Source organism: Pteropus medius, unplaced genomic scaffold, assembly GCF_902729225.1.
Source record: "Pteropus medius unplaced genomic scaffold, Ma_sr-lr_union100, whole genome shotgun sequence".
Taxonomy (NCBI): domain Eukaryota; kingdom Metazoa; phylum Chordata; class Mammalia; order Chiroptera; family Pteropodidae; genus Pteropus; species Pteropus medius.
This window is the reverse complement of record NW_024349801.1, coordinates 13202154-13274242: the sequence shown is the minus strand read 5'-3', so window position 1 is coordinate 13274242 and position 72089 is coordinate 13202154.

Here is a 72089-nt window from a genome sequence, read left to right as displayed (position 1 = left end):
TTTATTAAAAGCTTCTAAGTTTTCCACTTTTTTATATGTCTCACAGATAAGTGTTATAATTCAAGTGAGAACTACTGGAAGCCACTTTTGCGATATTAACAGCATTGTACAATCTTTGTGATGTTGTTAAGACTACAAAAGGCCATTACTCCTGACAAGTTAGCAACAGGGAGAAGATAAATGTTATTTTTAAAAGAGATAACTAAATTATTATTTATAACAGGATCTGCTCTCAAAATAATTGGAGAAGGAAGCCTGGATTGTGAAAGGTCTGGAAAGTATAATTTACGTGGAAATTTTGTGAGAACTGTGAAAAGAAAACAATTGCTACTCATAGTGCAGTGGGATGGTTAGAAAATGGTCTCTGAAAGCTGACAGCTATGGTTTGCATCTGGGCCTCTCTGTTAACCAGCTTGTGATTCTGGATAATATAAGTTCTTTTAACTGACTAGATGAACTTAGAGTTCTCTGTCTCCTGCAAAAGTATACAGTTTGATGTCAATGGTACCTCATGTGACTGTGGCTGACAAGGTACTCCGGAACTAAACTATCATACACTCCACACTTCGGTTCCCACCAGTGTAGCTCAGCACAGGATTCAGGGAGCTCCTATTTTCCCCACGAATCTATGTATGATAATTGTATCTCTTATTATAATTATGAAACTTAACTAAATGATCCATAAACCATTAAAATATGAGCATTGACAGAAAAGCCTTTTTCTCCCATGTTGAATGGTTTACAAAAAAATAAATATCTGTGAGACACAAGAGAGGAAACCTGATAAATTAAGTATAAGAGATACCTGTAAAAAGGGTCTAAACTTATTTTTAGGTCTCTTGAAGTAGTTGTTCTACTTTAAGTAAACTGAAGTCAGAAATTACAATTTGTTCTGAGAATGTCTTGTGATAAGAAAGACTACATAGGTTCCCATCAATAGAATCATCCTCAAAGAAAAGACTAGGACCCTTTCTGAAGACCTTGGCAAGTGGAATAAGTATTTATTTAGATACTTATTTAAAATGAAATGTCTAGGATATATATTTATAACAGATGTTTAGCTTTCAATTAAAATAAATGACATAATCAGATCACATAGAGGACTTCAGTTTTACCTAACATATCAGATTGTTCTGAGTATTAAATGAGATGAATGAGATGATGCACATAAATCTCTTAGAACAGTATCTAACATATATTAATTGTCCAATAAGTGTGGGTTATTAGTAGCAGTAGTGCTAGTAGTGGTACTAGTGATAATGGTGATAGAATAAGATATTTAAAGATAGACATGTAAGAAAATTAAACTTGTCAGTTGTAGATGCAAATAATTGACATGGGGCAAGTAAGCAAAAGTTACAGAAAGATAGGCCAGAGACTGTCCTAATGAGAAAATGTTAAATAACTATTTCTGTCCAATGTTTGGATAAACTTTTTCACATGTAGTGTTGTGCTACAGAAAACTTACTCATGGACTAGATAACCCTATGAAAGTGATTTTGAAGAAGATGGTTTGGGAGCCTTGTGTAAGAGTCCAGAAAGGGTTCTTTTATATCTGAACATTCCATTCATCATTTCAGTAAATTCCTTTGGCTTCCTGTCTTGACAGAGGTGATCGATCAGCCTATGAGACCAAAGGCTTTCGAGCAGATGCTTTAGCCCTTCCTAGGCTCTTAAGGATACAGACACACATAGGCAGCAGTTAAAGTGACTGCACTTCACATGTGGACCATCTATCTTGCAGCATAAGGTGCCTTAATTTGATAGGGGTGTGGGGAGAGGTGAGGGGAGGAAGACTGCTTCCAGAATTTGTAAAATATAAACACTGGAGCAATGACAAAATTGACAACAGTTGTCAAACCCTTCAACCATGTCTTGATTAAAAAAGCCTAACATACCCACTCAATATCTGACCAAAAAGGTCAGATTAGTTTTGTTTTTTGGGGGGGGTGGGGGAAGGGAGGAACTTATCCCTCTCCCCGTCACAACCAGAAAATACAGAAGACAAAAAAGGACAGTCTAGAATCCACATACAAGTCTGAAAGAAACTGATTTCAAATTTCATCTGACCTTTTGTAAGTGAGGCTACCACTAGCATTTGCTGATTTGTCTGCCCAAACTTAGAGAGACCCAAAACACTTCCAATTCTACAGATAACGTCTATAGAATTTCAAAACAACTTTTAAAACTTAGGCTTGAATTTCTTTGGAATGTGACTTGCCATAACAAAGAAAAAGTTCTTTGTAGATATGTAGAGGAAGTTCAGATTTCATGCATACTACCTAACCATTTAGGGGTTTTAAAAATGGCTGCATTCTATAGGTATATCTGAAATTATGAATTCTCCAGTCATCATGGTGTCAAGCCCAATGACTCTTTTCACTCATCGTTTAGTTCTGAAATGGAGGGAAATACAGCCAGTGAAGAGGTATACTTTGCTATACATTTGGTGGAATTTGTTTGCACAAAAATCTTATACCTAGAAGTGTTTGTTACAGATGAATATGTTTAAACATATATCTGCACATCTTTTCAAATTTTAACAAGCATTTAGAGAGCACCTACTATATGCCAATTACTATACTCTGAGAGAGGAACAAATCAAATTCTCATTCTGATAGAATTTATGGTCTAGCAGAAGAGACATATTAACTACGGAATTGAAATGCTTTTTTTTTTAACTACATAATTATTAGTTTCATGAAGGTACTGACAGTATCCTCTTGTTCACATCTGTATCAAAGGACCTGGTGCCTGAAATATAATAGATGTAAAGTAAATGTTTAATAAATAGATGAAAACTATTTCTGGGAACGTATAGTAGGGAGGGGGTATAATCAATCAGCTCTGACAGTCTGCAATTTCCTAAAATATTCATTACTTCACTAACTAGAATTTTTAGCATATATCAAATTGCTAAGGAATTTGAAATGTGACACACACATGCTGCCCCTTGCCAATTGTTGTCCTTTGGATATCAAGCAAAGTCATTTGCACTCAGTTTTTCCAAATTCAGGCCATTCTGACAGTGCTTCCCCTGTAAACATGAGATCTTGGACAAGCATGTAAAATCCTTCCATATTGCTGCCTCCAGCATCCATCAGGAAATAGACTGTTTCATGTTCTTGGTGGGCATTCCATGTGCATTATGTTCTCTCCCTTAAGATATTTCTGTCACTTGTTCTGTCAACACTGCTGAACTCTCTGTCCCCTGTGTTTTCCCAGGCTATTCTGCACGAGCACCTCCTCCCCCCACCCAACCACCTCTTCCTTCAGCTCTGCAGAGAAATAAATGTAATGCATGTGTAATGTGTAGTGGAGGTCAAATAATGTGATATGAAATATTGTGTAGAGGGTAGTCATATACAGATAATGAACAGTGAAAATTTGCCGCAATACCATTAAATGCTTGGTTTTAATAGGCACCAATAATTATTGTAACCCTCATGTTACTACTGTTTACACAAGTAGCAAAACCAATATTCCTAGACTATCACACTTTGTCTTATTTTCATGCTAAGTACATTGGGGTCTATAGTGGACAGGCAATTAATTGTCTTTAGATTGAATGGGTTTTCTTTTAATAACAATTGTAGATAAAATCTCAATTATTCATTCATCAAATTTATAGGACTCCTCCTATGTTCCAGTCAACATACCTGGGACAACTTTAGCACAGGTGTGCTCTTATCAAATTTTGATAGAAAGAATCCTTTACATTGACAATTATTATAATTTATCATAAATTCTATAAATAGGTAAGTGGAGAATGCTATGGAAATATATACATAAAAAGGGTGCCTAAACTAATGTCAGGAGTTGAGGTAAAATTTTTCTAAACAAACAAAAGTCTAAGTATAAACCATATGGGATAATTTGGAATTGGCTTTTTATTCATTTATCTCAAGATAATATATTGAGAACTTTGGCAAACACACAGTATAGTATCGTAAGCATACTAAGTGTAGAAGAAGAGAATGCAGAAAAAGATAAAGGCAGTAAAGGTAGAAAAATAAGCACAAACTAATGAATATTTCAAGCTTTTTAAAGCTTGTTAATATAGAAGTCGTTCATTGAGTAGGCAATGCCAGAGGAGGAAAAGGCCGAGGGAGAGAGTTTTCTCTTGGATTTTAATTTGAGGAGCTTGATGGTCATCTACATGGTCTTAAAGTTGGTTCTGAATTTAAAACAAAAGGCAAGAAACACTAATAAAAGTGAAGATCACAGACAAAATCAAATGTCTCCAAAATTCTAATTTTTGCTTTATATTCTGAGTAACTCAATCTAATTCACAAGTAAGATGGTCCCTCAATCTATTCCAATACCTTAAATTTGAAGAATTACTGGATTTATTCATTCATACCACATTTTTCACAGTTACTATAATTAGGCACTAGGAATGCAGAGATGGAGAAAAATTAGTTCCTGCCATTGAGAAGTTCAAGAAAATAATCTGTTCAAAGGGTTTTTCTCAAACATAATTCCTCTGATGGTCACCAACTATTGTCCCAATATTCTCCTTCTCTGAAATATTAGTAGGAATTTTTGAAGAGAAATGTTCCCTGATCAAATACCTTTAGGAAATAGCTTATATTTTAACCCCCTCTTGTCAGCCATACAGCAATTAGCATCATAAAAATGACAAAACAACAACAACAACAAAAACCTGGAACAAAGCAACTTGCCTAACTTAACTGGCCATAAAATTCATTGTTATTGTTTATGTGCTTATTACATATTAATATCACATTAATAACCTTGCTTTTTATTTGCCTCTCAAGCCAATTTCCACTAATGCACACCCTCGGGATTGTATTTTTTTCATCTCTTTTCAGCCACATTCACAACTGGACTCTCAATCGCGTATTCTCCCAGAGGTTTGTATAACAAACTTTACGGCATATACATAGCACAACTTTGATTGAGAGTTTAAAATCTTTTCCCACTAATCTTTGATTTCACCAATAGTTTGCAAAATTTTATACTGCTTTCACCAAATTTCCAAAGCCATACCATCTATCTATTAATATTTTCTCTAAATCCACTTTAAATTTAATAACTTTTTGCAATCACCGAAGCAATAATACTTGTGACATAGGGGGATTGAGAAGATATTTTTTGTATCTGCTAATTCACATTAAGTCAAATACACATTTTTAAAGAAAGTTCACATCCTACCTAAAACCATCTCACATCTGGAAAGTAGTACAGGCAGAAGAAACAATTAATTAAATAATAGAACCTTTCTTTTTTTCTATAATTACTTGTAAATATGCAAAATACAAAGATTTTCTGAAATAACAGTTGGAATTCTCAGCTGAACAAAAATTAAAGTCTCATTGTTTCTAGGCAATTCACATAAAATGAGAAAGGTTATTAGTAATTAATAAGTATTTAAGTAGGATTCAATGAAAACAAATCAATCATCATGTTTTGAAGGCAATTTTATTGAGAAAACAAATGCCCTGAAATAAAGACCATAATGAGAGCCTAAAAACAAACAAACAAACACAAATAAAATATTTAAAATACTCAGGCCATAAAACTGTGGTTGACTAGTTGAAAACTATACTTCCAATGATATTTGAAACAAACAAACAAATACTTACTTTTCAACTGTAGCCTAAAATAACTGATTCGGGGATGAATGTGTGGCCCTTATTTCTAGGACTGGGGATGGAGTTGTACTATCTCTAGTTAGATTTGTAATTTGTCCCCTCATGGCACCAAGTTAGTTACACTAGAAATTATCTGTATTTAACAAGTCTACATCTCAATAGCTTTATGTTATCTTCAGTTTTAGTAGTGTTATGAAATATTTTTTTTCCTTAAGACACACCATCACTGGTTCATTTTGATTTTCTTGGGAAGATTTGAAACACTAAATGTTAAATCTATAGACATGCGGGGGCAATACTTAGGGATGAGAGAACTTTATAGTCCTGGGAATAAACCAGCCTAACACTCTTACAAGTTAAGTGAGTTTCGTGAGCCTTCCTGAACATCTAATCACAATATCATGTTTAAAAAAACAAACAAAAAAAAAATTAAAATGAAATACATATTTTTATACACATGTATCATTAGAAATGTTAGAAATATCTGTCAGACACAAGTTATTTATAAGCTGGAAGCTTTCTGCACATTACCTCTACCACCACTACCACTATAACTACTGCTAATCAACTCTTACTGAAAAACTATCTGTGAGATATTTAGCTAAGACCTTTATATGATTTTCATTAACCCTCTTAAAGTAATACTACAAGTAATATTGTTATCCCTATTTTCATATGAGAACACTGAGACTTGTAGAGATGGAAAGGTTGAATGCATTCATTTATATGTACACCAAAATGGATCAACACAACACATAAGCAACGACTAATTGATAGTCTTTCTTTGAAGCAACTCTAACGGCGTTTTTGAATAAATGTAACAAAGTTCAGTCCTTGACATACATTTTAGTTCTCTAATCCTCTATCAAATAAACTTAATGTAGTAAAACAGATGGTAGCTATACCTTTGTGCATTTTCTCATCGGGTTTGTCAAATTCCTGACAATTATTTAAAGTAGATAGTTCTAGTGATTAATAAAGGGAATTGTGATTTGCCCAAGTCATACAGCTGGTAAGTGATGAGGCCAGAATGAAAAACAGGTGTATGAATTCCAGATGTAATGCTCTATTTGCCTTCAACATAAAGTAGGATCTCTTTCACACCCTTTAGAAGTTAGGGTGAATCTTGTTCCCCTATAAAAAAACATAGGTGAGTTTCAGGACATACTGAGGACCATGTAGAATGGGAACAGACAAAGAAATGACAGCTACAATGAATAAAAGGAATGATGACACAGTTTAGGCATGTCGATCTGCTTAGAAAGGCCACCGTTTCAGAAAGAGTGGTAAATCTACACTATAGCAGCCGCTTCAGAAATGAAAAATGAATTGGAAAAGTGTCTTACATTTCAACTAAGTGTTCAACATATATAAAATGGGATGCTTGTAGTTTAACAGGATTAAACCAAGGATCATATCAAAATGACAGCTCCACTTAAAGAATGAATTGTAAAGTCACAAAAGTTACAAACGGAGGTCAAGGCTCAGCAGGATTTTATTGCTAAAGGATTGATGAAGTGACATTTTCCAATAAAGAGAGACGAGGATCATTTTGAAAAATAAAATCAGAATTATATTCAGCACTCCTAGGAAAGTGTGAAGAAGCATTATCAGGAATCTTTTAAAAAGCAAAAAATATTGTATTTAATATGTGATCAAACAGCTCAAAATGTCCTTATTCAAGTTCAGAAATACAACTATGTATTAAGAAAATATCATCTTTATTTTAGCTTGTTAATATGCTTAGTTGTTAATCAGCTATCTTTTAGAAAAAATGAACAATATCAGAAAAGTCATCTAATTAGTATGCACACAAGCTAAGCAAAGGATTTTGTCTTGAGCTATAGAAACAAAAGATGAAAAGAATTATAAAGGATGCAATTTATTAATTACAGAGATACTTCATTTTATTTGTGTTGAAAGATTTAAGCATTACCTCTACATTAGGGTCCCTGGGTAACTTTCATTGACTTTTGCAACTCTGGGTAAAATAAATAAATAAAACTTTTTTTTTTTAATAACGGTTTTTATTTAGGACTTTTATTTAGTCCTAAGAGTTCTGGGTATGGAAATGTACACATAAATTGCCAATTGTCGCCACTGAAATAACGAAGGTGAGATGGGATGTACGGACATGGCATTGAGCCTACAGGAGGTCACAAGCGAATCCATAAAAGAAGGTAAAGTGACTTACTCAAGGTCACATTTCTCTGTAGGAGCACGACCGACACCAGTGAGTATGTTCGATTTGAAAAGTAAATTATGATTCTGAATCTAGAGGATTCCCAGTGCTGACCTTTCTGCCTTTATTCTAATGTTACCTTGCAAATATTTCCTGTGTGCATAGACTTTTCTTTGATTTTAAACTACAGGAGACTAGGCCTGTAACAATTTTGCAGATCCTCTATTTTCCTAATTCATTCTTTTTAAAATGTGCTTAATTGCCCCACTTCTTAAAGGGGATTCTAAAAGAGTTTTGAGCAATGTTGGAATAAATACAATATGCTTGGGTGAAAATCTTAAAGAGTGACAAGAAAATGGTCATCTAAAATTTAGGTTTTGATTAACAGTAACTTTTATACTTTGTGATTACTCTTGCAAAGTTCCTAAGACCTATATCCTAGGGTACCCTCCTTGGTGCCATTATTTTTCTTAACGGGACAACTGCATAATGTGCTGGGGTTACAATGAGAGGTGCCTCAGAGATTTAGTGAGCTGAGAGAACTATCAGCAAAATGTGATTCAGAACTTGTCTGCCTCCACGTAATCAATGACTCTGTTGCCAAATTGCCTAATTTTCTCTCTCTACAGCATCATTCTATCAGCATATAAAGACACTGACAGCTTCCACCTTTAAAAGTAAGCAACCAAAAGCTTCCTTAGGAACCATTTTTTTACTCTAGCTTTCCAAACATACTGCATTCCCTTTTATATCCAAGACTCAGAAAAGAATGCTCCATCTTCACTTTATTATCATCACTCTTGACTTTTGTCTCTCCTATTCCCCAACTTTCAGACTTTTGTATCTACTCATACCATTGACCCTGTATCAGTGGCCACAGCTTCTCAGGCCTGTTTACATTCTCCTTCTAACCTTTTAGCCTCAGAGTCCCTTCCCTTATCTTCTTCTACCCTCTTCTATTGTCCCCTCCCCTCCCCTCCCCTCCACACTGAATCTCCTGGAGGTCACCTTTATCGCTTACCAAGGTTTAATAAAGCATCATTTGTATTTCAGGTACGAATATAATTTCTAAGCTTTGAACTTGAATCTCTTATTGTCTATCAACATCTTCATTTTAAAAAATATTTTCGTCTGATACAAATGTATTTATCTTAACGTTGTACAGTGTAACAGTCAATATAAAATGGCTTTATCTTTCCAAACAAAAACAATAATCTGATAACCATTAAGTATACTAATGAATATAATAGGGTAATTAAAAGGAATAGTTCCAGAAATCTAGATTACATATTTTCTATATTAAAATACATACTTTCTTCTTGGCTCATGAAATGTTTTCTCACTGGTATAAGAAGTAAAAGATTTTTCAACATAATTTTATGCAGTCTGATATAGCATTTTGAAGCATTCGAAAGATAGTGCCTGTCAAGTAATGTCCACGAAATTGAATTACACTAAAAGAGATATAAGTTCTCTTCCTAATCATAAAAGCAACCAAAATTCAAAACAAATTATATTTGCCATACAATATAATATATATCCACACAAAATTTATAAGAAATCATCTCAGAGGACTATTGGAAATAACTTGAAATTCAGAAAGGTTAAAACGAAAAGGAAGCTTGAGGTTTATTTTTTACCAATAAATTGGATATTTCCTCTATATTCTAGCAATAGAAATGAAAGTAATCTAGCCTTTCATTAATAGTAGAAGATAATTTCAATTTCATCGGACTTTGGTATAGTGCAAATAATCAACCGTACCATCAAGTGACTTTGATAAGAATGCTTCTATGTACTTTTAAGCCAAAACAAGAGTATCACATTGACAGACCCAAAAGATAACTAACTAGTTTGGCTTTTACCAAATTTCACCCAATACTATTTGAGCAGTTAAGCGACAAAGTGTGCGACAGTGTCATTGGGATGTGGGATAATGCTACTTAAAGGTTGTTTCATTTTTTGAAATAAAAACATGCACACAAAATGTAATCATTTCATAAAATAAAAAGTATATGACCATAGTACAGATTACTTGGGAAATAATGAAGAAAGGGCAATCATTTTTCCATATAACAAATATTTTAATTTCTATTATATGACAGGTACTGTATTATGTATTATAGAACGCTTGCATTCATCCCATAGCTTTTATCATTTTTTTAATTCTCCATCTCTTTCCCTCAGTCTTACACTAAGTACGTCTTTCATATCTTGCTCCTTTTTTAAAGAACGCCATGAAGTAGTTTCTTACGTTCCTTTCTAAAACAGTGATTATAAAATCCTGAAGGCACTGTTGCCAATTCATACTTGAAATTTAACAATAACTGCTATTTTATCTTGGAGAACTTAGAACATCATAATTGTATTGGTTCACTTTTGCTGCTTAACAAAGCATCCCCAAAATAATGATTTATAAAAAAAATTTATTCAGTCCCTTGTTTTGGGGGGTTGGGATTATAGGCTTGGTTAAACTAGGTGGTTCTTTCGGACCCTGCTGGGCTCACGGAAGCATGTGCAGTCAGCTGCTTGGGAGGTTCTGTCAGTTTTGACTGGGCTCTCTCACATGGCTATGATGATTAGCATCTGATCCATGTGGTCATTAATCCACGCAGTAGCCAAATCTAGGTTAGTTCTCAGGATTGTGAGACCATAAATTTGCAATGCTTCTGGGGACCTAAACTCTAAACTGGCACACCACCACACTGTTTCATTCTCTTGTGCAAAAGCAAGTCACATCGCTAGCCCAGATTCAGGAAAACAAACTCAGTCTTTTCAAGAAGTATCTGGGAAGTCTCATTGCAGGGGCACAAATACAGGGAGGAGAAGAATTTATAGTTATTTCTGTAATCTACTGCAATAGTTTTAGTATTTTTCAAACTAGCAAGTTTATTACTCCAAAATAGACATTTTATTAAATTTATTGGGGTGACGTTGGTTAATTAAGTTATATAGGTTTCAAGTGTACAATTCAATAATATATCATATGCATATTGCATTGTGTGTTCTCCACCAAAAGTTAAATTTCCTTCAGTCATAGTTTTTAATGAGAATTTACTATAAATGCTGCTTAACATAAAATATGAAAATCACTGTATTATGCACTGAAATAGCTGGAAAGGAAATATAACATATTTATTAAATCTTCATTTTCAGATGAAAATTGATGCCTAAGAGAGCTCACATGACTTGCCTTCAGTTGATGGCTGAATCAGCCCTAGAAACTATATCTCCTGACAGCTACTCCAGGTCATTTTTTAGCAATCCACACTACAGCCATGCTTATATTAAGAATTTATCTCTAATATTTATTTTCAGTTAGAAATATTTTGAAATATTTGCTATAATGCCAACATATTTATCAGTGTCTCATAGCTGGAATTCACTTATATTTGACATATTTGACAGTCTTTTTTAAAAAATTAATTATTCCTAAGAATATTCACTTGCATATTTGCTTTGAAATCAGGCTTCAGTTGTCCTCATTCAAATTTTTCAAATCTGTATGTTAAACATACAGATACAAGCTGTTAAACAGATACACTAGTGCTGATTGATTTAAATGCTCCAATTAAGACTATGAAAAATAGTTAATATGCGATATACTGAAATTTTATAGAATAAAATAAATCATGAAAATTACAAATTTCATTTATAAAAAGCTAAATATTAATTGCTTCCCTTATTCATCATACATAATAAATGTTTCAATGATCTCTTTTCTATGAATTCTGTCAACAATGAAAGTCAGATGATGCCAATTAAAATAAAGAAAAGCAAGAAATTTCTAAGCAAATTGACAAGTCTACATGAGGAATTCACCAAAGAGTACAGTACTTAAAATAACATTAATATAAAAGAGAGTTGTAAGGTCAATTACAAAGATGAAAAATGGATAACACTAGATCAAATTGGACTAAATTTCCTATTTGAAGCTTTATAAAAATATGAAAGTAGAAAAAATCGAGAAATCTACTCATTACTTCAAAATTACCAAGAGGGACTGTTTAGGCCAATCACTTATTTATTTATTTTTTCCCATTCATGTTTCTATTTAGTCTATCCAAAATCAACCGCCCAGCATTATCTCTAATAATGGCCCATGTGCAAGGCATTTGAATGTCATTTATTAATAAATAAGATTAGATGTACGAATGCTCATTAAATACTAAAGATAGCATGTAGCTATGAAAGATGATGATTACACCACTGATTTACTGATAAAGACTGTGCCAAGGCTCAGAACTTTGAAGTTAAGAGCTATGTTTATCTTCTTCCACATTGAATCCCTGAAGATAAAGAACAGAGCCAGGTCTTGGCTCACAGGAGACATTGAAAAAAGGTTTATTGAAATAAATAACTATCACTGAATTAATATCACTCAGGATTACAACACATCATGCGACCTTAGGTTAGGGACTAGATTAAATCAAAGTACTAAATATGTTTCTGTTACGATAATAAAAACCAACCTAAAAGTAATGTCCTCTTTATAGTCACAAATCATACTCAAAGCTATGATCATATGATCATAAAATATATGAAAACAATTTTTTACTTTAGTTATTAAGGTAGAAATTAATTACTAGACTTATAATTGAGAAGTATTTATTCTATTTTATAAATACTATTATCTCATATATTCTGTTTATTTCTCTACAATAGTCTACATAGGCATTTTATTGTTGGAGCATCTTTATCAAAATTAAATAAACTCAATTTTAACAGTAAGAATGAGTAAATCCCAACGCTTTAATTATGTTGACTCTTAGAATCAGTTTGTTATACTAGATTCCTCCCATCAAGATGTATCTATCGCATGTGTTAAACAAGGAAGGACTTTGGTATGTTTGCCTCACTTAAAGTTATAAAGTCTTTTTTCATTTTCACAAAAAGTGTATTCCAAATTGTAGAAAATCAATTTCAAACTGTTCCAAATATACTTGAATAAAAGGACAAATGCACTAAAGATAATGGAAAGAAAAAAATTAAATCCAAGCACAAATCACTAGAGAAATTAAAAAAATACAGCAGACCCAAACAGGTGAGAGTGAGAAAATAAATATTATAACTGCAATTTTAAAAATTAAGTATTTAAATGACTGTAAAAGGAGGTGGGAATTAACTGGCTGACAGATTTCAAACTGCTGAACTAAATCTATAATATCTGTTTGCCTTGCTATAATTTAGAGTCTACAATTGCCTGGAGGTCACCTTTGAGGAAGCAGAGAAAAATCAATACTTTTCACTATAAGTTAAGTAGTGTCATTTACCTCTATTAAATAAGGCCTCCATGAGTTAAGGAGAAAACACACACATCAACAAAACCACCAAGACCACCAGTAGATTTTTTTGGTCTGTAGATAGGCATTTCTTGTATAATTCTTCCTAATTACCAAAATATTTCTGACATCCTCTGACATGGTGTAGGTGTGAACCTTACAGGTGTTTTGGTCAGGGTACTAACATTAGGGTAAGATTTCCAGTGGCAGAAATGTTTACCTGAAGTCTAGGACTAGAAAGCCCCAAAGGATTAACTGAAAGTTCTGTTCTAGGATTTTGTGAGGATCACAGCAAACAGAATCTAACAAGAACATAAATATAGCCTAAGGAATGGGCACAGGAATGTTAAGACCAAAATCAAAATGATCAGAATCCAGGTAGATCTTGGATCACAGTTAAGAGACATGATTAATAATGTTACTAATAATAATAATAATAATTTAATTACTTATTTGGATTCAACTGAGCTCTTACAACAAGGCAGCCATTGTTGCAAAACCCAGCAGACAGAATAAAGAACAAAGTAGATATGCTACCTTTCCAAAAGTTTTCACTATTTTGTTATGAAATTCACATAATTTCCTGTGGACTTTTGATCACCACATGATACTATAATGTCAAATTAAACTCAAATTTTAGCAAATAGTTTCATTATAGAAATCCCACTTGAACAGTGAGACTCTGAAATTTTGAATCTGGCTACATCTTTTAAACATGCTAATGAACTTACCTTCATCTTTCTAGTCATTGAAAATTAATTTCAATGAAGTTCATGCTGGCAAAATACATCGTGCAGTCTATAAGCCTTAATTTATTCTGTTCAAAACTATATCATTATCAATCAATTGATTTTTTTGAATTATTTTACATATATGGTGATAATCTACAGCAGAATATTTTCACAAATCCATTAACATTCAAAAACACATTTCATCTCTAATGTGGTGGGAGAATGGACTAATTGATTCAAAGTAGGAAACGCGGTTTGTGTTGTATGTAGTTAAGTCATGTAATTTGTATCTAAAGAGTCATTCAGTTAATTCTTAACTTGTCTATTTACTAGGAGTGTAAACTTGGATAATTTCTAAAATTTTGTCTATTCAAATTAAAATTGGGCAAATTCGTAGGGTTGTTGTGAAGGTTAAATATGATGAAGGAAAATACCAAGCACAGCATCCAGAATCACTGTAGGCTGTTATTTCTAGAACAACATCATTGGTATGTACTAATTAGTTCCTTTATCAATAAAATGAATTTTTACATTCAAGTTATCATAATTTGGGTATCACAAATTTGTTGCCTATATCTACATTACTAAATATTATGAAAACCCATAGTTGTATGAAAGCAAATTGGTATTTTTAAAATTCCAGATGACACAATAAATAATAAATCAAAGGGAAATGGCAACGTAAATAGAAAACAAAATATCGGTTACCCTTATGAAGAGTTAATATAAGCCTAAAAGGCATAAAACACAAAACCCCCAGTGAACTACTTCCAACAACCTTCACTTATCTAGGTAAACTAGAAAAAGAAAAATGTGACTTGCTAAACACCCAATTTGCCTTAGGTCATACAAATAATTCACTACATTTGGAATAAATCAAATGTCTAACTGATATATTTAATATACTTATTAATGTTTTCATTTTAAGCAATAATTATAGTAGGAGGTGCAAAAATAAACTTTCTTTTGAAATTCATGGATGTGGAATTGGACTTTTATGTGTGAATGTCTTGGGCTGTGTGAAGAAGCTATTTCAATGGTTTATCAATCTCAGCCTCAGGAAAATATGGCCTAATATATAAAGTGCCTGTATGGAAAGTGTAAACTACCTTTATAATTTTTAGCCATATTATCAGGCTGAACAACAAAATCAGTTTTTTCTTAACTGTTTTGGAGAATGTATTCATCTCAAATGCAAAATCAAAAACTGTCTAATTTTAACATTTGAAGTTTTTAGATAATGAATATTTAAGTTTATTTAGATTTCTAAAAACATGAGACTATATTATTTCTGTCTCACTAGACTGTAAGTTCTCTTGATAAGATGGTGGTAGAGACAGGGAAGTAGAGAAATTTATGTTGCATATATATATATATATATATATAATTTGCAGATAATTTATGCAATCATTACAATAATTTTTGTTCTCAAACCAAAAGGAAAATATATGTATATTTTGTCATAACTGTGATGAATTAATTGTGCCTCCATACTGTGCATAATTTCAAGTACAGAAAAAATTGTTTGCAAAGGAAAAACAAAATATGAAACTTGGTGTACTGGGAGTATGACATGATAAGTATTATTAACAATAAAAATATATCCAGCCAAAGAGAAGAAAATATGGAGGATGATTCTTTGCTCAAGATGAGTTGGAAGTCTCAAGACTGTAACCTACCCAAGGGTGGATGCACAGCTCTCTTTTAGCATTCCTCAGTGAAGAGCCACACATGTGATCCTCCATGTGATATGACATGTCTCTTCTTAGCAAAATTCTTCCTTGTAGCGGAAAATAAAAAAACTTATATTTGTTTAAATTAAGTCTGTGGAGAGACAAAGTGACTCAAGTGAAAACATTCAGGAAAACTCAGCCCACCATCATTGAATACAGACATGAAGCAACCAAAATTCTTGTTTGAAGCCAAATCTTAAAAAAAGTCCCAAGAGACTGAAAAACTAGTTTTCATTAAAGCCAATAAAAGAAACCATTTTATAAAAAATAAGATAACTGATAAATTTAATTAAAATTTAACAAGACAAGTGAAAAGACAAAAAACAAGGTGGAAAAAACTGTTTGCCACTTATATCACTGATAAGGGATTGGTATCCCAAAAATATCAAGAAATGGACAAGAAAGAATAAAAATCAAGAAGAAAAATGCTAATGATGCTACAGAAAAACTGGACAGTTCAAATGAAAAAGAAACATAACTGTCAACCATTTGAAAAGATGCTCACCTTTACTCATAAAAAGAGAAATGCAAATTAATACTATGCTAAGATAGCTTTTCTCACCTATCAAATTGACAAAATTCCAGAAGCTTGACAACATACTCTGTGGCAAAGCCGTGAGGAAATAGAATTCTCAGACATTGCTAACGAGAATACAAAATGCTAAAACTCTTGCAAAAGGAAATTTGGCAATACTTAAAAAATTACATATTCACTTACTATTTGATGAAACGATTATATTTCTAGGAATCTATCCGAAAGATATAGTGGAAACATATTAAAAAGACATGTAAACAAAGCTATTAATTGCAACAAACATAAATAGGAGGCTGACAAAAAAGTATGCTGAGAAAGAAATGAAGAATATGACTAAACAACAATAGATATTTATGATATATATTGTTAAATGAAAAAATCAAGATGGAACGAATATGTGTGGAATGCTACACATGCAGACTTAGATTTTGTTTTACCTCAAGAAAAAGCAATGGAAAAATAATTGTTAAATTGTTAAATAAAAGCATTTAGGGAAAGGAAGGGCAAAGGATGGAGGAAGCAGGAATAGAAGTCAGAGGTTATGTATACACCATGTTTAGTACACTTGACATTGGAACCACATACGCATTTTAAATAATTACTTTCTAAAAATTAAAAAGCAATTTCTGAAAATTAAAAGTGGAATACGATAATAATGTTATTATGTATCCAGTTGTCAGTACTACCATATGAAGAGAAATTGTTTACTTTTTCTGCATATCTCTAGTAGGATATTCTCCTCTGGATATAAACAAGTGCAAATACATACATACATACATACATACAAATGCAAATACATACATACGCAAGCAAGCAGGATCTTCGTTAATCATATTTTTAGTGATAGTGTTTGATATTGTTATATATGATGTGGCATAAAGCAAATGAGTAACTTGGTTGTTAACTGGAATTTTCACTGTGATTAAACACCAATGTGATACAAAATAGATGAGATTAAGTAATTTCTTGAGTTGATGTGGAAGTATCACTGTGAACTCATTATCTAATTTGCCTTAAAATTACAAAATACACTATGGTTATGCACTAGAAATCCTAGAAACAATGACAAATCTCAAATAACAATAAGCACCCATGCTTTGTAGACTATGATCTCTAAATACCATTTCCTACTAAAAGAAATCAGAATTTGAATAAATTCTGATTAATGACCTGGAGCAGGAAATATAAAAGATGAGCCTGGAACATCTTGTAATATCTGAAAGCAGGCAAGCTATCACAGTCTAGCTAGATCCAGTCTAGGTCTAACTACCAATTAACAGGAAATATCAAGTTGAAGTGCATAATATTGCCATTTTCTACATCAAAACCAGTTGAATAGTAACAACTTAATATGATTAAGGCTATTATAATGGATAGAGATTTATATCAAATAACACTATTAAAAATGTAAGCATTAAAATATGGACTATGGAAAAATCTACAGGACTAACAACCCAATTTCTATAACAAAAAATACACAAGAACAAGAGATTAGAGAAACCTATAGAATGAAAGAAAATAAAGAATATAAAAGACATTAAATAATTATAATATATAGACCATATTAGATAATGTTCAAATAAATACATCTTTAAAAATCAAGAAATGTGAAGTTTGATTAGATATTAATTTTATTAAGGTATTAATCATATTCTTAAGGTGAGATAATGATATTGCAATAATTTTTAAGAGTTTTATCTTTTAGAGATACATACTAAAATATTTATAACTTTATTTGCTTCAAAATAATAATGGGTGGAAGATATTGGATTAAACAAGACATACATGAAACAAGATGGTTGTCAAATTTATCAGGTTTATTAGACTCTCTTCTCTAATTTTGTATATATTTAAAATTCTTTCTATAAATATCTTTACATTTTTTAAGTAAAAACAAAGAAAGGCTTGGGTTTTTGTTCATTTTCTTACAGAGGAAAAGAAATGCTTATAAGAGTTCCAGGATTTTAATGAGTAGAAAATTTGGGGAATCATGTAAGAAAGAAAACTCCTATTTATCAATTAGCTATGCTTGGAAATTTGCATGTAACTAAAAGTAGATATTATGTCAACTTTATATTAAGCTATATTTATATTAACTTTATAAATTAAATTCTGTGTTTTGAAGAAATAAGATGAGTGAATTAGATTTGAATAATAAGCAATGTAAAATAATATAACTCAATGTATAGAGCACATTTCCGGTACACAAGATACTGGGACTGCCAAGCACTTAGAAAACAGCGGGAATTGAAAATGAAGATTTAACTTCCAAAGGATCCAAGAGATAGGCTGGGTAGAGAGGGCACCAAATAAAACAAAACATTCCAGTTGGAAATTGGTGGGCACGAGGAGGTAAAGACTGGTTTTATCTACTCACCATTCAGAAACTGAATAATTAGATCATTCTGTGTAAACTATACATATGATTGAAAGTTGCTGAAAAGACGCTGTCCATCTGTTTGTCTATATATTTATCTGCCTACACATACACAGACACACATTCTTGTTGTTTAGAATTTCAAAATGCTAAAATAGATAACTAACCTTCATCGGGCCTCCAAATGATAGTCACTGTTAACATTTTTTTCTTTTGTTGATCTTATTGTGAGTGGATAATGATATGATTAGGGAATATTGTGTCTCTATGAGAATTTGGCTAGTTGCTTATTTTCATTAAGTCATAGATATCTCACTTGTACAATGAGAAAAATATATATTAGCTATAGTGTGATTATGAAGATTAATGCCTCATATGCATGCAAGACTCCTGGCATGAAGTAGCATATCCCAAGTACCCTACCAGAGTGTCTATAATTAACAAAATTAATAGACTTCAGGTCAGACCCTGGCTCTGTCATTTACGAGCAAGTTACTTTCACTCTCTCGGCTCTGCTTCTCCACCTATAAAATTACTATCTCTCAAACTTGTTTGAAAGGCTTCAATGAGATAGTATAAAATGCTATTTCCATGTCTGGCAAAAGCGCTCAATGATGGTGATTCTTCCTTTATAGGATTTTAATAATAATTCACTAATATTATACTTTATATGAAGTTTCATGTTCTGCTTTTAGCAATTAGCATCAGAGCAGTAACATTTACTCTGCTACTAAGAATACTTCATAAACATCTTTCTTAATGGAACAAGTACAATGTTGACAGGTGGCTATGGAAGCAGAAGGACCATTTTCTGATGGAAAGAACTCTCCATGAATTTTCATGAGCAAGATTTCCTGGATGGTAGGTGGTGCCCAGTTCATCACTTTGTCAAGCCTTTTCTTAAGGTTTCAAGTTGTCCAGCCATAGCCAAATGCTTATATTAATTTTGTGCCAGTTAATTTTGCTAAATGCAGTGTACCCTTCCTGTGTGCAGCTGTGTACATGGAAAAGCTTTTGTCTCTTTGAACATTATTGTCCATCAAGTAAAGAGTTTCATTTTTGGCTCTTTTATTTACAACAAGGGCAGATATGTTCCTGAGTGACAGTTAAATTTGTTGAAGGTATTAAATTGCTAATGCTAATGCATTTTACAATCTTCTGAACTGATTTAATATATTAGACTGCCACTCAAAGTTGTAATAAACAATATTGCACTCTTAGTTAAAACTCATTCTGTCAGATCTGAAGGATTTCAAAAATGCCCACCTATGTTCAGAGTTTACAAACACAGTTTTATTTCTCTGCGGGCTGCCCCACAAACCAATGACATAAAGACTTCAATTTGCATCTCTTGTCAAAGAGTTTGCAACTAACACAAATTCATAATAAACACCTGGCTGGAAATCTCCAAGGCTGGGAAATAATTCTCTACTTAGAGAGGTAAGGATGCTATTTCACCTAAGGGAAAAACATTTAAAACTTATTATCTGTTAACTTCACATACTTGTGATAACTTGATATATATTTCCTAGGTTTGAATAGAGGACAATAGGCACAATAGGCCAATAAAGAAAAATAGAAAACAAAAAGCCTGCTGAATAACCACAGAAACCTAGTGATGGACGAATGATTAAGATAAAGATATCCATATACCTGTATTGATCTCGATATATATTTCTCCTCAAGGACATATCTTGGCTATCAAGAGAAAGTGTTTGAATCAGATTAAGCCAAGAATAGTAATAATATCAGAGTAGCATTGCATTTTAAAATCCCCAAAGTGATTTATCTATTCTCACCCGATTTTCACGATGAACCTAGGAAAGTGTGTGTATGTGGCAGGCGGGGAAATATTATTCCCTTTCACAAATGAGAAAACTATGAATTGCAGTAGGGAAACAAAGGGTACACTCATCCTTATGTAGCCATATCAACGACGGGGTCGAGATAAACTCAGATAACCTGCCTTATAGTTCTAACTTCTTTTTTCTTTTTTAAGTAAAACAAAGAAACAAACAAAAACACTTAATTTTATTAGCATTTTTAATTACTAATGAGGTTAATCATATTTTCATATACTTATTCTTTTTATTTCTCTTCTGTGATTCTTTTCTCTTTTCAGCTTTATAGAAGTATAACTGACAAAACTGTTAAGATTTAAAGTTCACAATAATATGATTTAATATATGTATCCATTGTGAGAGGATTCTCCTCATCGAGTTAATTAACACATTCACAGAAACAGAGTGGTTGCCAGGGACTGGTGGGGGGCAAAGTGAAATGGAGAAGGTATGTAAAAGGGTGCAAACTTTCAGTTATAAGATAAATAAGGTCTGACAAGCTTTAGGGTATAACATGGTGCCTGTAGTTGCTAACACTGTATATAGTTACATACACTGTAACGTATAACTGAAATTTACTAAGAGTAGAACTTAAATATTTCACCAAAAAAAAAAAGTCCTGACATCTTATTGTACCACAGTGAGTATCTTTATAAGAAGAAAATATAACTTCCTTATATTAATTTGGATGGAAATCTTAATAAAAATAGGTAAGTGGGAAATTTGTTTTGGGTAATGTAAATCAACATAGACTTTAGTAGGCAAAACCAGTAGTTCAAAAATTGACAACATGCAGTAAAACTAAAGACAGAAAAGAAAATAAACAAAGGCTCTGTCATGTTCAGGAAAGAAACAGAACACAAATAAATATCAATATCTGTCATTATAGTGTATAAGTATTAATGAAGAAAAACAAAGCAGGGTCGGGGATAAAGTTCGAAGAAAGATGTTATGTTAGAAAAGAGAAAAATGGCTTCTCTGAAAAGAAAAACTATTGAACAGAAATAAGAATAGTGTGAAAGAGTCAGTGAGGTGAACCTTGAGGGGGAAAACATTCTAAGAGTAGCTACAGAGATAACTGGTAAGATAGAATCTTACTGTACTGCTCATTTATTGAATATTTTTTCAGAACCTACTTTGAAAAAAGTAAGCAAATAAGAAAAGTAAGCAAGAAAGAATCAAAATAAAACACCAGATAGTATAGATTTATTTTGAAACTGCCAGGAAGTGTCCTGAATGCAGTAAACTCTCATTTTAATTTACTATCCTGTTTCATCCAATCCCTAATTCATGAAAATGCTAAATCTTCCACTAGAAAGGTGCTGAGAGGGTCACCAGGAAAGGCCAACTGGAGGCCTCCCAAAAGCCTTCACTGGGATTGCATTCATTATCACAGTTCAAGGTCTGATCTGTTCTTGCTGACTCAGCAATGCTTTTGTCAACTCAAACAAAAAGCAGTTTTGAGAGAAGGGAGAGTGAGGGATGGGAGGCCAGAAGTGTTGGAATGGCAGCTCATAGTCACCAAATCTATGCAATCGATGATTAAAATCAGGATAATTTATTCATGCACACTGAGAAAATTAGTTGTTCACTGCATTAGAATGTTCTTAAACACAGAGAGTAGTGCAATTATTTTCTATTAAATACTCGACACTTAGTAGGAGCTTAATTAAATTCTGGTTTAGTGGATGTCCTTGTTAAAGAATAGATTGTGACTGGCCACATGATAATCAGAAGGATATGTTGTGAAAATTATTCAGAGCAAAGAGAGTTTTCCTTCGGAAAAATTGGATAGTCTGATTCATCCAGTTACATAATACGGACAGCTCTGAAAATTTTAATTTATGTTTGTAGATCAAGAATTAATTTTCCCTCTACCCTTGCTGGAGATTGACCAGAGAGTATGGAATAAAACTAACTAGATTTCTATTCGCTCTTCTTTTCTAGAGATTCCACTGCTGACCAAATCACTTTAGAACTTCCATATTCTTTCTCCAGAAATGTTAACACTTTTTGTCAACTCCCTCTCAGAACCAACGGCTACACAGCCTGTTAAAGGGGACTTAGCGTATCTTCGATTTAATGAAATTCTGTGCTGAAACAAAACACTGCCAACCAAAAATAATAGGCCTAACAAAAATGTTCAAAAATGATGGAGAGATAAAGAGCTTCCCAGAAAAAATGTAAAGGACTTTATCACCATTAGACATGCCTTATAAAAAATACTAAGTGGAGTTCTTCAAGTTTAAAAAAGAGATACTAAATAGCAACACTAAAGCATATGAAAGTACAAAATTCAAAAGTAAGATAAATATACGGACAAAAAGAATACTGTAATGGTGGTGTGAAAATCATTTTTAATTTTAGTATGTGTTAAAAAACAAAAGTATTAAGAACTACTATAATTATAAAAATTTGTTAATGAATACACAGTATGAAGAATGTGAACTGTGACATCAATAACGTAGGTGAAGGGGAGAAGTAAAAATGTAGAGTTTTACATGTAATTGAAGTGAAGTTGTTATCAGCTTAAAATAGAATATTATTAATATAAGATGTTTTATGTAAGCCTCATGACAACCACAAAGAAATTACCTATAGACAATAAATAAAAGAACACTAGGAAGGAGACAAAGCATATAATTATTAAAAAAAATCAATGAAACACAAAGGAAGACAGTAAGAGAGGAAAATAGAAACAAAAATAAGGCGGACAGAAAACAACTAACAAAATAGCAGTAACAAGTCCTTCCCTATCAATAATTACTTTAAAATAAATGAATTACACACCCAATCAAGAGACCCAGAGTGACTGAATGGATTAAATAAAGACCCAACAATATGCTATCTATAACAGACTCACTTTATTAAACAAAACACATAGGCTGAAAGTGAGGGGATGGAAAAATATTCTATGCACATTGTAACAGAAAAAGGCAAAGATGATTATATTTATATCAGACAAAATGGACTTTAGGTCAAAAACTGTCACAAGGAAGGACATTATATAATAATAAAAGAAACGATTCATTAGAAAGATGTAACAATTATAAATCTATGTGCACCCATTAGAGAATCTAAATATATAAAGCTAACATTGACAGAACTGAAAAGTGAAGTACACAGCAATACAATAATAGGAGACTTCAATACCACACTTTCACTAATGGAAAGAAAATCCAGACAGAAAATCAATAAGAAAACAGAGGACCTGACCAACACTATAGAAAAAATAAACCTAACAGACACATATTGAACATTGCACTCAACAGTAGTAGAATATTCATTTTTCTCATGTGCACGAGGGAATATTCTCAAGGATAAATTGAATGGTAGGCCATAAAATAAGTCTTAACACATTTAAGAAAATTAAAATCATATAAAGTATATTTTCTGACCCCAATGCTATGAAATTAAAAATGAATAATAAAATTGGAAAATTCAAAAATATGTACAAATTAAACACCACACTCCAAAAATGGGTCAAAGAAGAAATCGAAAGGGAAATTGGAAAGTATCTTGAGACAAGATATTTTAAATTAAGTTAAATTAAATTAAAATTAAAATGGAAACACAACATACCCAAACTTATGGGATGTGGCAAAAGCAGTTCTAAGAGGGAAATTTATAGCAATAAATGCCTACCTGCCTTAAGAAAAAAGACAGATCCTAAATAAACAGCCTAACTTTGCACCACAAAGAACTAGAACAAAAAGAACAAACTGAGCCTAAAATTAGCAAAAAGACAGAAATAAAAAAGATTAGAGCAGAAATAAACAAAATAGAATAGAAAAACAACAGAACATATCAACAAATCTTAAGAGTTGGTTTTTTAAAACATAAAATTAAAAAACCTTTGGCTATGCTAAGAAAAAAGATAAGATTGAAATTTTAAAAATCAGAAATAAAAGAGGAGACATTACAACTGAGGCCACAGAAATAAAAAGGATCATTAAGAAACTACTATATAAGAATACACTAACAAACTGGGTAACCCAGGAGAAATTGATAAATTCCTACAAACATGTAACCTATCAAAAAAGAATTGTGAAGAAACAGAAAACTTTAACAGATCAACATTGAATGAATAAAGAAAATGTGGTGTTTATACACAATGGAATATTATTCAGCCATAAAAGAAGGAAATCCTGCCACTTGGGACAACATGGATGACCTGGAGAATATCATGCTAAGTGAAATCAGCCAGCCACAGGATAAATACTGCATTATTCCACTTATATAACCTATCTAAAATAGCCAAACTCATAGAAATGGAATTTAAAATAGTGCTTGCCAGTTACTAGATGGAATGGGAAATGAAGCATTGTTACACAGATATAAAGTTTTAGTATGCAAGATTGATTACTTCCAGGGATTTGCTGTACAACACAGTTCCTACAGTTAATAACATTTATCAAATTTAAGGAGCTAGATCACATGCTAAGTGCTATTACCACACATACACATGCACAGACACACCCACACGAACACAAAGGGGCTCGAGTAAATGTCTGGAGATGATGGCTATCTTTATTACCTTGATTGTGGTGATGATTACATAAATATATGTACATATCTAAACTCATCGAATTGTATACATCAAATATATGTACTTTATTTGTATATCGATTATATCTCAATAAAGCTGTTAGAAATACTGTCATAGGAAGAAAGGCTAGAAGAAAGTTAAAATTCTCTGAATACCAGATAGGTTTAAGAAATTGTGCTCAGAAAAATTTTAAAACATGGACTCTGTCAACAAGGAAGATATCCCTGATAAAATAGCTACATAATATAAATACTTAAAATGCCTAGCACAAGGATTAATCGTTCCTCAGTGCTGTTTGTGAAAGGCAACTTCCAAATTTCTTTGCACTTACTCAGCAAAAATTAATTAACTTTTATGCTCCAAGCACTGTGCTAGTTTTGGGGGAGGCAAAGATGATGAAAACATAATCTTCTGTGATCTGGTCCTTGTGTACCTGTCCTACCTTTTCTTGTCCCTGTAATTGTCTCCAGCCATGCTGAACAAATGGAGTGTGCAGACTTATCTAGCTGTTCCAAACCTCAGATCTTTTGTAAACATTTTTCTCCCAGTAGAATAGCCTTCTTGCCTCATCTCCTGGCAAACACCTTCTCTTTGTTCAAGTCCCAAGGCTTCTGGCTCACCCAATGTTAATTATTGCCATTGTTTTCACTCTTACTTAGTACTCTCTATTATTATAATATCCACTACCCTATAATATAACTTTTTTTTAATTTATCTGAATCTTCTTAGATTCTAAATGACTTCAGGTCAAACACAAAAGTGTCCTTATTTCTGAACCCTCAGCTACTTATCCAGTGCCTAACATTCAATACATGCTGAGTAAATGTTGGCTGAAAGAATATGTTATACCAAAAATCAATGCAGTAAAAATTAATTTAAAAAAAAATAGGTTCACAGTTGGATGGGGCCTGTGGTGTGTTGGTAAGTGCATAGCAACTTGCTCCCCAGGAAACCAAAAGGTCATGATTTATAGGATTTGCCAACATTCATGGTGTAAATCTCCTAACGCCTGATTTTAATGTGATATCACTGAACACAAAGCTGGGAAGCAGTGTTCACACTGTATAATATTACTACCATTCTTATTTAATATGCATAAATAAAACCCAGAGCATCTATTTAGTAATATAGTTAAAAAATAATGGGTTTTTTTTTAGTATCTATTACTTTGGTTTTTAATATAATCTAATTAATGGTAATTTTACATAATTATTTTTAAATAGTGGCCATGTTTAACAATGGGCTTGAAAAATTCCTGAAAATTTTACTATTGGCTAACACAAGCTGGTTTGAGTCAGCACCAGCAAACCACTAAGTGAAGCATTCTGAGGGAAGTAGGTAGAGTAGTAAAAAAGACTTTTATAGAGGAGGTAGCATTTAATCTGATCACTACAAAACAATTATTTCAATAAGGCAATTATGTTGGCTAGAGAATATATGATCTATAAGGATACTGATTTTTGTATGTTTACTTCACCTTTTTTTCCTGGTGTCAAGACAAGTGCTAGACACATATTCAGAGTACATTAAATCTTTGTTAAATATATGAATATTTAATACAAACTGCATTTCAGAGGCCTTTTTAATGCAATGCCAAGTCAACTTATAGAAACCTCTATTGGTGAGATCTGGAGTAAAGGGCAGTTAATGGAATCTCATTCACACAATTTTCACATGCTATTTGTATTTAAAAATGAAGAATGAGTCTACCCAACCAGAGAACGCAGTCATTTGAAAGCAATTGGCCAATGTTCTAAACATGGTAGCATGCAATGACAAGAAAAACTGGTATCACTGAATTCATGTGTGAGCAGCTGAACCAGTGACAGAAATCATGTACTTTGGGATTTCTTGTTATGTGAGAAAAATAATCCATTGTTTGTTTAAGCTATTTTAGGTTGAACTTTTTTTGTCCCTTACAGTCAATGTATTTTCTAATTAATGTATCTACTACAGCTTGTTGGAGAGCTGACTTTCTTGAGCGTGTGTAGAGAAGGTAAAATTGATAATAAAGCTGGTCTACAGGCTATGAGCAAGGCTATGAGCAAGAAACCTGGGACTTCTGAGCAAAACACAAGCTTCTCTTTCTTCTCAGCTCAGGGCCACTTTATCATGCAAGAGACGGTAGGTTATGCAGTGCGCATAAGGTGCTGGAGTACAAGAGACACATAAATAAGCTGCCAACAATAATGGAAGAATGTCATAGCAGATATTTGATATTCTGTGTGCAGTTTGGGAAACTGATAAAATCATAATTGTAAAAAAGACATGCTGCATTGCCAATCCAGTGCCGTTTCTTGCATATAGTCTGGCACATATGTCTTACTGCTCTACACAAGCAGCAGAAGGAATGAACAAAAAGAAAAGAGCAATTTCCCCACCGTAAATTGGAAAGTCTGCCAACCAGCTAAGTGATCTGCCATCAATCAGTGTTAAATTCTCCTTAGCTTCAGAAAATTCAAGGGCTAACTATTACTGAGAGATTTCACACAGTGACTAATGGTATATGACAAACACATTTAAAATCTGCATAGACCAGCACCAGTTTAAAATGTAACATGAATAATAAATAATCTTAAAGAAATTCTAGCATGCAAAATAAGATATAATCTTTTCAGACATAAATTACACAGAGAACATTATAGTTCTAGAAATGCATTTGCAAACTGACCAAAACAAAGTCAAAAGTGTAATCTATTCAGAAAGTGACTATATTTGATGGTTTTGTACATGAACAGATTTTGAAAGTGTTAGGCAGATAAGCTATAAAACAGCGGTTACTGAGGTGTAAGCAGGAAAAAAATCCCAGGTCACTGATCAGTTACAAGAGGCATTCAGTGAGGATTCTGGACAGACACAAATGGAATCGGAAAAGCTTTCTGTTCCCCAAGAAATACAGTTCTTGGTGAGAAGAAGAAAATATTTTTCTTCTTTTTAAACCAAACCGAGCTACGAACCTGGAAGAAAATAAATATATATATCAACGGAAGGTGAGCACTAGAGGATTAAACCAATATTCTCTGAAGTTTATGGGACTTTGGTCTTTGGGAAGCAGGAAAAATAGCACTGGATTTGGAAACCTGAATTTGAGACTCTTGTTTCTAAATCTACTAACCGCATCTCAATTTCCTCATAGAAGTCATGTAAATAACATGACTAATCTCACAAGACAATTGCAGCAGGCAAATAATGCAGTATGTAGAAAATGTATTACAAATGGTTAAAGGATTAGTCACACATTCGTATGATTGTTCTATTATTTAGTTTAAATCTAGAAGAAAATGAGTGTTAATGTGTCCGAATAAAAATCATTATTAGAACAGAAAAGAAACAGTATTCTTGACTGTCTTTTTAAGCTTTTATACAGTATTTAATAATAAAAACAAACTTGTTGAAATTAAGCTACTGAAGGTCGTGAGAACTAACGAACAGACAACTAAGGCAATTTTTTAATCATAAAAACTAAATGTTAATATATTTCCTAAATATTAACAAATGTATTCCTCAATTAAATACCATTTTTCGCAGGTGTGCCATGATGAACTATTTTCCTTGATTCGATTTTAATTGTTTCAACAAGAGTTGAAAACTTTTTGACAAAGTTGAAATTTCCATATATTAGTTTGGTGAATAGTTTATACCTTCCTCATTCTGAAGCAGTAGGGAGCAGTGAACACCACCACTAAGAAGACTGTATTTTGTCATATAAATGGAATTGAAAACTCTAGCAATTGTGAGAGCATAGAGAATCAAAATAAATCTATTGATTGGGAAATTTAACAAGAACATACGAAGTTTTAAAATTTCTTTGACTTCATCTGGCCTTCACAATAGGCCTGTGATATAGTATGGGCCATCACTCATATTTTCTTTTGAAATATGGGAAAAATCAATCTCATCAAGTAATGAAACAGTTTTTAAAATCTCCAAGCAAATTAATAATGTCAGTGGAATAAAATTTCAGGTCCTTCCATGCTTTTCTGAGCTACATGGCTGTATCAATTTCAGTAGTATTCAAGACAGTACTCTACTTTACTATCTGAAAAATAACATACACTGGTAAAAACAATTTTTGAAAATTTTCTAAATTCAGTTTTACCTCTTAAAATATTCAAAGTGACTGAAGCTGGATTGATGAAGTCATTTAAAACCCACTGTGGCCTTATTTAAACTACGCATTATATTTGTTTTACAAACACTGATTATTTTATGCAAGAATAGTACAAACTTATAAATAGTGCAGTAAAATCCAGATTCCTAAATTATTATCTTAGGGGAAAGGCACTACTGCATTGGATATTCCATTAAGCAAAAATAGGATAGGTTATTCTGTGGCAACAAACAACATGATGAGATTAGTTTCCCTATAAGAGACATCAGAGACTTTCTCTCTCCCTCTCTCTCTCTTTCTGCCATGTCAGGCAAAATATAGCAAATGCATGTTGCATGTTGCATGTTGCATGTGCGTCTGTGTGCGCAAATTTATAATTAAATTTTGGCCTAATGCATAGTGAAATTTTTCTAAGGTCAGATGATAATAATGAATTTGCGTGTATTCCAAAGGAATAAGTGCTTTCACAAAAAAATATTTTCAAATATTAGATAAATGTCCTATTGGATAACTGTCCTACTGGATAACTGATAGTTCCCATTTTGTCTACTATTCATTTAACCAAACATCGTAGTTGATGCTTCATATATCTAATTACATTTATTTTTTGGAATGACTCTATAAGTCATGACTACTTTCAAAAATAAGGAAACTGAGGCATATAGAAATCAATGAACCCATCTAAATTCGCACAGCAACTCCAAACCCAGTCTGTTTAATCCACGTTCTGTCAGTTTTATTGCCCTACACTGCAAAGCAGGTCTTCATTTTTTAGTAGTTCATTTGTATGAGCATTTTTCCCTCATATATGTGTGTCTTATTTTATATATGCTTATATTCCAAGAAAAAAAATATGATCTTAGGCAATAAAAATGCCACACTGCAAATTATTTTGGTTTCAAACAAAAAAAGCCTCAAAGGGCAAAGTTTGCTTGATTTAGCCGATCACCATAAAGTCAGATAATCTGAGAAAGTAGTAGACTGCTGCGCATTAAGAATTCCATGTCTGAAATTAACAGATGGCAGCCACGGTGACTTTCTCTTCAGCAACTCCATCTGCAGCAGACACAAATGTTACACTAGCATATTTCTGTTAAGGAACAGGACCAGAGCAGTGGATTGGTTTGCTATAACTGATCCATGATTCAGCAATCGAGTCACTTAATGACTCCCACACATATACCAACTCATATAATTTTAAGAAGGGTCTAGTGTGTGGACCATCTGTTACAATAAATCCATAGCGTCTTGAGACATTAGTGGGTAATGCTTACGATGCCCCTACTTGAGTAACTAGGCTGTACTTTTACTAAAGGTAAAAAGTATGGAAAGACTATGATGAAATTAAGTCTGCTAATTGTACATTGTTCATTTCAACTCATTGATGACATATTAACAACAAAAATGAATCCCGCTACTGACCGAAAAATGGTGTTAACACTTTTTAAATCTATCAGGTGGAGACAAAGAAGTAGAGGGTAGAAATTTTCTCAGATTCAAAACTCACTGTAACATTCCTAGTTGTAAAAATAACATAACTTTTTTTTTATATGCATTTGAAAAACATGTAAAAATATGACATAAAAACCTAAAATCAAGCTCGAAAGGCCAATGTCAACCATCGGTCAATCATCTATTAACTTCCTACAATGTACGGGACACAATATTAGACACTGATGTTGTAAATATGAGCATGTGACAGCCCTTGCCATCGAGGAGCTGCTCACAGTCTAGAAAAGGACATATAATTATGGCATAGTAAAGCAAGGGCTATGGTAAGCACAGGTTATTACTGAAATGTAAAAGAGAACAATATACCAGACCAACACTGGAGATGGAGGGCAGAGGATATCTATAATAAGCATTAGCTCTAAGAGATGATACAATTTGAATGGAGTCTGGGAGGATCTGCATCTTTGCAGTCCACACGACATGCATTTTCTTTCAGGCAATGCATAGTCTACCTATCCTTCAGGTATTCACTGAAGACTTGAGCTCTGAATTGGTTACCAATTAACTGGTCAAAAGCCCAGGTGAAGTCTCAGGCATTGGTAGGGGAATACACAATGTAGCATGCCCTCTGGAGGAGAATTTGGCAATATTTAGCAAAATGACATGCATTTACTCTGATCTAGAAATTCAATATCTAGGAATCCATTGAAAGATACATAGACAAAAATATTAAAATGTATGCACAAGTCTGTTTACCTCAGTATTTGTGATAGCAGAAGACATCAATAGAGGACACTTTCTAAAATACTGTGAACTGTACAATATAACACGGAATAACTCTGTAAATAACTGTAAAATAATCTCCAGAAAATACTGTAAAATGAAAACAGTAGTAAAGAGGGGAATTTAATGACACTATTTATCATAAGAATCTAAACACACACACATGCACGCACATGCAAACACACACACCAACCCCTTATTTTAAATGAAAGCACAGATCATTCAAAGAAATACAGATTATCTATGGAGTGGAGAAGAACAGAATGAAAAGGATCAGGGATGGACTAGTCTACACTACTTTGTACTCCTTGCTTTGACTGTGGAAAAATGTAAATATTTTACATAACTACAGAACACAATGAAATATTTACAAATCCTGGAAAAATAAAATAAAACAGAAAGGAAGAGACACCAGAGCTCTTTCTTTCTCTACCATATGAGGGAAGAGTGAGAAGGTGGCCATCTGGAAGCCAGTAAAAGAGCTCACAGCAGGAACTGAATCAGCCGGCACCTTGACATCAGACTTCCCGGCCTCCAGAACTAAGAAAAATTAATTTCTGTGTTTAGACCATCCCATCTATGGTATTTTGTCATTGCAGCTCAAGCAGACTATTACACTATTAAAATCTTTTAGAAAAGAGATTATATAGTATAACAACAAATTCATCTTTCCTGCTAAGAATAAGGTACAGAAATAAAAACTCAATCTCTTTGGTAGCTTTCATTTTAAAATACCACTAAAAATCGTACTATTATTGTTATTACTAGCACGATTACTCAGCACTGCTTGATAATTAGAACAAAGACATTATTGTTTTTATTTATGTATATAAAAATATACATAGAATGAGAAAACCAAATCCACAGAAAAGGGACAACATAACATACCAGCTATACTTGTGGCTACAACTGAGTATCAGAGCCTGAGAGCTTCTTGGCAGTCAAGAAAGAAAATCGGGGAAATATGATTGTTAATATTAGTTGTTCTCATCAGAACAGAGAATTGCTCAAGTTCCTCGAGGCTATTCCTACAATTGAATCATAAAGGACATTTCTTAAGCAGGACTTTAGAGGGGACCCAAAGATACCATGAAAACTCCCCAAACATGTCCGCATTTCTATAACTATATCTTAATTTTAACTCATATAATGCTCAAGGACATCACACACACAACGAAAAGAAATTAATTCTCCCCATCCTCTAAAGAAGAGAAATAGAGAACACAAAGTTTTCTTTCTAAATGCTGCTGCTTTTCTTGGTTTGCTGTTCCTCATACCATATTTTCTTTCCTTGCCTTTAATTACTTGATTTTACTTATAATCTGTGCAAATGGTTTATGAATATTGTGTACTCTTGCCTAAATGCCTCTTTGGCGGTAGGCAGGATTAGAAAAGCAAACAAACAAGAACATCTCCACCATTCTAGGAGGGGAGGGACTTGCCTCTTGCTTTTGAATGACCAAGGCAAAAATTTTATTCAAGTCTCTAGGCTGAGGGAAAAAAAAAATCAGAAAATTAATGAAATGAAAATGAAACCCAAAAAGAAATGCCTGGAGCCTTAGAAAGTGCAGAGAACAAAGGGACAGCAAGGGCCATGAATAGTAATGAGATTTCAACTACACTGATATCAGGAGCTATTCTTTTGTGTCCATTTAACCAAGGCCTCAAGTCACCTCCTCTGCTCCAGTGAAAGAAACCCAATCTATTAAGTCTTCTACAAAATTAAAACATTCAGTGACATTGGAAATTGTGTTAGCAGCAATGCTAAATTCGGCTTTTTGTGTTACTAGGGTAAATTTATGCCCATTTTTTATAAATATATAAATATAGACTGCAAATGCTAAATCGAAAAATACTCCTAAGATGTGAAAATATGTTGCTAAATTCATATATATTTCACTTGCTCATAGGGGAATAACGTTTTTTTACAAAATGCTCATTATGTTTATTATTAATTACTTTATCTGCAATAATTAGTTTAGCATTTAGAAACAGGACTAAGAATAAACCTATGAAATAAATACTATTTCCATTTTACAATTAAGTAGTAAGCTGAGGCATAGGGGTGTTATGCGTTTTGATCAGTCACACACACCTGGGGCTGGAGGAACCGAACTGTGTGTGACCACAAAGGCTCAGTTTTTGACCAATAGGTTCTCTCAACTCTCTGAAATACAATTGTTTCAGGAGATACAGTATCAACTGATTATTCAGGTTTCTCATGTATTGACTGAGACAACCAAGGGAACAGGTCCAATGCTTACAGAGAAAACAACTATGACAATAATATTAATGGCAGTAATAATAATGCTCATAAATTTTATAACTGAATTAACATTTATAGCTATAATATATATACATCATCACCATTTACACATATTTTGAAACTAAGGAGAGATGTGGAAGGTCCAAGTTTGTAGTATCAGCAAGTGGCAGGGCCAGAATTATTAATATAATTAAAACATCCGGCAGGGAAATTAGCGTCCTCAGGTGAAACTCTGCCTTCTCCTAGAACTATGCATATACTCTTGATCAGTTGTTTAGCCTCAATAAAATTCTGTTTCTTTGGTTATCACGTGTCATTTATAACAGTAAATGTCCTGTGCTTCTCAGAGTGTTTCTTTAATGATGAAATTCATCACAATTCCAGTTTCTTAAGAAAAAATTAGACCAGAAATTTATACATGGACAGAACAGACAGGTGACCAGCACTGCAAGCCTGAGGCTGGAGAACGGCAGATATCCAAAGGCCTTTTCACCAATATTTTTGCTCTGGATTATCAGCGTCTTTGGGATCAAAGGTCTACACTGGTATTAGAATTCAAGTAGCCACAGGGAATCAGAAGGGGTGACTTTAAAGTTCTTTTCATATTTGAGCTGACATGATTAGAAAAGACAAGTGAATTTCCCTTGAGGAGAAGATGCTCATCATAGTACATAATTCCACTGTGTACCCTGTGCACCGTGCCTGTCCATTCCCCCCTTAGAATATACCTAACCTTGTGGTTTTCCATAACTACGAACTGAGTGCCCTACATGCTAGGTCATGGTGGGCAAAAAAGAGACATAGTTCCTGCCTTCTAAGGGCTTAGGATCCTATACAGACAGCTACATTTTTGACTTAGTCATACCACAAAATATGAAATTATTACCAAAAAAAGAGCTACATAAGAAGAGAGATACATATGGTTGTACATAATTATAAAGGGGAGATTTTCCATATTCAATGTCAAGGCAGATTTCCTCATGAAAGTACTTTTGAGCAAAGTCTAGATGCAAACTCTATAAGTATACACTAGACAGAGGGAAGCATGTAAGTAAAAAGGACTAAATATGTCCTAGTAACGTAGTCCGAGGACATATGACACACTTAAGGGGCTGCAAGAAGGTCTGGGTGAACGGGGCACAGAACAGGCTGGGAGGCTTAGAAGAGGTACCAAGCTGCAAAGGGGCCAGAATAGGATCGTATTACAGAGACTGTGTTACGGATTTCCACTTTGAGCCTAAGAGCAATGGAGGCCATGACTTGGTTTCAACCAGGCAAGTGACATAATCAGATTTGAATTTTAGAATGATCACACTGGCTGCAATGTGGAAAACTGTTTGAAAGGGAAGAACGGAAGCCGTGAAAACAGGTAGGAGGGAGGTGATGGTTTGGGTGTGACATCTTTAAGAAAATGGTCCATGTCTTATGCCTGCATTCTCAGTGACTTGCACCATGCTTGAAACACTAAGATAATATTAACATTATTAATTGTGATACCATATGATAAATTCGGTAATGGAGGCATGTATTTAATACAGCAGAGGGAGGGAGTAATCAACTCTAACATAGAGCAGCATAGTTAAGGATGCAGCTTCTGAGTTACATGAGTGGATCCACATGTTAATATTGGCACTGCCATCTATAACAGTGCATTATGACTGTTAAACTAACATATCTACATGGAACACAGGGTGTCAGATGTTGAGCTGCAGTTCAACAACAGACCATAAGAGAAATTGAAATAAAAAAGTTTCTGACTCACAGGCCATGGAGCAAATACAAGGCATACTTTGAGGGGCCACACAGGGAAGTCAAGGCAGGGAGAAAGACAGGACCTAGGATACATGCCTTTACTCGAGTCCATAGGTAAAGGGCTTTGGGGTTCCAAGACTAGGGCCAGACTAGTCAATTCATACCACAAAGGTGGGGTTTAGCAGGGGGTTCATATCTATGAGCTCATAAGGCATGTAGGCTCTGGGGAGGCTGTTGATCACAAGGGCTGCTGGAAATATCTTCAGGAACTTACATTTGCTTGTGATTCTGGGGCTGCTATCTAGGGCACGTGCTATGTGAGTTGGCTAGTATCAGTTTAAGGTCCCCACAGGCTGCGTCGCTGAAAAGAAAAATGGATGCTGAGATGGCAATACCGTGGAGTAGCTTAGCTGAATGCTCAATGCTGTGTTAACTTTAAGTTCTTGATTTTTCTAAGGAGCCTTATTTTATAGATGAGAAAGTTTAGTATCTAATTCATAAGGTTGTTATAGAGAGTAAGTGATATAACTTAAAGTGTTTAGAAGAGTACTTGAGAAGTATTTAGCAGTCAATTAATAATTATTTTGTTTTGCTTTAATAATTGTTACTTTTATCTACACAAGGGAAGTAATTGATCTAGATGAATGAGGAAGACTTCAACAAGTGTATAATAGGAATCGTGTCTACAAAAAGTAGATAATAACGTACAGATGAATACATTTTATATAAAAGAATCGATACATCATTATATGGTATATGAAAAACTTCAAGAAACTATAATAAGTTGAATGGCACTTGCTGACAGCTAGGAAGGCTCGTAACTTCACAAGGTTAAAAATAATAAGACACAGAAAGGTACGTAACTGGCTGAAAACCAAATCTGCATTCAGGATTAATACTTGCTGCCATGATTCAGCTACTAAAATCTGCTGCTTCTTTTTCTGTTTCATCTATCTGTCTCTCTTTTGTGCCCCAAAGGGTTTCAGTGTCAATGAGCATCTTTAACATTTTGGAGGCTCTTCTTTCCATTCTAATGCTTCTCTTTGGCCCCCATGTAATGGGACTCAGGGTGGAAATCCTCACAGAGCACTTTGCCATGGATCTTCAGTGCTTCAACCCAACTTTGTGTCTTCTGACAAACACTATTTTATACGAAGATACTGTGACAGTTCCAACCAAACACTAGCTATGAAAGTGCAACTCCCCATCTGCAAAGAGCTAGCCCTAATGTTGCTAGGGCTGACATGAGCAAGCACTATGTGCAAAGATTCTGGGAGCCTTGATTCCAAGTGGAGGGTAAGGAAATGCCAGCTTCACCCGGGCCATCCACCTCAATAGCTAATGCGGCAATATTTCAAGGTGGGTTGAGGTGTGGGAATGGAAAGAGAGCTTATTTCACAACGTCCCTTGCCCAACGTATTCATTCTAAAAAGAAATAGGGGGTGAATTACAATAAGAAGTAATAGTTAGTGCTAGGTTGCATTTAGTGACAATTATGGATGCTACATCATTAGTTTTGAATTCTGTATCTGCCCTCACAGGCAAGGAAACCAAATAAATAAAGAGTACAAAGTGGGTGGGGGTAGGATTCGTGTCATTTTGCAAGGACCTAAACAGTTATTTATTGCAGACCTAACAACTCAAAGTTAGAATTTGTTTTTTCATTCTCCCCACAGTTGTTGTGGTTAAGACTGCTGCTTTTTATTTGGAAGTGTGACTTCGCTTGTAGTTTTGTCTTTTTTTTCCCCCCATAAAGACTTCATAAAAGCTTAAGGGGCTAATATTTTTCAGTGTATGTGTGTTAAATATTAATGGCAGTTTGTTCTGAGATTCTACCTTCCCCACAGAGTCTTTAAAAACTGAATTATACCAAAAGTTATGACATTACACAAGAGGAACAGCAATCTTCTCCATAATGAAGTCGTTTGTTCATCAGTCTTAAAATATTCAGTGGCTTGGTTATGACTTCTCTTCTCCCTCCCTCCCTTGGAGGCAAGAAAGCATTAGATATGCAAAGGACACACCTGGCCATTACTGAGCACCAGGTTTAGTGCAGTTTTGCTTCCCCCCTTGACATTTGGCCATTTGACATAATTACATTAAGAAAAAAATTGTAGCCCTTTTCTCCAAGAATTAGCGTACATTGCAATGTTCAGTGGCACTGGTGAAGGGAGCACTTTAACTTTAATATTAGAACAGGTGGATTAAGTACTGTGTTGGGCACTGCTTTGGTTGGACATGCTGGAGGTGAAGTGTGATGAGAAGTTTGGGGAGTATCCACGCATCAAGCCCTTGGGTGTTTAGAATGACTTATTCTCTGCCCCGAAGAAGTAGTCAGTATCGTAAGTATTGCAATAAACTCCTGCAGGTTTGCATGCATTTACTGATGGTCTACTATGTTCCAAGGACAGTGCTCTGTGCTGGAAAGACAAATATAAATAAAGCATTGATAATGTCTTCAGGGTTCTACTTTTCAAGGAGGAGATGGCCGGGTGCAAAGTGCCAGGGTAATTAAGAAGTCAAACTAGCTTATGTATGAAAAAGAAATAGCTTATAAAACTGGGAACTCCAAAGCCCATCTTTAGATGATAACCACTCTCTCCACAGCTCTGGGCAAAACCCTGAGTATGGAGTCGGGGTGGAGGTAATACAGGGGGCTCTTATCAGTCAGGCTTAGGACATCTGCCCAGCCTTAAAGCTAACACTTGTAGCCCTGGCTTGACAGTCCCACCAGGGGGACATGAATGAGAAAACAGGAAAGTAGTCATTTTCCAAAGAAAACTATAAAGCTATAAGCAAAAGAAGAAAAATGCTAGAGAGTCTCAAACGATAATGCCCCCTTTTAGAATATCCAATCTACTCAATTTTTCCCAGAAATATGGATTTCCTTAAAGTAAGGCAGACAAGTAGGAACAGGTGATACTCACTATTAAGTCATACATTTGTGTAACACTATATTTTGCAGAACACACAAACATGCCATATAGCAGCCCATGCTTAGGAAACCATGAAATTCACATTTAACGCAAATGGCAAGTGACTCATATCTTCAAGACCACAGGGTAGAAAGAGGTAAAGGGGGTCAAATAGATGATGACAGAAGGAGATTTGACTTCGGGTGGTGAACATACAATGCAATATATGATGATTTATTCCTGAATTGTACACCTGAAACCTATATAATTTTATTAACCAAAGTCACTCCAATTAACTTAATAAAATTTTAAAAAACCAGAGTTGAATATTCCAAAATTCCCAGCCTCCATTCTATTACTGTAAGTTTGGCCCAAGGAGAAAAATAAATGAAAGCTCTAATTCACTTCACTTTCCTGCGTCTCAGTTTTTTGTTTTTGTTGGGTTTTTTTTGTTTTTTTTTTTATCTATGGAGACAGCTAAAACAATTTCATGCAGTTAGAAACCAGCATTTAGTCAAAATACCACATAGGTACATTTCGTAGTAAAATATTTTATAATTGTTTAATAGAAAAATAAGCTCACTTTACTCTGTTGTAGCATTTTCATACCTGTCTTTGTAAAATGTATCTTATTTATCTTTCAATTCCTAGTACCGATTATGTTCTCATTTAGTTCTTATCAAAAGAATGAGGAATTGACTGAATATGCAAATAAGTGAATGAAAAATACTTGCTCTGACTTAGAATCATACCACATGTTTTCTTTATTAAATGTTGTTTACTAAAATTAGAGATATGAATAATGAATTTTTTTCCAAAGGATTATCAAAGCCCAGTAACATTCACTGATATCAACCAGATGTTGAAATGATAAATGGATGAGCAAGTGAATTTACTCCAACAATCCTATCCACAGTACACCACAGCTGTACCACAGAGTGCCACAGCCTGATGGCTCAAAATGAAAAGTTCTGATCTGAGAACACCTGAAAATAGAATTGTTACCTAAAGTGTCACTAAGGAAATGGGTATAAAGGACTCCTGGCACTATGCTGAAGTCGCAGGCCCTGACACAAACGTGAATTGCAATTCCAGCTCCTGGATTAAGTGTCTCTTATTGAGCTACCATTAGGACTGATCATCTGCAAACCCTTAGGAGAGCTATTCCTTTCCTAGGAAAGGGAACCTATATGTGTAATAGTTCATGCCTGAGTTCTGATGCCAGACAGGGGTGTTCTGATGCCTGAGGTAAAGTCTTGGCTCTGACATGTGAACTTGAACAACTGCTAGAACTCTATGTGCCTCATGAAGAATGGTACCTATCACATAGGCTTATTGTGAAGATCAAATTACTGAATGCATACGAAATGTGCAGACAAGTGTCTAGCACACAGTAAGCACTCAATGATACATGGCCATGTACATCTGTCAAAACTCATAGAATTGTATACCTATAAGGGTAAATTTTACGGTTTGTAACTAAAACCTTAAGAACCTGATGTAAAAATAAATTAATGATTCTGTCCAACAAAGAACATTTTGGACAAAGTTAAAAGACAAAAAAAAAGAAAGACAGATTTAGAGGAGAAACCTGATATACCTAAAACCAACAACGGACTACTATCGAGGATGTATGAAAACTTTGGTAAGTTAACATTCGTGAAAAAATGAGCAAATGATGCAAAAAATCAATTTACAGAAGTAGAAACCTAAAAGATTATGAATTGTACAGATGTTCAAATGTATTGGTCATCAAAGAAATGGAAATTTAAATACGCTTGTGATAACATTTTATAACTTAATTAAATCAGCAAAAATTAGACAGGAGGATAATACCAAGACACAAAGAAATGGAAAAATATTCCACGTTTTCGGGTTGGAAGAATCAATATAGTTAAAATGGCCATGTTACCCAAAGCAATATACAGATTTAATGCAATTCCCTTCAAAATCTCCATGATCAGATTTGTGTGGAAGGACAAAAGACCCCAAATATCCAAAAAATCCTGACGGGGGAGAAAAAAACAACAAGGCCAGAAATATCACACTGCCTGACTTCAAATTATACTACAAAGCAACAATAATCAAAACAGCACAGTATTAGCAGAAAAATAGATACACAGACCAGTGGAACAGAATTGGGAGTCCAGAAGTAAACCCACATATATGTGGGCAAATAATTTTCGACAAAGGAGCCAAAATCATTCAATGGAGAAAGGAAAGCCTCATCAATAAATGGTGCTGGGAAAACTGGAAAGCCACATGCAAAAGAATGAAACTAGACTGCTATCTGTTACCATACACCAAAATGGATCAAAGACCTGAACATAAAACCTGAAACAATATACTGTGTAAAAGGAAACACAGGTACTAAACTCACAGACCTTGGTTTTAGAGAGGATTTTTATGAAATTGACCTCAAAGGCAAGGGAAATAAAATAAATCAAAAATTAATGAATGGGACTATGTCAAACTAAAAAGCTTCTGCACAGCAAAAGAAACAATCAATAAGACAAAAAGGCAACAATTTAAGTGGGAGAATATCTTTGCAAATGCCTCCAATAAGGGCCTAATATCCAAAATATATAAATAACTCATATAACTCAACAATAAAAAAAACAAACAATCCAAATAAAAAAATGGGCAGAGGACCTGAACAGACACTTCTCCCAAGAAGACACACAAATGGCCAACAGACATGTGAAATGATTCTCAACTTCACTAGCTATTGGGGAAAATGCAAATCAAAAGCACAATGAGATACCATCTCACATCTGTTAAGATATATATCATCAACAGGACAAGTAATAAGTACTGGAGAGGTTATGGGCAAAAAAGAACCCTCATACACTGCTGGTGGGAACGTAAACTGGTACAGCCACTATGGAAAACAGCATGGAGTTTCCTCAAAATATTAAGAATTGAATTACCATATGACCGAGCAATCACTCTTCTGAGTATTTGTCCCCAAAATTTGAAAATATTTATTCATAAAGATATATGCACCCCGATTTTCACAGCAGCATTATTCACGGTGGCTAAGACATGGAAGCAATCAAAGTTTCCTATGGCAGATGACTGAATTAAGAAGATGTGGTACATATATACAATGAAATATTACCCAGCCATAAGAAAAGATGAAATAGTGCTATTTGCAAGAACATAGATGGATCTTGAGATAATCATGCTAAGCAAAATAAGTCGGAAAGAAAAAGTTCAAATCCATATGATTTTATTCATATGTGGAATATAAAACTGAAAGCAACAAACAAACATGACAAACAAACAGAGACTCATGGACACAGACAGTGGATCAGTGGTTACCAGAGGAAGGGGGGATGCAGATAGGGGTAAAAGGGGTCAAGAATTTGGTGACAGAAGTAAATCTAACTTTGGGTGGTGAATACACAAGATATATATGATATTGATGAATTATACATTTGTAATTTATTTGATTTTATTGTCACCCTAATAATTTTTAATAAATTAAATTAAATTTTAAAAAAGAGATAAAGAAGGACATTATATAATGATAAAAGGAATAATTTACCATGAAGATATAACAACCCAAAATATGTATGCTCATAACAATTAAGCTTCCAGTTCATGAAACAAATCTAATAGAACTAAAGCGATAAACAGACAAATTCATAACTACAGTCAGATTTTAGCATCCTTCTCTTATTAATGAAAGAACAAGAAGAAAAAAAAATCAATAAAAATATATAAATTCTAAATTACACTGACCTATCTGACCAAGTAAACATGGAATATTCAACAAATTAGACCACTTTGGGGGTCATATGTTTCAATAAATTTCAAATGATTGACATCTTACAAAGTATATTCTATGACCATATCAATATTGACTTTGAAATCAGGAATAGTAAGATATCCACACAATTCTCAAATATTTGGAAATTAAATAACTTTTTCTTTCCCAGAAGCCTAGGAAAAATTACCAAAGAAAATAGAAAATATTTTAATCGAATGATGATAAAAAAAAAAACCACTATTATTTGTGTGATTCTGTTAAAGCAGTAGTAATAGGGAATTTTATCATTCTAAATGGCTATGAAAGAAAGGAGAAAAGACTTGAAATCAAGTATGCTGTTCTTCAATTTAAGAAGCTTAAAGAGCAAACAAAACACAGAAAAGAAATGATCAAGATAAGAGCAGAAATCAATGAAATGGAAAAGACACAAGCAACAGAAAAAACTAATTTAGGAAAAAAATTCTAATTAGCATCATGGTGAGTTCTATCAAATATTTATGGAAGGAAAAAGACCAATATTATATGAACACTTTCAGAAAATAGAGAACACTTCCACACTTACTAAACAGAGTCAGTATGCCAATATCTCTCATAAAATTAGATTCAAAATTCCTTGACAGAATGCTAGGAATACAAATCGAGGAATGTGTAAAAAGGGTCACATATCATCAGCAAGTAGGTTTCATCCTAGAAATGCAAGATTGTTTCACTATTCAAAAACCAATTGTTTAAGTCACCACACTAATAGAATAAGAGAGAGAAGTTATGTAATCATATTAATAAGTTAATAAAAATCAATACCTATTCCTTTAAAAATAGGTAAATAAAGCCTCTTGGCAAACTGGATATATAATAAAATTTTATCTACTTAATAAAAAGCTTCTGAGAAATCTATAGACAAAATCATATTCAATAGTTAAAGATCAAATGCTTACCTTCTAAAATTGGAAACGGGAATGTCCATTCTTAAAATTTCTATTCAATATTGTGCTAGCACGTGTAATAACTCAGAAAAAAAGGAATGAAGTGCATAAACATAGCAAAATAAAAACTAAAGCAATTATCAACATAAAACATCATAAGGTACATAAAAAAACCTAACAGACTTCATAAATGAATCTATAAAGATTACACAATACAAAATCAATACACAAATATTGTTTGTGTTTCTATATGCTAGCAACAAAAGAAAAATAAAATTTTTTAAATGTTTATGAGAAAATAAAAAAATAGAAATTCATTTACCAAAAACTTAAATTCTCCTATACTAAAAACTAAAAGAAAAAACTAGTGCAAAACAGCATTGCTGAGAGAAATTTTAAACAGCTGAAATTAATTAAGAAATATCACACATGTAGGAATTCAGATTTGATACTATTAAGATGTTAATTCACCCAAACCGATCTATAGATTCAATAAAATCCCTTCGAAACTCCGAGCAAGCATTTTTGTAGAAATTGCCAAAGTGAGTCTAAAATTTTTACATGGAACATACAAAAGACCTAGAATAGTCAAAAATATTTTGGAAAAAAAAAGAAACAACAAGATTAGAGGGCTTACACTCCCTACTTTCAGTATTCATTGCAAAACTACAGTAATCAAGACAATGTGGTATCGACATAAGGATGGATATACAGATAAAGAGAACAGAATGGACCTGACCACATATAATTGATTGTGCTTTTAACAAAATCTTTATTGATTTACCATAACAATTCAAATCTTACAACTCATCTATATAAACTTTAAAATTAAATAAATTTTAATATATTCACAGAGTTGTATAACCATCAACACAATTAATTTTTGAACATTTCATTACTCCAAAAAGAAATACCATAACCATCCCCTCAGCCCTAGGCAACCACTAATCTACTTTCCGTTCATATAGAGTTGCCTGTTCTGGACATTTCATATAAATGGAATCATACAATATGTGGTGAATAAGCTTCTTTAATGTAGCACGATGTTTTCAATAATCATCCATGTCGTAGGATATATCAGTACTTCATTCCTTTTTATGGCCAAATAATATGCCATTATAAGAATATGTCATATTTTCTTTATCCTTGTACCAGTTGATGGACATTTGGACTGTTTTCTCTTTGCGGCTATTATGAATGATGGATGCTATGAACAATCCTGTATAAATTCTTGTGTGTACTTATTTTTCATTTCTCTTAGATGTATACCTAGGAGTTAAATTGCTTGGTTATACGTTAACTCTATGTGTAACTTTTTGAGGGTCTTCCAGGTTGTTTCCCAAAGTAGCTACATCATTTTACATTCCTTCCAACAGTGTATAAAGGTTCCAATATCTCCGCATCCTCACCAAAATTTATTCTTATCAGTCTTTTTCAATATAACCATTGTAGTGGGAATGATGGGGCATCTCATTATGGTTCTGATTTGCATTTCCCTGATGTCTGTCAACTGATTTTTGACAAAGGTAATTAAATGGGTAAAGAGTAGCCTTTTCAAAACCTTGTCCTGAAACAACTGTTTATCCATAAACACACACATACGTGCAAACTCTTATCCCACATATGAAAAAATTTAACTTGAAATAGGTCGCAGACAAAGCTAAAGAGTTATGCATTTGCAATTTTAACAAATATTACCAAACTAGTATCTAAAATGTTTGTAGCAATTCAAATGTACTCCCGGGGCAATATGTGACAGTAAATATCCCATACTCATGTGCCCTCTGTGATTTTTATTCCAAACAAACAAATTTATATTTGCCTGGTTCCATCTATCTAAACCCACTGCCTGTCTTCCTCTGTCCTAAGCAAGTGTGATCATGTGATTCTGGTTGATGATAACTCGTCCCCTGAAGCACAGGTCGGGCTCTGAGCAGAGCAGTGTGCCAGGGTCCATGGTGCGGGAACAACAGACGCAGGCTTTTCCTCCACTCTAGCAGCTCATGTATTTACTCTTTTCCACATGTCTGAGCTAATGACTCTGCTGATGTGGCGCAGAGGATTACACTAAGCCACTCTTTGTAAAGCTCGCTTGACTGAGGATGAACTCAGGATGAAATGTTGTTTGTAATGTTCTTTCAGGAATTGCATGACACTGAATGTGTCAAATATTTATATTGGGCAACTAGCATCTATCTGTCTGTCTCATTATCCGTATCTATCTATAAATCCCTGCTCTTTTGTCCCACAGTATTTTTGAAAGGCTTACAGATATAACCCATAACCAGGTAGGATATGATCTCATGCAGAAGCATGAAATAAGATTCCAAATGAAGGTCCTGATATTATTTACTGATTTCACAGTTTACATTCAGTCCGTTCAGCACTAGCCACAGACAGGTAAGGTCTAAATGCTGCTTGCTCCTTCTTCCCTTTTCTTTTCAGTTTCTACTCCACTTCACTCCCTCAAAGACCCTAACGTAACTTTAAGGCACCGAGGTTGTTAGGATTCCTCCCAGCTCCATGTGAGGGCAGCAATAGTTGAACTTTAGCAAGGAGCATCTTCAAACCTCACCTGGCTAATAAAAATCATTCTACGTACAAATCTTAAATAGCCTCTGTTGTAAAATCCCCTTCTCCATCAGGAACAAGGATAGGCAGGAACTAAGATAGGGGAAAGACAGAAAATCATACCTGTACGCATGTAGATAAAAAGTCATAGTCCTCAGGCTTGAGGAGCTCAACTTCTAGCAAGGTTGGAGGCACATACAACTATCTCAAATAATACACAATAAAATGAGATAAGGTGAAGAAAAGAAATAAGGAACAAAGTAACTTGGTAGCACAGGGAACTAACTAGATAGCTTGTCTTGACTGAATGGACTGGAGAAAGCTTCACCCAGGGCTGGGCCTTCGAAGATGGGAAAGAAACTAAAGACCAAGCAAATGACATCAGTGAAAGCACAGAGGCCACAACAAGTACAGTACTTTGAATCCAGTACCACTTTGTAAACCTAAAGTGTTATATTTGGAACGAAGTTTCAGGTTTACAATTGAAAGGCTAATGTTCAGTCTCCATGAAACCAGAGGGTATTTTGTCAAGATAATCATGAGAACATTTTTCGGTTTGTCATTATTCCTCATTTTCTAGCTCAAGCTCCAGTGCACACACACTGTATCTCAGTATTTCCAAAGGTCTCTGCACACACAAAAGAAGGACGGGCAATTTACAGTCAGGGAAACAAGCCGCATGGGACACATTCAGAGAGTGAAAGATTCTGGGCATTGTTAATTCTGACCCTGTGGCCAGAAAGTCTGAGGAACTAACACAGGCATAACCAGCCCTTCCAGCTCGAAACCTGCAGGGGAATAGCTTCGTAACGATCAGGGCCCCTGTGAGCTCTTGAGTTCTAATACTCGTGGGGAGGTCTGGTCTGATAAACTGGGCTCCCTCTGTCCCGAGCATTCAGAACACGGTTTTGACAAGTGACAGGTCCAATTCCTGTTTATGCCAAGAAATGGATACATCTCACTTTCCTTACAATTAAAGCCAGTAAGGCCCTCTTGTTAGCACTGCATTGGGGACAAATGAAAACAATAATGGAAGTAAAATAAAGAATATACAGAGAAGTGGAGAGAATGTTCATCTGCAAAAAGAAGACCTTTGCTCAAACAGCTTTTTTTAATTTTTTTCTGGTAACCAATGGACAAATCTACTTGCAAAAATTAAGTGTGAACTCAGCATTCTGCCCCAGATAATAGAAAAGAAAGGCAACAGGAGCCATTGTTAAACACTGCTATTCAGACAATCTCACAGAAATTCTGGGGGAAAAAAAGTCAGAAAACAACGTTTATTTCAGTTTCAAGATGTAATTGCCACTATGTAAAGATTGTATAGGGGACACTGGGTTCGGAAGTGCTGAGCACCTGGATAGGTATAGTCCTTGGGAACAACGTATATACTCATTCCTCTCATCCTGATCTCATTTTTCCCTCAGTCTGCTGAAAAGGATGACCATTCATTTCCCACTTGTTCTATTCTACGGTGAGAGTGTGTGGCTATGAGCCCTGATTACCTATATTTAAATATGTGTGTGAAGATACAGATATAGTGAGAAGTGAGAAGAAGTATACACTGGGAAATGAAACATCCAAGATAAACATGCCTTTGATTCATTGAGAGAGTCTCCCTCCTAACAACACTCCAGTATATCCTCATGCCAAGATCTGCTTCTTTTTCCCTCGCCTCAGGCCACATAATCAGGTATAACTTTTGTTAACCCACTTTCCATCTCTGTGCCAGGACTTGAAATTAGATGGACATAGGCCAAGCTCCTGGAGTGGGGAAGATGTACAATACTGTCCTTATCCTCAGCCAACTTCTCGAGCAGACAAAAAGGTGAGAAATTAGGATGCCATTAGCCATTATACTCAACATTGCAACAAACTGTGCAGATATTGAACTCCGCCTTTTCTCCTTTCCCCATTTTCATTCTGATCCTCTGATTTCCTGTGCTGGACAAATGCTCCTCCTCCCCCACTGGCCAACTTAGCTTTCACTCATACTTATGGAGGATGTGACCTCAATTCTCTTGCTTCCCAGTAAAATCAAAATCACACTCCCATAGATGGCATTTAGAAACTGTAGTGACCTCACCTTTAGAAACAATAGGTTAAGGATAAGACATGGTATGTGCTAACCGCCATGTCTCACTTTTAGTTAGTTATCTGCTAAAAATTTATTAACTAGAGGGATTTACTGGCCGGATCACTGCCTATAGGTACAAAATATTTTAACAATGACGCATTCTGCTTCTGTACCCCTGCTTGCTTACCCACCTCTTAGTTATCAGTTAATGAATGGAGGAGATATAGTCTTTTGTGTAAAAATTAAGGATGTGGGGGATGGAATCAAGGGCTTAAAACCTTTGTGCCCCTGCGCCTCGGGGCTGCTCCTTGGCAAGGACAGCCGCCAGCTAATAAACTGTCTCTTGGATTAGAGCACTCGAGTTGGGCCTGGTTATTTCGGTCACAACAAAACCACCTTGGAAGGTAAAAAAAAAAAATGTTCACAACTTTTAATCACAGAACTTAGCTTTGGGGGGAAAAAAATCTTGGAAATAATCCAGTGTGCCACATTATTTCAGTTGTGACACCATCAAATATTAGCGGCAAAAATAGGACTAAGAACAAGCAAGATTTTTTTATTTCTCATTCAGGGAACATATTGCTACCTTGTTCCTTCTGTCCTGTATCTACACATGCATTTAAAGGGTATTTAACTGCTTACACTCTACCCATTAGAACAAGCACTGTAAAGCAGGAGATGTATAAAAATAAGGGAAGGACCCTTGTCTGCAAGAAGTTCAATTCTCAATTAACATAAAACTAAGAGTTATAGTACACCATGACCCAGCAGAACCATAGCAACTCACTTGTTTCTTACCATAACTCTAGCAGAAAAAGAAATTCTTCAAAAAAAAAAAGGGGGGGATAGACATCAAAGACATTTATAATCAAAAATCATGAGAAACATAAATGCTAATCAAAATTTATACAAGTATTTACTACTTATGGGCAAAACAAAGTCATCAAAAATAATTTAAGTTCAAGAGATTCTAGATGGTTTGATGAGTCACATGGCTGAATACTTTGCAACAGTACTTACTTATACCTTTGGGGGGCAGGGCACATTTTATTTCCTAGGAACAGTTTTTTCCTATGTAAAATAAAGATTATAGGCTTGGTGTCAGTGGTAGGGAGAATAATGGCCCCCAAAGATGCCCACATTCTAATTCCTAGGACCTGTGAATATTTTATGTTATATACCAAAGGGGAATTAAGGTTTCAAGTGAAATTAAGATTGTTATCAGCTGATCATGCTGATTATAAAACAAAGCGATTATCCTGTTTTATCTGGGTGGGCCCAGTGTAATCACAAGGATCTTTAAATGTAGACCAGAGAGTAAACGTAACATGAGATTCAACCAGCCACTGTGGCTTTGAAGGTGGATAGGAGCCATAAGCCAAGGACTGTAGGCAGTCTCTAGAAGAAGCTGGAGAAGATAAGGAAATGCATTCTCTTCTCAAGTCTGCAGAAGGAGTGTCACCCTGCTGGCACCTTGACTTTAATCTAATGAGAGTGATTTTAGATTTGTGACTTTTAGAACCATAACATAACAAATTCATGTTGTCTTAATTTACTGTTTATGGCAGTTTGTTACAGCAGCAATAGGGCACTCATGCAGTGTCCAGTGATCTTTACAAGGTTATAATAGCAGTTGCCTCAAACATATTCCCATTCTCTCTCTCCCTCTCTCCCTCTCCCTCTCTCTATCCCTCCCTCCCCTCCTCCCTCCATGATATCTTGCCTTATATTATTTGCCTGTTTCGCCCCTCTTCTCATTTTAGGCCTTTTGTCTTTCTATTCTACATTAATGCTATTAATATCCCAATAAAAATAAAATCTGCCTTAGTTTCTCTCAGTTTTCCCTCTCGCCCCACAAAAAGCCAAAGTCTCACAAAAAGACAAAGATGAAATGGTCCTTAGGAGGAAAAGGGTGAGAAGTTATATATTTCAATATTTTTACCTATATATGTCTCTCATCACAATAAATTTTCTGAAGAACCTAATTTAAAATGTGCAATCATTATGCCTACCTCTCATCTGAATCATGTAGGTTTCAACTCATTTAAAAATTATTCCTAATAATATAGAAAATGTTCAATTATAAAAGCTAAATGAAAATAATTTCAGTTCAGGTGCAATACCTTAAAATTAACCTTTCGATTGTTATTGAAATTCTTCTATTACCACACAAGATGTACATTAAAAAATAAAAAGAAAACAAATATAAAAAGATTCAGAAAAATCATCCCACTTTTGTAAATAATGCAGTTTGAATATACTTGAATTAGCTATTCACTTGAATTTATCAAAATGCAGTATTCATTTAAGCTGAAAACTGATCCTGTTTCAAACGTGGCTCAATGTGCACTCAAGAAAAAAAGAGACGACTCTGAGTGTGTAGAAGCCCATCCAAACATGCATTGAAAATAAACTAATAACAGCTGGGAAATAAAATGCTTTTGATGCAGATAGGCAAGTGTTCTACAGAAAACATTTTTATCCTTTTTTAATAAAAGGTTTTTTTTCTCTCTCTTTTAATGCAGGCATAATCATAAAGAAATTTTCAAAAAATTCATTGCAAAGTATGTCCTTAGAAAAATCCACCAAGTTTTTAAATTCCCTCTCATCATGTGTGCGTGTGTGTGTGTATTTTCTCTACAGAAGACATATATATCCAGTTACCAATAGGATAGGTTGTAAAAGTTTATTTCCAAGCATTCATTTCAGGCTCAAAGTATTATTCTCCATGCCTTGATTTTTTAACTGGCAAACTAAAAGTATACTTAACTCATAATACACTGAAAGAGTGAATTTTACCCAAGGAAATTTTTAAAATGTGCAATTCTAGGAACAAATAACAAAATTAATTAATTAATATTTTGCCTTCTAATATATCTATGCTTCTAAAATATACTTAATGTCTCATATTTGAAAATACACGAGAAACATTTATTAGTATTCTAATAAATTTGGAACATGAGAGATGTGAGAGAAATTTCTTGCATGTTCAAGGAATGCATTATTCCAATCTCATAACTTTAGCTCCTCCCACAATAACCTCTTGTCAGAACAAAGCAAGACATTGCCATGACATTCCCGCAGATCCTCTACATATATTATTAATTTATTTATGCACTCACTAATACATACTGAGTGCCAGCTAAGCATTGGGCATCATGCTGGTTCTTTCCTCACTATAGCTTTCTGAACAGAATATTAATATCCCCATTTCACAGAGGAGAAAAGTGAGACTCAGCATTTTAATAACATAGCTAACTTTCTGTGCACTCACTATATGACTCTGAAAGTATATGTCATCTCATTTAATCCTCACCACAACTGTATGAGGTCAATACTTTTACTACTCTTACTGTACTGAAGGGCAAACTAGGACTTACAGAATTTAAGAAACTGGCCAGATATTTTAGTAGTATTAGCCATTTCGTAATGTTAGCCAAGAGTCAATCCTGTATTTTGTTTGATGCCCCATCTCAAGCTCTTAATCTCTATGTTTATGTGCTTTGTCAACAATGGAAAACAACTAAGAAGTAAAGTTGGGGTCTGCACCCATAATTCTGACTCCTAACTCTAAATGATCGATTTAGTGAAGGAGGTAAGATATGTAACCCAGTAATTATGATGCAACGTCAAAAGTGCCATAACCAATGTGTGAGAGTTTAAGGAAAGCAGGCTTTAGAAAACAAGTTTATTGAGCTCAGATTACAAGACAATGAAAGTAAAAAGAGAGGCAAGTAAAGGGAATGGCATTTCAGCAGAGAGAAGATGTGTACTAACTGCACAAGTACATGAAAGTGGCATAGACGTTCAGGGAACTATAAGACTGCAGTATAACGGAAACATGAAATTCATGCTTAGAAGTGGTGGGAAATGAGACTGGAAACATAAGTGGAGATCAGCTGGTACTCTCCTATAAAGTTGGAGGTATCTTGCTGTGAAAAGAATAGCCGGTTTATCTGGTAAGAGCCAATGGTTTCTCACTTGTATTTTGACAGATAGGACAAATAACGTTTGGGCAATGGAGCCAGCCTTCGTTTTTATCTGCTTGCACAGTCATGTTTAAGCGCTAGGAGCTGAACCTGAAGGGTGCCTATGAGGCAAGATTACCTTTCTCAAAAATTGGTTGGAATGTCAGAAAAAGACTTGATTAGTTCGCATGAAAATTGTCAATTTAACAAGAATACAATTTAGAAAGGAAAAACCTAGCTCTGCTCACTGACGCATGTGCAGGATGAGATGCTGGCAGTAGAATTGTGTATTTATGATAATTTTGCTATTGCAGGGCAAGGGAGGCCATCTACCAGGGAATTGTAGTAATTAGATGAGGAAAGTGATTGTTCCATAAAACTCAGCTAAAACGTTACAGTAGAGTAGAGAGAAATGAAGAATAAAGAGTATTTCCCAAATCAGAAAAGATTGTTTTATTGTCTATTTTACAAGCATAGTTAGGATGTTAAATTGAAAGCAAATCTAGCTGGAAAGCAGTAACATCCCAGATTTGGCCATCAAATTAATTCTGTTGTAATGAAATGTGAAATTTGACTGAAATGAAGAAGAGTTGGATTTAGGCGGCCTATGCTGGTGTCTTTCAATTATAATATAACATAATCCATATCCTTTGTTAAACATAAAAATAAATGCTGAGCAAACAGAGGCAACTACTGAACAAGAAAAATAAAAAGAGTTGCCAATCCAGAGATTTACAAGGTTTACCTGGGAGGTCATCAGATAAATGAGGCTATCACAATAGATCATTTTTAATGTCATTTACAGCATAGAGCTATAAATGGTTATAGTCATAAATTTAGGACTTAGGAGGAACTAACCTGCCATGGAATGCAAAAAGTATTAAAGTTGGCCAACAGTTCACTTCTATACGAGTTCAACAGATTTTAGATTATTCCTATAATGGTGTTATGCTTGCACTCTTGCTTTTGGTTATGCTTTCTTCAGATAAAAAGAAATGGGTGAAATTATAGCTGGTAACCTAGCTACCTATATAATCATAGGTTCTACTGGTGAAGCTGGGATATCTACTCCTCTCACTAGAACATAGTTAACAGAGGAAATCTATTACAGTTTCTAGGTCTTGTGTTTATCTTCTGTTGGCTTCTCTCCTTGAGAGAGAGTAACTGGCCATGTACTTACAAATTCTATTTTGACTTCCCTGCACAAGAGTAAGTGATAAGCGTTGGCTGTCCAATCTAAAGTTTACTTTTCAAACCCAGGTTAAGGGGGGAAAAAAGCATCAGTTATGCCCTCTATTATAACTTTTTACATTAATAGCATATTAAAATGATAATAGAGTATATTAAGTTATAAAATATATTACTAAAATTAATTTCACTTGTTTGCCTTTTTGTAATATGGTGACCAGACAATTTTAAATTATATATTTGCCTTGCACAATATTTCTATTGAACGATGCTGATATAGACAACCACAAAATAAGACATTGGCCCACTACTTTGGTGACATCATGCTTACTGTAACTAAGGAGCAATAAGTGGTAAGTATGCTGGACATCTTGGTAAGACACATGGTCCCCAGATATTGGAAGAATCTGCAAATGTTCAGGAGCCTACTACATTGGTGGAGCATCTTGGTACATCCTCTACAAAGTAAAGAGTACATTATTACACCTTGTATCACCTATCACTAAGAGAAAAGTACAACAATTGGTGGACCTCTTCAGTTTTTAGAGATATTCCACACTTGGGAATAGTATTCTAATGAGTTTATTGGATAACATAAAAGGATGTTAATTTTGAGTTATTCCAAGAATAAGAAATAGCTCTACATTAGGTCTATACTGCAGTAAAGAAGCCCTATAGCTTGGTCCATATACCCTGACAGTTACCATGTGGTAGAATTGGTAGTGGGGGATCTAGCTTGTACCCATGATCTTCTTCTTAACATTATCCCAGAAATGTGACCAATCAGAATTCTAAAGAAGCTGTGCATGGGTGAACTGACTTTAATGTGAGAAGCAAGTAGATTTGACCAATTCAAGGGGCTGCACTATAATAGATGTTTTTGATAACTTGACCAGATATAATTAACTGGGCCAGGGCACCTACCCCCTAGACGCTATGTATATTGGCTGTCAAAAAATACCTTCTACTCTAGAGAGTTTTCTTTAGATTAATGAGAGCTGCCTTTCTCAGGAGATTACACTCCTTTACAGGGGCCAGCCAGCTACCACTAACTGATTAATAAGGGGCAAAAATGCTAACAACTCTTACCTCAATTAATGGTCTAGAGCTCCCCATGGGACAAGGTTTAAATTATTCCCAGCCAAGTCTCGATCCTTCCTTAGCTTTCTTTCCCTGACATACCCTGCTTTCTTCACCTTCCATATCCTTCTCTTATGCCTCTTCTTCTGAGAGCATTCTTTTAATAAATCTCTTTAATAGGAATTCTTATCTCAGGCTCTATGTTCCAGGAACTCAATAACTTTCTGATGTTGGACAATTAAAATACTCTCTCTGTTCCTCAGTTTATGCATCTATTACATGAGATGTAATAGGGATGTAAAGCATCCCAGACTGTAACCATGGGCTCATATTTTTTATGGGTCTGCTTTACTATAGCAGGCAAGCCACCTAGACCTGCACCAGTGCTCCCCAAGGGGAAGAGAAGCTTAGAATGGATGATAGGCAAGAAATAAAGTGAATATCATTCAATCTATATTAGGTTATTCTTATTGTAGTTACAATTTTAGTGTTGTAGATATTAGAGAGGGGGCACTAATGATAATTATGAAGACATTTCAGGAAAGGCAATGTTAGAGCTGAGTTTTAAAGATGAGTAGGAGTTAGGGGAAATAAAGAAAAGAAAGACAATAGCATAGACTGTGAGAACAGAATAATTAAAGAGACCTCAAAAATAGGTATGTGTACAGTCTCATATCTCTTACAATAGCTTAGACCAGAACTCACCTTGTGTGTGTGTGTGTGTGTGTGTGGTGAGTTCTGCTCTCTCTCTATATATACACACATATATATACATACGCATATATACACACACACACACACACACACACACTCCCATTTCCTCAGTAATTTCATATTAGGCCATGATTAAAAATACTATGTTACCTCTAAAATCTTTAAAATTTATAACTCCTTTCCTGACTTCTAACTTGAACTTTATATTTGTAGATCCATCTGCCTACTTGGTATCTCTACTTGAATATCTAACAGGTATCTATTGTTCGACAGGTATTTATTTGCTAAATGGATGAATAAATACATTCCAGACGAGTTGTTGAAGGTTCTGGGGGTTAGTACATAGTAGGTACTCAACAAAATCGAGCAAACGAAAAGCAATGTAGCTTGGTTCCAAAAATATGATCTTGAATGCATTAGGAATAAAGTGTAAACAGAACAAAGATAAAATGGTTTAAGATTTAAAAGAAATTAAATTTTATTTTAAATGTGAATCTGTTCCTAGTATAAGAACTTTACTATATGTATTTTAAACAACTGGAGAAAGGTTTAAATGAGTGTTTGTGTGTTTTGGGTGGCTTTGATATTTGTGGAGAGACAGGAGACAAAACTACCATGGGGAGCTGGCAGGCAGATAAAATATTTCACTCAAATGTAAATAATACTGTCCTGGAATTAAAAACATTAAAAATGAGATGAAATATTTGATGAAGCACAGAGTTTCCCCTCTTTTAAAATATTTACTTCACTTTCCAGAAAATGGAATAGATGTATTTTCTCTACTCCTCCTGCTAGGTCTAGCTAAAAGCCTGGGAATTATATATAGACAAACATAAGATTCTGAAATGTGGAAATAAAAAGGCCAGTTAGGGACCTCATAACCTAAGGAACAACACAGTGGTGAGTTCCCTGGGTTTCGTTTTTGCCTCACATGTTCTACGACTTGAAGCTTAAGAAGTCAGCAACCAGGAAACATCAGTGGGTGCAGACAAAAAAGTCCCAACAAAATGGCAGACTTAAGCCCTAATATGTCAATAATTACACTAAATGTAAAGGGTCTAAATATATCAATATTGGTAGAACAGATTTCAAAAATGACTCAACTATATACTGCCTACAAAAATAATTGAAAATAACTGTATAGGCATGCTGGAAATGAAAAAACTGTAAAAAGATATATCATGTGAACATTTACCAATGATAAAAGGAATGGCTAAGTTCATATCTGAGAGATTTCAGAGCAAAGGACATTATTAGAGACAGAAAGGGATATTATAAAGGATAAAAGGATCTGTCTACCAAGAAGACAGATCAATCCTAAATGTGTATACACTAAGCAAAGGAGCTACAAAATAAGTGAAGCAAAAACTAATAGAATTGAAAGGAAGAAGAGAAAAATCGATAATGATGGTTAGAAACTTCAATGCCCTTCTCTCAACAATAGATAGAATGATTACTAAGAAAATCACCAACAATACAGAAGAATTCAACAACACCAAAAGGATCTAATCAATACATATAGAACAGTCCAACCAACAACTACAGAATACACATTCTTTTCATGTACACATAAAGCACATATATGTGGTAGATAATAACTGGAACACAAAACAAATCTCAACAAATTTTAAACAAGTGAAATCAGACAAAAGTGTGATCTTGACAAAACTGGAATCAAACTAGAAATGAATTAACAGAAAGACAACAGGAAAAATCTCAAACAATTGGAAGTCAAACACACTTCTAATGATATGAAATGCAAATTAAACCCACAATGAGATCACTGCACACCGATTGGAGTGGCTAAACTAAAAAATAATGATGACACCGAATGATGGCAAAGATGTAAAGAAAGCGGATCACTTACACATTGCTGGTGTGAATGTAAAACAGTACAGCCACCCTAAAAAATAGTTTAGCAATATCTTTAAAAAACTGAATGTGCATCTACCATAAGACCAAGCAACTGCACTCCTGCCCATTTAACCCAGAGAACTGAGAACTTATGTTCACACAAATACCTGTACACAAATGTTCACAGTAACCTTATTTGTAATAGCCTAAAACAGAAAATGACCCAGATATTCTTCAACAGATGAATGGTTAACCAAATTTACTGCATTGAGACCACAGAATAATCCAGCAATAAAAAGGAACAAACAATAGATGTACATAACAACCTGGGTAATCTTCCACAGAATTACGTCAATTGAAAAAAAAAAAGCCAATGCAAAATGTTATAACACTCTTGAAATGACAAAATTATAGAAACAGAGAACAGATTAGTGCTTTAAGAGATAAAGGATGGGAGGGAGGTAAGTGTGCTACAAAAGGGCAACTGAGAGATGATGGAAACGTTCTGTATCTTGTGTTGATGGAAATATTCTGTATCTTGGTCTCTATAAGTGTTACTCTCCTGGTTATGACATTATGCTGTGGTTTTGCAATATTTTACCATTGAGGGAAACTGGGTGAAGGATACATGAGATGTCTCTGCTTTATTTTTTACAATTGCATGTGATTCCACATTTATTCAAAATAAAAAATCTTAATTAAAAAATATTTAAGGAAAGTCCAGACCAAGAGCAATCCTGGTTGCTGTAGTGGAGGTTAGCATGATACGTGGGAGGGTCAAGATGGTACTAAAAAGTCTCTCATGTTCCAATCAACACTAAGGTTCCATTAGACAAATGTTTTCTGAGCATTCAATTCAGAGTTATTTGAAGAATCAAGAGAAATTACTTTCTTTGGTACCATATTTGGAACGTAATAGAATTTCCATAAATACATGCTGAATGAGTGAGTACATACATGTGTTTCATTTTATGAATTTCAATGAACTACGCATATCTACAGGGAAATTATTTTACATAATAAAATACTTTAAATTTACTAGCCCATTAAGATATAAGAAAATAGCAACATATTAAAATTTACTTAAAACCATATCGTATCCAAATTATAAAATGCTTCCCCATTCTGCACTGAATGTTATTAATAAATACCATTTTCTGGTTATTCTTTATAACTAAAGATGGGGAAAAGCTACTGGAATCTCTCAATGTATGTCCTATGTCTGCAGAAAAATAGACAAAACTAAGTACAGGCTATGTCCCATCCTTCCCTCAGGTTTCACAGGTTGGCCATATCACCTTAGGCCTTCACCCTAAACTCAGTGTACTTGAGGGAAAGAGTTCAAAATTGTCTATGGAAGTATTATAATTTTGATTCTCAGTTTTAAGACTATCCTTTATACTACACAAAAAAGTAGTAAAAATTAAGAGCATACACATCCCTTTGTAAGATTTTATTTCCAGGGCTGGAAGAGCAATAAAAACAGTCCTTGTTTACATTGACTTGGCCAAGAAGAAACTGGTTGTGTATCTCAAAGCTGCTAAAACAGACATTAAGAAACATCATACCTGTCAGCCATTCTGTGTACCTATTCTAGGAAAAGTACATAGTCCTTGTGAAATGTAGAATTCAAATAAGAATAATGGAAATCTCTGAACAAATGGGGACCCCGAACTCCATCAGAATGACTTCTTCAGTCATATTTTGTCAGGGTCTCTTCCATTTGATTGTAACTTAGGAAAAACTGGAGGCAGAAGAAATTAAATCAACAAGTAGTTTTTAAATATTCACTGATTGTTAGGCATTATAGAACTAAAAGTGTCACCCAAGAAGAAAAAATACTAAGACCTATCAGCTTATAAGAACCTACTGTGTGGCAGGCAGGTGAGGGGTGATTTAATCCATAAAACTCTAAGGTAGGTACTATTATCGACCTCATTAAATAATTTAGATTCTACTTAGAGAAACAGGTCACTAAATTTAATTCTACAGACATGTGTTGGGTATTGACCAGGTGTCAGCATCATGATTCATCACTTTACATAAAGTATGCAAAGTTTTTCATCTGATTTTTAATCCTTTGTGGTAACCTTGCTAACTTTATGAATGAGAAAACAAGCTCTGGACGTTTAAGTAATTTTCCCAAGCTTATTTAACCTTGTAAGTAGAAAACCCTAAATTTGAGTCCATTCTACTTTTGCTACATCTTACAAGCGTAGCTCAGTAACACAGAAGATAGCCCGTAATAAGGTAGTAAAGTCATGACGCATAGTTAGAAAGCAAGTAAATGGAAGGACACAGGAAGGCACTCCTGATGAAAGAGCCAATGAGGGCAGAAATAGGAAAAAGAATACACAAGGTTTAATTGGAGGAAAATGCTTACACTGTTGTTCTCTTTTGAGGAGAGGATTTTACAAGGTAAGATGGGGATGAGTAGGCCAGTGTTAGTAACTGGCTCCTGTATCCTAAATGAAGCCCCATTCTTATGTCTTTAGGGTGGGAAGTACCTCAAACAGGACTCATTATACTTCGGAAGAAATTATCTTTCTCAGAGTTCTCTATTTCTTTAAGTGTCCCCACCATTCATCTCAGTAATACTTCTCAAAACTTCAAGACACCCTGCGACACTTCAGCTTTCCCGAATACTCTCTGTCCTTTCTCTTTTCTCTGCTTTGTTCTTTTCTATGACAGTGATGGTGATTAATTTATGTCCATTGCCTACTCCAAGTCTAGCTTGGTCAAAATGGGAATCTTTCCTTTCTTCCTTATTGTTATGAGAAATCAGAATTAATCTACAGCAGTGAACTTTTCTATTGTTGAAGCAAATTACCCAACTCCATTCTCCTTGATATCTTTAAAGCATCTGATTCAGTGGCATCCCATAATCCATAGACCTTAATTATATATTTTGTTACACATCTGAACACGATTATTTATAGAAATGCTTAATGATGCAATAATTATATAACCATATACATTTTTTAATTGGTTACCCCAAACTGAAATTACAAACCTAGAGACAGAAGCTAATGTCTCAACATACTCTTTCCAGGTAATCTTAACTTAACCAATAAGATGGCTTGTGAAAGAGGGTTTACTTAGGCACAATGATGTTGCATAAATCACACTGGGAAATTTAAAGTTCATGGAGCCACCCTTCCATTTCTTGCCCCCAGCCTAATACCAAGTGTTTTCAGTTAGATGCTTTTATTCTTAAAGTCTTTTTCTTTCGGAAATTGCAATTCTGAAGGCCTACAGTACCTTTTTTATGACCTAGCAGTTCCACTCAATGATATAACATCATGGCTTAATATTTAGCATAGAATATGGAAAAACACCAGAGGAGATAATTAAGCTAACCAAATGGGACATTTGAATCCTTCATGAGTCAGTGATAAAAAGAAGACTGTATTATTAAACTTATATAACAAAAGTTCTACTCTCTAACTCTACCTACTTGAACATGCTGGCTCTTCTTGGCCATTTTTCATTCTTTAAAGGAAAAGTCATGAAGTTAGTGTAATTTAGAGAGGACAACTTTAAATAAAGGAGGTAAAGTAACAGCATTAACTCATATGTGCATCCTACCTCAATGAATCATGCAGCCTCACTAACACAATCAATGGGCATCAAGAGTATTATATACAATTAATATTCTAAAATCTAGCATATCATCACAACTTGTCTTTGCTCATCTCAGAATATAATCTTCAAAGACTTTTATCTCAGTGAAATAATTACCTATTTGAAATTACTTTGATCCTCTAAATAAAGCCAATTATTTTTTTCCCCATCAGGAAGGCCATTCAGAATTTGATCAGGAGTAATTTTAATCCCTTTCACGGTCCTATTTCTTCAAATGTCTATTTCTGAATTTATTTTATTGTAACTTTACAGTTAGTGTTTGACAAGACATTTTTTTACCTTTTTTATATCCACATTAATTTTGCCTATTTTCAATGTGCCAAAACTGAAAATGGGCACATCACACCTGCCTTTTTATTTTATTTTCTCCTTATTTTTAACACTAACTTTTTCTCTTTATTTTCTACTTACTCCACTGGGATCCCTAAAACACAATTTACAGCTGCTGCAAACTCATAGCATTGCCTTCAATTACTATATGTTGCTGCTTTGGGATTCACAACTTATATCTCTTCCTTAAAATTTTTAAAAATATCTTATGAGATGTGATATGTTTCCATAGAGACTCAATTGGATAAATCATTTTGTATATATCTCAGGTCATTATGGAACTCTTGGAAAGAGGTTATAATTTTACTAGACTCCAGTGTTTATGAGAAGGTAGAAACTGACAATAATGAAATAGGCTTCTAGAGATATCTAGAGACTGTGTAGAAGAGGTTGACAAGAACTTTGAGGGCCTAGAATCTTTGTTAAATGAAAAAAAGAAGTTTACATATGACACAGAGGTTTATAGACTGCCTCATTCTGAAAAACTTAAAGACAATAATTGTATCGATTTTCATAAGTACCTTATACTCTCATTGCCTAGCTAATTCATCCATTCACTCATTTAACAAATAATTTCTGAGCAGCTACAAGTTCCAGAGATGACAAAGGCCAAATATCTCCTTTCCGAAGCCTTGAAGAAAATGGTCTGTGATTCTATTATCCAACCTTTGTTAGCTTGAACCAATAAACATTTTTCTTTTCTTCAGTTTAAATTTCCCTCAGCTTGGCATTCTTTCCCAATTCTAAACCATTACTCAATTATATGAACACTAAACTTGAGGGAGGTGGATCATCTTTAGGCCTTAATGCTACTCTTCCTAGAATGCTCTTCCCTCAGTGAGAAATACCAGTGAGAAAACTGAGAATGTGAGGAGAAAGACTGCTCTCATTGAAAAATGTTTTCCACCCAAGGAAGTATGTAAATAATTTGGAGTGTGCTGATAATTAAAGTAAGAGAATAAATGTAACGGCATGAGAATTTCATCTCTTTAATATGACTTTTTCTCTAATTCCAGCTAGCTTTGTTCAGTGTAATAGGACTATGACTGACTTGCTTTCTTTCAACTAGATCTTTCCACCTAGACACATACCACAAGTCCATCCCCTCGATCATTAAGCCCTTAGGACATTAGGTTCTGGTCAGCATCAAACTCTCTCAGGAATAAAGCCTCAGGGCTATTGACCATGACTAGAGCAGAGTTCCAGTTAAAGTAAAGGTAATATCCTGATGTAAGTTGTGTTTCAGCCTTGAACCCATGAAGACGCTTTCCTGCCAGCCACATTCCCTTGAAACCAGACAGAACGACACCATGACTTGACACCATGACCTAATGCAATGATCAACTGCCTCCTATCCTAGCCCCGACCAATCAGCAGAGCCCACAACCTCAACTCCCTTAGCTACCATGATAATGAGTTTTCCCCTATATAACCTATCCCCTAGCGGCCATCAGGGAGCCAGGTCTTTGAGTGCTAGCACACCTGTGTCTCTGGGCTTGGCGCCATTTCCTTAAATAAATCTCCACTTTCTTTACTGCAAATCTCTGTGTCTCAGTTGCCTTTGATGCACAGAAGCAAACAAAGTCCTTTTAGTTTGGTAACAAAGAATTTAGCTAATACTGATTTTGCCTTATCTAAAGGCTATAAAGGTTAGCCTTTAGAGGTTACATCCAAGCCATATTCTAAGAGCGGGTAAAATCTGGGAAATTTGGAGCTGTAGTAGAAAGACAGTTTCATTTTAATGGCACTGGGGAATATTAGATGTTATGACTTAACTAAGGCTGGATCCAGGTTTCACAGTTTGAATTTCAAGAAGGTCAGATTCAGTATATAGACAAACCCTTCATTCTCCTTTCTGGAAAAGATCAAGGTCTATTCCAAAAGATCCATGTTTTCCTCTAATCTTGCCATAGATTTTTGTCAGTAAGGTCTGCTCTGGTCATGACTTTCAAGGAAGATAAATAGTAAGAGTACAAACAAACTCCAGGACCCAGCTTCTCAACCACAGCTCTGTATTTCTATTCTGAGTCTCGACAATATTCTTACCCTCTTTAGCTGACACCAATATTTTGAGTGCAAGTTTTGAGTTTTACTCAATGCTTAGCATTATGCTAGGAAATATCAAAATACATAAATCAGATTAACAGTTCTTACCCTTCTATAGTTTACTTCTGAAGAGATAAGGTATTTTTAAAAATTAAAAAAGCAAACATAAATCACATGCTGATGCAATATAGACAGACAGATAAATGTTCCAAACTTCTAAAGAATCTGAGTCTAATAATAGACAATCAAGAGAAAAGTACAAGAAGCTGAATCTGTTCACTGAAGCTGTAAATCAAGATGATTATTTATATGTGAAAAGATTTCTCCTTTAAAAGGAAATAGGCTGGATTATAAATCTATGAGTATGAAGAATCATAAAGTATTACATGGATTTTTCCCCCTCTCATTCTCATATTAATAGCTGCAATCCCTTCCTTCACAGAGAACATATTTCAACAACTATGCAAACGAAGTCAAAGCAATGTGTCTAATTGAATCTTCAATAGTCAAGTCAATTTGTAAAATTTCTTACAACTGCCTTCCAATTTGTACCCCAAGTGTCATCTGAAGGTGATAATGGTGAGGATGGCTATTGCAAAAGGCAGGCAGTTGTCACAATGTGAAAGCCCTTCATTCCTGACAATGTCTAGCACCAGGCAAAAATGAGCTTGCCCTTGAAACACTGTGACCATTTTCCTCTCAAGTTGCTCTTTTATTACACAAATGAATCACTCTTCAGTGATTGTGCTGAAATGAGCAAAGCAAAATCTCTCCAGCTCTCGATTTCTACAGAGATCTGAACTCATCCTAGGGACTGCTGACTTGACTCTTGGCAGAGAAATAAGAATGTCCGAACGTTAGTACTAAGAAAATTGTTTGGCAACTAAATTTAAGAACAGGAATGGCTCTCAAGGCTTCCAAAGTCTCAGGAGATTTTTGAACACTACACTCAACACTTTAGGATCTTACATTATCAAACATAAGGATCCAGAGCCTTCCTGAGATATCGTCATCCTATTCCAGTCTGTGCAAAAGAATTATTTAGCTTAACAATAACTTGATGGCTTGTATTTGTTTATTTATTGACTCTGAACAAGGTTAGGTTTTATTCCAGGTATGAACCAGTGGTATCAACTAGTGGTATCAGACATTGACAATTATCAATGTCTACCTTGGAACTGGCTGAATAGCTAGTAGTGGGCATGACAAGAGAAAAATTCTAAGATGTCTTAAATTAAATTACAGCAATCTGGAGGGTAAGAAGAGGAGGTAAAAAGTTAACAGAGCTGCGGACCAAAACCAACAAAAGCTTGCTCACATTCACAAAAGAATGTTAAAATTTTTAATTAAGTTACAGGCGCTATCTAGAAAGAATAGCTAGCACCAGAAACCACTGCATCCTGCTTACACATGAACATTCCCGACTATTCTCCAGAACCAACCCAAAAGTGGCAACTACTTCTTCCTTACCAACTAGGCACCTATCCTGACTGTCTTTCTCCCTCCCCCTTTATCTAGAGCCAATGTAAACTCTTTCAAAACAACTTACATCTTTCTTCCCCAAACTCATCATATAAAAGAGCTCTGTCAGCTCCAGAACAGACGTGTTTGCTTCCCCATCTAGCCCTGCTGCTGATGGTGGAAACTGTGTGTGCCAAGACTTGATACTTTTTCTGACTAGCATATGGCTCAATAAACCCTATCTTTTAGGACAACATTTAATGTTGTAGGTATTTTTGTTGTTATTGTTGTTTAACAGGCATCATACTCTGGTCATCCTATGTCATTCAATCTGCCCAATATAAAGGCAATATAGTATATGGGATAGAAATTTAGGGTCTGAAACCAGAATGCCTAGGTTCTTACTATATTCTACATAATTTCTTTTTCCTCACTTGTAAATGAGGATACTCATTTATGTACTGGGGTTGCTGTAGATTACATTTGGATGAGGTAAAATAAAGAACTTCACATGACACCTTGATGCACTATAGGTGCCAAACAGTGTAATTATAATTGTTCCCTTTCTTCACTATTAACATCTTTAAGATTTTACGGTTCAGTTTTTCAATGCAAATAAACTATTGTAGCACTCCTCCTCATTGTTGCTGTCATTATCAACACCTAAATTTACATTGTCAAAGCATTTTACATTTATTATCTCATCAAATATTTACTGCTTGAAGACCTCAGATAACAAGAATAGCTAAGACAATTCATTCACAGATCAACAACAAGATAGTTCTTCCTTGTATTTAACAGATACCTGCCATCCTGTAAATTTCACTCATTAGTCCTTGGTCTCTCTTAAAGAGCATTAAAGTCGGATATCTCTTCTATATAACACTTCTTTAGAAATCTAAAGGTGATTGTTATTGCTACATCTTTCAAGTCTTCTCTCAGAATTTATACAGAACCATAGAAATGCTCCTATGGCCCGGCCCCTTTTTCAAAAAACATGCTGGCTCTTAGGCATTGTCCCTTACACTCAGCAACCTGAAGCTTTGGTATGCTCTCCCAGAATCCTGACGCAGGTAGTCCAAACATGCCACCACGGAAGGATCATTTGTTGGATATCTACACTTTTCTTGGACAGGTTTACTCCCCTCACTTTCTCTACTCTGCTCTGTGTTCTTGGAAGCTGGATATGGACTACCTCAATGACTGCTTGGCTTCCTTTGGGATCCATATGACTGGGAGCACCAGCAGGAGATCATGGACTCCCTCCCACGGGATCACTCCAGGCTGGACCAAAGAACAGCTCCTGACAGGAGGCCCAGCTTGCTCTCTCAGATTTATAGTAATCATTTCTTCCTGCTGTACCTCAGCTATTGGATGAAAAAGACTCCTGGCTCTTATTATTCCCAAGGAGCTGTACTATACCTAGTGATTTCCCTACGTTCTGTCCCTTCTTTGTAAATGGTAAGTTTATTATGCTTTCCTTCAAAGTACCCAGTTAGACTGTGCTATTCGTTTCCTGCAAGTTTCCTAGCTGACACGCTGATTTAAACAAAGCTGATTCAAATCCCCTCTTCTCCACATTTTTAGTAGTGTAGACCTGAGTAACTTAAGATCCCAAAGCATCAGTATTTCCACTGATATAATATTCCCACTGGGATAATATGAATACCTACCTCCTAGAGGACTTGTAAGAATTGAGTACCTATGTATGTGAACCACTTAATGAAGAGCCAGGCACATATAGTAAAAGCATTTGGTAAAACTTAGCTATAACTGTTGTCATTCTTTTCCAATCTAAAGTCAAAAACTACTCAAACTTTAAACCCAGGGAGGCAAAAGGAGAATTTACTTACAAAAAGTCAAAAAATAATTATACCAAAGGAGGAGAAAAAATATAATTATAAGGTAAATAAATATTTTAAAGGAGACTTCAACCTAAGAAATAAAACAAATACCTTATTTTTAGCTCGAGAAATTTCTGAAGGTACAGAAATCCTTTCAAAGTAAATATCTGATGAGAATTTAGGAACACATTTCGTTAAGAGGAGTTAGGATTCTAAATTAGAAATATAACAAGCTTTAGCTGATGTTTTTAAAAGTCCATTAAGATAAGAAGATCCCCAATACTAGTCATATTCATTGATTTAGTTTGATGAAAGTCAAAGATAAAAATGTGGAAAAAAATAAGGATTAGACCAAATCCTATATAATCTTTCCAGTAGGATTACTTATGTCTGAGGGTTTTTTCTCATCTTAACAGAGCACCTTGAAAATTTTGGTCTTACTGGGAACAAGAAGATAACATGAATCCTTTCAAATTTATTTAGTTTTTAAAAATAACCCACATTGGCTACATGGGAAAAAGGCTTAGTCTGAGAATAAACCCTGGGGCAACACTAGGATCCACATTCGTTATAGTCTCTGCCAACACCATATCATTACTTCAGGTTCAAAGCAAAATCAATAGCAAATCATTTGACTTTGTAATAGCAGAAACACAAATGCCACCAACTGAAAGGAGGCTGTCTGGAAAGAAGATGCTACATGCACCATGTGCAAATACTGGGAACAATTTCAGCATCAAGTGCAATTATTGCCTAAAACCTAGGCAATAATTATTATTTAGGCAGCTAAATGCCTTGATATAAATCTTCATATTTGACAAATTATCTCTCCTACAGATCATATGCATTAGTTTCTGCTTTTATAAGTTTGTCAAAAGCCAAAAGAACAATAACCACCACCTATCTAAGGGATATGAATTTCTCACAACTAAAAAAGTGCTGGAATTTCATGTACGGGAATCTCATACATGTGAGCAGAGACGGACCCCCAGAAGCCTCAGCTTCTGATGGCTTTAGTAAATTATTAGCAACATGCCTTATGCCTCCTATTTTGCTATTTAGTTCAAATTATTGTGTATTTAGTTCACTCCTATGATTCAATTCTCTTTCTATTGAAAGAAATGGGAGAGGTTAGCTATTGGCTAGGTTTGCTATGTGCCATTTACAGTCTTGTTTGGATTTACAAGTGGGCAAACAATTAACATAAAAAAAATAAATTAGAGGGCTCTTGAGAGCAACAATAGGTATTTGTCTTCTCATCCGCATAGAATCTCCTCAGTTAAGAACCAGGACCACTTCTCACAAGACAAAGGTAAGGCATAGCTCCCATCCTAGGCATTAAGACTAGGACAGAGGAGGTGGGTGTATTTGTGTGTGAGAAATCATTAAAAATGTTATGAATTTCATAAAATAACAAATTATTTGAACTTCAAAGAACTAGAGGCAACATGCAGTTTAATCTCTAAGATGAGCATGCTGAGGTCTAGGGAGGTAACATGACCTACTGAAAGGCTTATGCACGTTTACAAAAATAGTACTAGCATTTGATTAGCTTAATTTATTTATATTTCTTTATTCCTACTGCCCTCTTACTCTCTGATTAAATTTTTTTCTTCTCATATGCTAAGGGCATAAAGACTTAGAATACACTGATTATCTTAGTATGGCAGAGTAGGTTAATATCTTAGTATGGCAGAATAGGTTTGTTTTCTGTTTTTAGAAAACAAACAAATAAATACTAAACAGAGCACTGGGTTAATAATTTATTCCTGAAAAAATAAAATCATAAAATTAAACTATGGAATTCCAAGGAAGTTTAGACAGCAAATTTTTTCCTACTGGCCTAAGGTGTGAAGTGGTGATTATATCCATTTGCCAGTCTGTTAGCCAGCACACAGGTTTTAAACATTCGTTTTGTAGGTTCATTTATCCCTACACTCTTTGACCGTTCTTGAAACTGCTGTCCTCAGGTCTAAGATGAAAGGGTATAAAACAAGGGCTCTCAGCTCAATAAGATCCCATTCTGTGGGGTTTCTTGGTAAGATATTCTGGTAATGTTTTCACTTCAGAGATAAAGAAGCAATAAAAGGAAGAAACTAGATACAACTTTATTGGGAATGGTGATTTTTTTGCTTGTTTGTTAATGTTTGAGAAACATCTGAAATTCTCCTTTAATTGTCATTAACTTAGTGTCATGCAAAGAATATTGCTTTTATAGTAATTGTAAGGATTTTAATCTCCTGTTCTTTCCTTCTATGGACGAATTTGGCTCATTCTTAAAATACTATTATTAATAAGTATAACACTAAGTATTACCTAAGTGGGTAAGAGCTTGAGCACTGAGTTAGGTACACGAACTCAAATCCTCTTGCTTCTTAAAAATATAACCTCTGGCAGGTTAACTTCCACTCAGTTTACCTACCTAAAAATGGGGATTCTATGTATACTTTTCTCATTAGATTATTACGAGAATTAAATGAAACCTTGTGTATGAAGCCACTGATATTTATTTTAATAAATATCCACTGATTATTTATTTTAAAAATAAATAATAAAGGTCTTCTTATTGTTATTATTGTGTTACATTTGCAATAGCCTAAAAGTAAACAAACTCACAACCATCCAGTAAAGTGTGGTGTATAACAATAAGAGCACAGAGGAAAAAATGACTAATTCTGACAGAAACTGTCAAAAGAAGATTAAGTAAAATAGGAAAGGGATGGACCACCTACTAAAGGAAGGACACTATAGTGACTACGTCTTGCAAGAATTGGAAGAAATGTTTCAAGAAAAAAATTAAGGCAATACAGTTGATAAATTAGAGTCTGTTATAGAATGAGTATTTGTGTTCTCCTAAAATTCATATGTTGAAGGCCTACCCCCAGTGTGATAGTATTTGGAACCTTTGGAAGGTAATTAGCCTTTCCCATGATCTTACATCACGCTATATGATATGCTACCTGGTCTCTCTCTCACACACATATACTAATGTAAAGATGTTCACGTGAACACTCTTCAAACTAATTTTTTCTTCCTCTTTTTTCCAGTCATGTTATCTTAGATTATAACTGACACTTCAGTGAGGAAGATAGACAAATCATCTGAACTCCCTAAGGTCTAGAATTGTGGTTTGTTCATTAACTTTTTTTAAAAGCCTAAGATACTCAGTAAATGTTAACTGAATTAGTGACTGAATGTATCTTTTTAGATAATGTAATGTGCAACATCAAGCCACTAGGCAATTTAATCAGGGACAACATGATTCAATTTATATTCTAAACGAGGCTATATTTTAAATCCACTTGATGAAGTGTGTTGAAGATGGGTAGGAATGAAAGCGGGGGCACTGTTACAAAAATGCATAATAGTCCAGATGGGAGAAACAAGGAGCTTAAGGTAAAAATCCTTGTTACATATAAAATTCATTATCTTTTTAAGAAGGTATCTTAAATTATATTTTCTGGTGTAATGTAATTTATCTTTGTGAATACCACCAAATATTTCATAGTACATAATTAATTGCATCCCTATTTTGCAGAAAAGGCAAATGAAGCTCAAAGGTTTTAAGTAATGGTCTCAAGGTCTCAGAGCTAGACCTGTGATCAAATTCCAGGTCTGCCCCATTCTGTTTCATGCTGAAACCCTTGGTCCATCAATATTACTAGAGTGCCTACAGTAATTACATAGGAACAAACAATGAACCCAAGGCAGGAGTCCTGGGCAAGTGCTAGATTTCCATGTAATGATCTTCTTTTTAATTTACTTAGACTATATAAATATATAAATCTATATAAATAATAAAATCAAAGTTATTGACATTAACTCCCAAGATAGATGAGCCACCCTATCTCATTTCCCTCTGTTAAAACAATGCCTTTTGCACTTTCTTTATGCTAAACTCATTTTGAGAGAACATCTCAGATTCTTTTTTCATTCCCCTGAAGAGTAAGGTTGGCCTTGATGGAGCTGAAGAGACTACTATTCAAGGGGTACTCCTGCCTGGCTGAGGTAAGCAGAATAATGTTCTCACAAAAATGTGCAAGCTCTAACCCTTGGAATGTGTGAACGTGTTACATTTCATGACAACGGGGAATCATGGTAGCAGAAGGAATGAAGGTTAGTAATTTGTTGATTTTAAAACGGAAAGACTATCCTAGATTATTTGAGTGGGACTGATGTAATCACAAAGGTCCTTTAGAAGTGCAAGAGAGAGGCAGAAGAGTCAATCAGAGTGATAGATTATAAGAAAGACACAACTGCCACTGCTGGCTTTGCAGAGGAAGGACGGTGACCACCCAAGGAATGCTAGCAGGCTCGAGAAACTGGAAAAGGTTAGGAAACAGTCTCCTCTTATGTATTCAGCAGGAGCCGGCCCTGCTGATCCCTTGACGTTAGCCCAGCGAGATGAATTTGGACTTCTGACCTCCAGAATTATATGATAATAAAGTTCTGTTGTCTTAAGCCACTAAGTTTGTGGTAATTTGTTACAGCAACAATGAGGAACTCATACACTGACTCTGATAAAAACTGTTTAAAATAAAATATCTTTCCCATGACAAAATATGCACCAACCTATTCAGTCTCACAGAGGCCTGTGTTTGGCCCATTTGCCACAACTCATCACCAACCCCATCTTGCTAAAGTGACTAAGCTGAACCTAATGGTCAGTGTTTCTGGTATCAAATTAATACATATTTGGACATAGGTAAGAAGAGACTTTATTTAAAAAAAAAAATTATTGCAATAAGGAAAAAGGGGTTATAGCAATAAAGAGAATGCTCTAGCCATGACGTCTGCAAGGATCTCAAAGGTCAGGCAGAAAGGGTTTTTCTTTTATAGGGAGGAGTAAACAATAATATTAATCATATCTTTTTATTCTGTATTTTTGAGGCTTTACTATCTTGGGGCCTTGCTGACCTTGGAGGGACTGGCTTTGCTAGATATAATAAACAACTTGCCTGCTGGAGAGCGAATGTCTTTTATATCTAGAGTCCACGCCCCAACCAGCTCCTTTATTGGGTCTCTCACACTCTGGGCTACTATTCCCTGACCCTCATCACCCCAGGGCCAGGTATCAGAAAGCATGGAACAGCCTCTATACCTCAGAGCCTGCCAAAATGATTCGAACTGGCCAATGGTAAGCCTGCTTACCTGCCTCACCTATTCCTTCCTACAGAAACCACAATAAAAGCTGTTGTTCATGTTTTCCAACCTCACTCTCTCTGCCTCCTGACTGACTCTGATGCTTCCTTATATGGCCCTGAGTGGCATGCCAAGCATGCTTCCTGCTTCTAAGGATCTGTCAGTCTAAAAACGTCTTTCAATGACAGTAATTCTCATGTCTATGTACCTTACCATACTTGATTAAAATAAATCCTGGGTACTCTTTTAAAACAACAAGACTAGAAAGAATTGGATATAGGAGGTAGTATGAGTGGATAGAATGATTGGACAATTGATCAGGGAACATTTAAGTGGGGACAGTTCAGCAAATCATTTATGAATCAAAGAATAGGAATTTGAGAAGACTGCACCCGGCCTTGGCATAAGTAAACAAGAAGTCATCTTCAATTTTTATGTCATATGGGGAAGGGTGGTTCTTTGTAGTAATTTCCAGGAACACAAATGAGATGGAGGACTCATTCTTGACTATAATACCTATTTTCCAGGAGAACAGGGGTCAGGTGAAGTTTAACACTGTCACTAGACTTTTTGAAATAGGAGAATTCTTATCATGGCAAGTCATATTATTTAACTCTGCCTTTTCATTTTTTTTCCTACCCTCTGGAGTTTTAATAGTGCTTCTGGAGTAGTATAAAATAAAATTCAAGGGTAAATTATAAATTTTGTTTGTGAGTTTCCATCAGACTCAAAACTAGCTTTGCTGAAACAAACAACTTAGGGTTAAAATAAAACAAATATAAAAACTCTTTCATATAAGAATTATTGCACTCTATTGCAGAACACTTGCAGAATATTAGCCCATTTTATATATTATCAAGCTGACTTCAAAAATGAAAGCAACATAGATCGTTCCCGAGATTCTTTCAGGCTCTAATAGAGATGATTCTTCTGAGATAAAGATGTCTTTGTGTTTCTAAGTCCCTGACCCATTAAATTTCACCATGATCTGTCTCACTTTTATAGAACACTATGCCTCACCCCTACCCCACTGAGAGGGGGCCCCCGGCTGGTAAGGGGGAGGGAGGATGAAAAAGAGGATGTGCAAAGAATTAACTTTGATGTATGAATTTGCCTCCCACAGGGTCTCAATCACAGAACAGAGAGGAAATCATAAGATAATGGATTTGCATTCATGCATATTCACTTAGAAGGGATTTTTATTTAATATTAACAATATCCTAAGTCATCATGATTTAGCTAATAAACCAGCAAACAGCTATTCATATTGGGATTATTTGACTTCCTGTCAAATAGCTGCATTCTTGTACATGCAGAAAGAATGGGATAAACAACTTAACTGAG